This window comes from Manis pentadactyla, chromosome Y (genome assembly GCF_030020395.1).
Source record: "Manis pentadactyla isolate mManPen7 chromosome Y, mManPen7.hap1, whole genome shotgun sequence".
NCBI classification, from domain to species: domain Eukaryota; kingdom Metazoa; phylum Chordata; class Mammalia; order Pholidota; family Manidae; genus Manis; species Manis pentadactyla.
Window position 1 is genome coordinate 7,968,123 of NC_080039.1, and position 72,089 is coordinate 8,040,211.

Below are 72,089 nucleotides of genomic sequence, written 5' to 3' on the forward strand. Positions count from 1 at the left end.
GGTACCATCAGTTAATACGAAGTTGACAAGCCTGCTGAAAGGAAAACAGTTGAGTACAATGAAGTATGCTCAGTATGTGGCTAGCTGCACATCCACCTCAATTTCCTTAACCACAACCCAGAGCAATACTCCTTTATTTTAAAGTACTATTTAAACCAGAAGATAAAATAATTTTAGAGACAAATATAACAGTAACCACTCTAACAACCTAACTCAAACACTAACATAAAACAATTTTTAAAAACCAGAACAGCAAGAAAAATGGCAGTGTTAAGAATGCTTCATACTGCTGAATCTTACATATTCTGAGGTACATGATGAGAAGCTAATGGAGGTGAAGCGATATAGCCAACTGGCCCAGGTCTCATAGTACCATGAATATAACAAGAACCACCACATGCTGCACCAACTGGATGCCAAGGGAAACCATAAGGATAATAAGGCACAACAGGAAGGCAGGATTCAAAACCAAGCAAAGATGGCTGCCCAAAAGGATCTGACATCACTGGATATTAGACTTCTCCATGAGGCACAGGTGCAGGGTCAGCATTTGGAAAAGTATCTGAAATAAAGAATGTAAACAGTATGCTTTATATACAAAGATACACAAAGCATCAACATAAATGGATGATCTTACAGGTAAAAATAAATTTATCACTAACTATAGGAAAGATCACAACAATTATGGTGGGAGCACTTTAGATAATCAGCGTTGGTAATTTAAGACAGGTTAACAGAAGATTGTATGAAAATTTCCTAAAAAAAGTGTGTGTTGCATGTATATGTGTCAAATATATTCTACTTAGAGACAACTATCTCTCTGGGATCATGTAAGTACCAAAACAGACTAGATGCTACTTTCTCTAGAGTCCTTCTAGTCAGTTAAATTCTTTTAACAGTCAGTTGCAATTAAGTTATTCAATAGCTTTCAGTGTAACATATATCATCCAAATAACTATTCTGTATTTCTTAAGCAATTAAAAATTCAGGTGTCTAAAGCAGTGACTCTGTGGCATCTTACTTCACTAATGGACAGTGACTGCAATGGGGTATAGGGGAGACTTGATAAAATGGGTGAATGTAGTAACGACATTGTTTTTCACATTAAACCTTCATAAGAGTATATATTAATGATACCAGAATAAAAAAAACTTGGGTGTCTATACCATCCAGCCTATACTTTAAGGTAAAGGTCTAAAGAGCATCCTAAAAGACAAACAATTTAAGTGTCATGTCTTTAATGTCATAAAGATATTAGCGTAATTTTAGTTTTACAGCACTTTAGCTACATAGACACTGTTCTGACCCTGCTATAGTGACTATATAAGTAGTAAACAAAAAGGAGTCCTTCATTACTTGGGATAACATAGATTAGCTCATTCTGTGAAATTAAGACTGCCAAGGTCTCATGGTTTACTACAATTGAAAATTTATAAATGGTACCTGGTACAAAAATACATTAAAGGTTGAAACTTTTTAATTTTTATTACCACAGGCCACATCACACCACCAGACTAGGAATAAGATTCCATAAGGCTAACGTTCCAAAACCATTAGTATGTTTTAAAATAAAAAGGGAAGGAAGGATATTCATATTCCTCACATGACCCTGACACAGTATACTTATGCGTTTAGTATATAAATACAGGGTATCTCTCTCATTTAGTTCTTAGAACAATCCTGGCAAATCAAGTATTTCCCATTTTACAGATAGTTAGGGAGGTTAAGTAACTCAGCCAAGATCGCCACCATCAAGCGAGCAGTGCTGGATGGGGAACAGATTTGGTTAGGTTAGTCTACATCCTTTCTTCCACCTCCTGCTGACTCTTTCCAAGGGCAGTCCAAAGATCCTGTTCTCAATCCTTCATATTGCCTCCTCACGTTATACTGTGAACTCATAGACAGAGCAACCATCTTTATGGTGTGGTACAACAGTCTGAGGATTCCTTTACATACTTAAAAATTTAGGATCTGAAACAGCTTTTGCTTGTGTGGGTTATAACTATCAATATTTACTGTATTAGGAAATTAACTAAGAAAGTTAAAAATATTTAATTCATGTAAAAATAAGCCCACTACTGGTAATAAAAAATTTTTACAGAAAATGATTTTCCAAAACAAAAATTGAGACAAGTGGCATTGTTTTACACTTGTGCAAATCTCTAATGTATGGCTGAATATAGACAGCTGGATTCTCTTATCTGCTTCTGCATTTAATCGATCATGATAATGTTGTTTTGGTTGGAGTATATGAAGAAAATCTGGCCTCATACAGATTTGTAGTTGGAAGGAAGGGAAGTCTTCAAATAACTAGCCTTTCCAGGTAATTGTAGATAACTTCTGACACTACACCCAAACTAGGTAAGTCGTAGTTTTTTAAAGGTCGGTAGCAATGTGGACTTTTTGTACTCTGTTAGTATTAAAATACAGTTTTATCTTGTACTTTTGAGAGATGTTACAAAATCATGCACAGGTGACATTATACATTGGTAAAAGAGAAAATATTATTTCACTGAGATATACCGATATCCCAAATGTTGACACACTTCATTATACAGTGTAAAAACATGACATTCATTAATAGACCCATCTATCTTTTTACGAGAGTTAAGTACTAGGAAGCTGTCAAACTCATAGTGGAAGGCAAGTTTTCAAAAATTTTAATTTTTATTCAAAAACTGTAATTGTTACCTTGGACCACAAATACTACCAGAAGTTTTATTTGAAATGACAGGCTCACATTGTTCATTTGAGAAAATATCTGCGAGATCCCCAAGTCTGAATAACCATAGTCAGTCCATCATTTTTTCAAGTAAAAATAGTGTTCTATAAAAAAAGCTAGTTCAGATCAGAACTCAACCTCACAAATCCTTTTAAGGTAGTCATCAATATGCAGAGTGCTTATTACTACTTACCATTTTGTTACACAGAATAGGTACAATTATTCAATGATAAACATTTAATAGAAATAAGAGTATCTTTGATGAAACAAAAAATAAAACTGGCATTTTTTTGTATTGTGGGTGTGGGAATGAACAAGATGCTGATCACTATCACACAGTTTCATTGCTCCTGCCTTAATTTGGGGCTTAGGCACCAGCAGTTTTACCCACCACTGATTTTTGCACCCTCGGTGCAAATACAAGACAGTGAAAGAGACCATTAAAATCTGTGGATGATGATGAATACTTTGGGCCTCATGGATCCCTTAAAAGGGTCTCACAGACCCTAAAGGACACGCATAGCATTCTTTGAGAAACACTGCTCTGGTATATAGACCTAATGAAATATCTGAAGACTATTATTTACAATAAAATCTAATTGTCTTTCTTGCAGGCAATCTTACTATATACTCACCACTTGCTGATGCTTCTGCCTGTGTGCCATCTTGGCTCTCCACCTCACTGTACAACTGAGAACTGGTTTGGTCTGCCAGAGAAGGTGTCTCAGTATAGCCTGGATAATTCTGCACATGAAGCTGCCGCTGCTGGTGCATATATGGCACATAGACCAAGGAGTGCCAGTAGTTGTGGTGATAGCACTTAGATAAGAGAGGGAAAACACACATTCTTTACGGTTACCTTTTCTTAAAATAGTATGGTTACTCACTTAAAAAAAAGTTGGGCCATGATTTTTAGGTGGGGTTGCAATGACTTTTTGACCTAAAAGATATGACATTTACTAAATCTATTCTCTATCATAACTTTTAGGATATTTTCCAGCGTCCCAATCTCATAGTTGGACCTATAAAATCTTTTAAGAAAGCATCTTAATTAGAGATACACACAATGACCTGTATACAAACATGTCTTTCATAGCATTATTTATAAAAGCAAAAAAACAATGAACAACACAACTATTTGACAACAGGCAACGGAATGATGAATTCAAATAGAGGCAATATGAAAATGCTGTAATAGAAAAAAAGTGCTCACATTGTTAACTTAAAAATTTATAAAATTATATAGCAGCGCATATTTTGTAAGAAAGTATATAAGCTGTAAGGAAACACAGTGTACAGTGGTTATAATTTGGCTGTTTTAGCATTTCTGAGATTAATGACAATGACTGCTATTACTTTTAATATGAAAAATCATTAAAATGTCTATTCTGCATTTATTTGCATTCCCATGATGTAAAATGCAGAATATTTTAAAATGCTATACCTTATGGAATGAGTTACCTTTCCATATGTGACTATAATAAACTAACATAACTGAAGGGGAAAATAGTTTATTTTTCAGTTCTTGAAACTACATTTAAGAAATGTAGTCTTGAAGAACAAAACACACTCTACTACTCAATTTAAAAATGTGTGACAGTCGGAGAATACAGTTTTCTGGAAATGGTATGTCCAAGGTTTTAGAGAAATCCATGTTTGGGAATATGAACTATTCTGAACATTATCCAGGAGACTGGATCATTCACCAGACATTAAGATGTATTATTCCTTTTCAGGAAAAATGCCATCTTGTTGTATCAGAAGTCAAGCGTATTTCAGGGAGAAAATGATGGCTGAAATGATAAAACAGGTCTTTCCTGAAATCAGAAACACCTGTCAGTGACATAAACATATCTGTCAGTAACCGCCCTTCGACAATTCAGGGTAGTGAAATCAGTGTTTGGCATTTACCTATGTATATGAACACTTTAAAATAATAGAGCTCTTTAAATATCTCTGAATTAGTCTGATTACTTTTCCAATGAAATGCATAATTAGTCATAAAAATGTTTTAAGTATGGATAAATAATCCTTTTATTATTTTGAAACAGAACAACATACTGAAGGATTGGCATATATTAAATGTGAAGGCCAATATATGCCAAAGCTAGGGTGCTTAGAGCCCCTACTCACCATAATTTAACAACTATTTTTAAGAGAAACTGAAGCACTATGAGGCTAAAGTAGAAAACTGACCTGTATCACCTTCAGAGATACATTATTAAAGACAGGAATTAAACTTTTAGGCCCCTGTCAGTATTCTTGGCTATTAAAGTTCAAGAGTCTGCTTATCAAAACAGCTTCATTTTTAATACAGACTTTATCAAAGCAATTTAAACATGACTCTTACTTGCAATCCCAGATTGAAATAGTACTGCAGAACTTTCATATCTAAAATTAAAAATTTTGATTTTAGTGATTACAAGACATAAGCATTTAGAACACTTAGAAGCTTTTCTTTGAGTACTAAGGTAGATACCTTATCAACACATTAACATCACCCTCAAGTCTCCCTTAGTAAATGTAAATGACTACTTACCTATCACTATAGAGACCATTTTCTGATCCAAAGTTTAATTTACCAAATACATATTTTATTTCTATTCTTAATATTAGGCAGACATTACAGGAGTGCCACGTTGGCTAATATTTAGAAAAAATCCAGTAGAGGTATTTTATTGCTTGCCTCAAGACTAAAATTTTACTTTAATACAAATCTACTACATAAGCAATCATATTGGTCCTCTATTAATGGAGCTCCACACTGTACAAATGAATGCTCTCCCAATGCTAAGATTAGTGATGCCTTTTGAGATAAGTGTATGAAACAATTCATCTTGCTTTTATTCAACACGACCAATTTACAACCCCTAGAACTCCAAAAAGAGGAGGCAATTAAGAAGGTAACTCAAAAGAAGTTATACCCTAAGGTGATAAAATTTTTCCAGACACAGAACTTAAAATATCTCACAAGTGAACAAAAACTAGATGGTATGGTAGGAGGGGAAACAGTCATAGCATTCCCGTTCTCTCTATATATTTATCTTCACTGACTGACCTGGAATACATATACATTCTCATAAATAAGGTAACGTGTTCCACTAACAAATGAACTCTCAGAAAACAGCTTTCTTAAGTTGGAAACTCTTAAGTAAAAACATACATAACACCACTTTGAAGAATCAGCTTGTATTTTGACTATTTTGTGGGAGTATAGTATAAAGCCTAATGCTCTAGCTAAAAAATATGAAAAGATAATAGCAGGAAATTCACAAATGGCATGAGATTCTACTCCTCAGCATATATATATATACAGTCACACAGAACTTGTATACAAATATCCTCAGCAGAAACAAAATAGAAAATGAACAAGCGGGACTACATCAAACTAAAAAGCTTCTGTATGGCAAAGGACACCATCAGCAGAACAAAAAGGCATCCTACAGTGTGGGAGAATATATTTGTAAATGATTTATTCAACAAGGGGTTAACATAAAAATATATGAAGAGGTAGCATGCCTCAACACCCAAATAATAAATAACCCGATTAAAAAATGGGCCGAGGATCTGAACAGATGCTTCTCCAGAGATGAAATTCAGATGACCAACAGGCACACGAAAAGGTGACCCACATCGCTAATTATCAGGGAAATGCAACTTAAAACCACAATGAGGTATCACCTCACACCAGTTAGGAAAGGCAACATCCAAAAGACAAGAAACAACAAATGCTGGTGAGGATGAGGGGAAAGGGGAGCCCTCCTACACTGCTGGTGGGAATATAAACTAGTTCAACCATTGTGGAAAGCAATACGGAGGTTCCTCAAAACACTAAAAATAGAAATACCACTGAACCCAGTAATTCCACCCCAGGAATTTACCCAAAGAAAACAAGATCCCTGAATCAAAAAGACATATGCATCCCTATGTTTATCACAGCACTATTTACAATAGCCAAGATATGTAAACAACCTAAGTGTCCATCAGTAGAAGAATGGATAAAGAAGATGTGACATATACACAATGGAGTATCTTTCAGCCATAAGAAGAAAAGGAATCCTACCTTTTGCAACAACATGGATGGAGCAGAAGAGTATTATGCTCAGTGAAATAAGCCAAGCAGAGAAAGACAAGTATCAGATGATTTCCCTCATTTGTGGAATCTAACAACATAGCAAAACTGAAGGAACAAAACAGCAGCAGACTCACAGACTCTGATAAAGGACTAGGGGTTACCAAAAGGGAGGGGTTGTGGAGAGTGGGTGGAGAGGGAGAAGGGAATTAAGGGGCACTATAATTCACAGTCACAGTATAGGTAGGTCATGGGGAAGGCAATACAGCATGGAAAAGACAAGCAATGACTCTATAGCATCTTACTACACTGATAGACAGTGACTGCAATGGTGGGCGGTGGTGTGGACTTGATAATACAGGTGAATGTTGAAACCACAATGTTGTTCATGTGGAACCTTCATAAGATGGTATATCTATGATTCTTCAAAAAAATATCATGAGCAGTATTATTCACAATAGCAAAAAAGTGGAAACCCAAATGTCAATAAACCAATAGATAAAAATGCAGCATATCCATACAATGGATTATTCAGCCACAGAAAAGAATGAAGAATAGATACATGCTACAATCATGGATGACTTTTGAAAACACTATACTAAGTCAATAAATCCAACTTCAAGAGACCCCATATTGTATGATTCTACTTATATGAGATGTCCAAAACAGGCAAATCTATGGAGACAGGAAGTAGAATAGTGGCTGCCAGGGACGAGAATGAGGAGCGACTAATAATGCAGATAGGGTTTCTTCTTGGGGTGATAAAAACATTCCAGAATTAGTGATAGTTGCACATATTTGTGAATGTGTTAAAGACCACTGAGTTGTAAACTTTAACAGGGAGACTTATATGGTATGTGAATTATAGCTCAAGCTGTTAAAAACAAGTGGCACAGTAAGGACCATAAAAATTCAAAAAAATCATTTTGAAATGCAATGGGGGATTATCATGAAAATGACTGAGTGGATGGAGAGAATTTCAGTGGAATCACCATCTCAGAAGCAGAAAACCAGGTGAATAGAGTTCTTGTAAAGTAGGTGCTAAGGTTCAAGTTTGGGGAAAAAAAAAGTAGGAGGAGATAAGGTTCAACTATTTTACACAAAACTAACAAACACCAATCTATGACAAATCAATTCCACTCCTAGGTATTTACCCAAAGGAAATGAAAACATGCTCGCAAAGACTTTTATGAGAATGTTCATGAAAGGTTTATTCGTAAGAGCCCCAAACTGGAAATAGCCCGGATGTCCATTAATAGAATGGACAACCTGTGGAATATCCATACAATTAAATTATACTGGTAAGCAATGGACAACCATTGGTACATATGCAGCAACATGGAAAAACCTCAGAAGCATAATGCTGAGTTTAAGAAGCCTTCCACAAAGGGCACATACTGTATGATTATATTTACATGAAGTTCTAAAACAGATAAAACTGGCAGAAAAAAGAGAACAGTGATTGCCTCTTAAAGGAAGTGGAGCTAGGGGTGGGGAATGACTAGAAAGGGGCACAAGGGAACTTTGTGGGATAATGGTAGTATTTTCTATCTTGACCAGGATTTAGGTTACAGAGGTGCAAGTATCTATTTGTCAAAACTCAGCAAGTGTACATTTAAGATTTGTGCATTTCATTATATGTAAACTTTACATTAGAAGAAAAAATAAATATCAAACTCTAGTTAAAGATATGTATGCTGAAGTTTTTATGCAATAGATTGTTGAAGTCTACAATTTACTTTGAAATGCACCAAAAATAAGATGGATTGAAGGGAAAGATGGATACATGAAGTACAGTTAAATGTTAATGATAAAATCCAGGTAGTGGATATATCAATATTTATTTTAAAATTCAACTTTCATGTATGTTTGAACATTTTCATAAAATGCTGGAATATGTATAATTTTATGTTATTTTTTATTATTATGTGCCAACTGAGTAGATCCTGGGCAGGGGTACGTAAGTGAAGGGAAGGGGTAAGGGTTTAGATACTGGGTAAATTAGGTAGAAATGACACATTATTAACAAAACAGGAAACCAAGAAGAGTCCATGTTTTACATGCCTGGGAGAAGAAAAAGGGAGATAACAATGAATTTCATTATAGACAGACTGAGTTTGAAAGTAAGAAAGCCAAATGTAGCAAGTGGCTAGACACAAGTACCTGAAAATTCAGAGGCCAGGGCTAGACAGATTTAGGAACCATCTATATAAAGGTGATAATGAAGCTTTAAGGTAAAGAAAAAGGAAAGAATGGAGGTGAAGATGATCTTGGTAACTACCATATGGGCTAGGAAGAAAAAAAAACAGAACAGAGAAGCAGCTAAAAAATCAAGATAACATTAAAGTAAAGAAAGTATAAATAAGCTACAATTTTCAACTACAAATCTCTTTTGAAAAACACTGCCAAACAGAGGTGTAAAACAAAGAATTTCCTATTTGAAACTGCTCTTTACTTTGATGGAGGAAACAACACATGGCTGAAATCCACAACAAATCAGACCCCCAATTCCTCCAAACAAAAACATTCTCCAAATCTTTGAAATTAGGTTGGAATTACATTTAGGTAGGTAATCCTAAATACCAAAGATTACAACAGTTTCATACACTTATGGTAGGAATTTATGAAATGAAGAAAAATTTGTTATTGACTCCTGCTTTTCAAGAAAAACAGTTGAGAAAGCAAAGATATCCAGTTGAGAATGTTCTTCAGGGAGAAACATCTCAGACCTAAATAACCCTCACCCAAGTCTCAAAATCTACTTACCTTGAGGCAGATCATTGCCACTTGGATCACAGGAATAAGGTGGAGGTGGAGGTGGAAGAGGTGGAGGTGGTAAGTTTGAAGCCTCCCCCACCTCAAGAGGATAAAGAGAATAGGAAGGATAGGAAGGATAGGAAGGATAGGAAGGATAGGAAGGATAGGAAGGATAGGAAGGATAGGAAGGATAGGAAGGATAGGAAGGATGAGGAGGAAAAGGAGGAGGAAGAGGAGAAACAGGTGGTGGTGGTAGATAGGCAGCAGGAATAGGAGCAGAGAGGTATGGACAGGATGGTGAGGTGATCACTAAAAAAGAAACAAAAAGTAGCAATGCACAACCTTAATACCTTACAAGCAATAGCTCATTGTCTACTCCTCCTCCACCCCCAATATGTCGAACAACTCTAATTCTTATGTTTTGACTTAAAATAAAAAACTTGGAAGGTAAGTTGCCCATATTCTCTTAGACAAGCCAGTCAAAAACTAGGATTTATTACAGGTTACTTTTAGTTTTGTAAATTACTTGAAATTAAGATGAAAAAAAACTGAAAGTGAAGAACTTTGACTACCAAAGACTTTAAACATTAGCTAACAGGTACATAAATAAAATACCATTAAAGCAAAATTTTTACTTAGCTTAATACAAAATTAAGGATGTTTTCAGACATCTGCCACTATTGGATCATTAAGAAGCTAGTAAGAGAGACTAAACTGCACAGATTACAGATGAAGTAATCCTTGAAGGTTTCTACTTGTAGCATTGGAGTAACATAAGGAACTCTAAATCATATTTCCATTTCTAAGCATGTACAGAATCTAAAACAGGCTAGCTGAAATACCTTATTCCTTTAACGTTCTACGCCTGTTACTATGTTTTAAAAACAGTATTCATATAGGAGTCAGTTTTTGACAATTAAAATATAAATATGTTCAAATATGAATACATTTCTCTATGATGATAAAGGAAACAATGCAGTTCCAATCTAGTAAAAAATATCCCTATATATACATAGTATGCCAGAAAACATGTTACATTTTTGACAAAAGGTGAGTGATAGAACCTTTCAAGTTTAACTGAATCATTTTAGCTGACTTAGAAAGTCAAGTACTAAATTTTATCATTGTTACCCGCACTTTAATTTTAATCCTGAGAAGTATAGAAAACTTAGTCTTGTTCTTCAATAAAGGTTTAAATTCAGTTTTAGAACACTTAGTTCAACTAACAGTCCACACAAGCTGAATTTGTTATCCTAGTAATTTAATGAGGAATAAGGCCAAGTATTAGAAGTAAACCACACTGTTTTCACTCACATAAATATTAATAACACACTTATCTATACTCTTTATACAGTTACAGGCTAATAGTAATAGGAAATCTGTGTCTTAGGGTAATATAAAACTTGATAAACAGCTCTTTAGGGGTGATGAAACTTCTTTTTTGGTTGTGGTGTTATACAACTCTATGCATTGTGAAAACTTAAACAACTGGGCACCAAAAGACAAATTTTATTGTATCTAAGTTAAACTTTAAAAACGTGCTCAACTGTTTTGGAGTTTTGTTTTGCATATAGAAATATTCACCTGTACAGTTTTAGAAGAGGAATCTAATTTTTAGAACATCTCCAAATGCTTTGAAGACCTCATGGATTTGTTTACTCTTATTCCTCTTAAACTAGCACTCAAATCACACCATTTTAAAAAAGCAAATGGAGTAAATTCACTCAGCTGAAGACAGAATGTGGACATGATCACTAAATAAAAACCAAGTATTAGACACAGATGTAGCTAAGTAAGTTTTCATGGGCCTGAGAGGATCAACGGCAGAAGAGATATGGAGGTTAACTTTATCTGAACTCACTGTACTTCTAAGTACATAATGTAATAAACCCCCTAAGAAAAAGCTTTCATAATTTCTAGCTACTCTCTAGAGAAACATGAGCATTCTCATGCACAGTTTTAATAGGGCTCTATAGGCTTGAAGGGTATATAATTCAAGAGGTAACTCCAGGACAATGGAACTTTCGTAAAGTATTAGTGGAAACCAATGTAATGTACTAAAAATGCTTATTCTCCCTTGTCTTTGTAGGTGCAGTCTGCTTCAGGACATTTTAGGGGAGAATATGAATATGCATAGTAAGATTCGGCCTCTTACAGATCAGGCCTGGACCTAGGTGTAGTGAGGTGCAAAACTGAAGGGGCCATCAAGTTAACACTCAAAATAACCCATGGCAAGTAAAATATAAAAATTCTAAATTAAGACAGGATCCAAGCCTGCACCTGCATGACCCCCAACAATGAATGTCTCATTCAACTCACCCTAAGCCTGGCACACAGATTTTATATTTAAAGTTTCAATACTTTATCATGGATATTTTCTGCATTAACCTTTATTTTTTAAATAGTGCATTAAAGTACTATCTTGATTATTGTGGGTTTTTGGCACTTCCTTAAATCTTGCATCCAAGGCAAATGAGTCCCTAGTCGCAGCTCTGACAAGCACCTGCGAAGTTACCAAAACTCAGTTGACAGGATTTAATGCTTATGAGGAGACTCATGTTAAAGGCAATCATAGCATCTAGTAGGTAAGAAGTGGCTTAAAACAGGATGAAATGGTGTGCCAGAGAAACACATGAATAACATAATGCAAATATGATTTGTTTCATCTAGAGGACTGACGGGAATGATAAAGAATAACTAAAAAGCAGCCATGAACTAGTAGACTTACAGCTGAGGTTCCTAAGTGACTCAAAAAACAAAAAGTAGAATAAATGAAGGCAGTATACATTTTTAGAAATATCTACATAGAACACAATTTGGCATTTAAAGAGTAAGCGTTCAATGACTGTAAGTGAGGTATTACAATGTTTAATTCAGCTTGTTACTTCATTTTTTTAAGCTCATGCATCTTCTAGAAACAGAGTGGTATTTCCTTACAATTAGCACAAAGTAGTAAAACAGGGTCTACATTAACATTTGCAGTGAAAATTTTCTACGGTAATTAACATATACTGCATGGTTTTGTTCTAGGCACTGTGCTAAACAGTTAATTTTTAAGATCTACATCAAAGAAAACACATCAAATGAATTATTTTAAAGTGGACACTATGAAGGTCAAGTAAAACTTTGCCAGCCATTCAAGAAAAATTCCATGTGCCCCATACCTATCATAACCCTCCCTTTCCCACCATAATTAACTGTTATCCTTTCATAATATCATTTCCTTATGGTCTTAAGGGTTTTGTTACCCAAATATGTGTCCCTAGATAGTTTTCTTAAGTTTATGTCTTGAATCTCATTTAAGTCTGTTGGTCCTTTCTCCACTTCTGTCATTTCCTTTCAGTTTTTTTTTTTTGAAGAATCTGGGCCCTTGGACCTGTTAAATTTCCCAGTCTGGATTTTGCTGATCACATACACTTGGTGCATTTCAACATGTTCTTCCACATTTCCTGAAACTGGGCAGTTGGATCCAGGAGGCTGGATCAGACTCAGGATTAATTCCCTTGGCGCTTCTGTAAGTAACATGTGACTGCCTCTGCAATCTCAGCAGCTATTTCTGCTTAATACCCATCCATTCAGTAAGGACTGCAAAATGATTATGTTCTGCCCCTTTTATTCACTGATCATATATATATATATATATATATATATGCATGTATATTAGTATTCTAACTACACACACACACACACACACACACACACAGAAACATTTGCCCTCAACTACTATTTGGTTACACATTGGTTCAGTTCATATAAGGCAAGCAGGATAAATGCTTCTTTCACTTGATTTTGCAGTGTTCAAGAAAATGAACGGGTTTCCTATCATCCTCTTAAGGTAACAAATTTAAAAACATTAAGAAATGTAAAATTTAACACATTTTATGTGTTCTAACCTACTGTAATTATCATTGCTGAGGCTTAAATTATTCCATTTTTGGCCAGTGGGAACCTGTTCAAGACAGGTCCTAAGTCCTTTTGACGTGAGTCTAGTAACTCTTCCTAGCTATCTGCCATGACAAAATGATCCAGGCTAATCTTGAACATTTCTTGCAGCCATTTTTCCACAAAGGCCCCACCTTTTTTTAAGTGAGGAATAGTATTTCAAGACTACAAATTGAGTGCTAAGGTTATTCATCATTTCTAGGCCTTTTCTGTGGACAAAGCTACGAAAAATACACATTTATTTAAAGATAAAATACCTTAAGTTTATATCGATACTTTCAAATTTAGGACCACAGAAGCTTTTACTCAGCCTCTTTATCACATCTGTATTACCTTTCTTCCATATTGAGACTCCTGGTTTGCTAGGACACTAGGGGATAAAATTAGAATATCCCATACTCATTCTTGTTTTAGCCAAGATTAATTTCAGAACAATCTGAGTGAACTTGATATGATTCATGAAAGCATTAAAAAATGCTTACCACATGGTCTCTCAACTCTCCCATTTTTAAAAATAGCTATGCTGTATCTATAATGTCTAAGTATAAGGCTGTTGCTATTACACAGTAAATTCTCAACCTCTAACCTGTTTGTATTAATTCTTCCAGTAATTATGTATTTAATACCATCAGATCTATTGCTGATATTTCTAATTGTTTTAGTAGTCTTAAAGTCAAAGCTCATTCTCTAGTACACTGATGTCCATTCAATACAACTTTCTGTGATGGCAGAAATAACACTTCTGGGATGTCCAATATAGTTGCCTCTATCTCCATGTGACTTTGAGCAGTTGACATGTGGCTGGTGACTGAGCAACTGAAAGCTTATTCAACTATTATTAACTGAAATTTAAATTGTCACATGTGGCTAGTGATTACCCTGCTTGATGGCATGGCTTTAGTAGATTCTTCAGGAAGGGCTCATGCAACTAAGATTCTCTCAATTCTTACATCTGCCTTTAGGCTTGATAATCAGTTTAATTAGATATAAAATCTTTGGTTTACATTCTTATTTATTATCTCAAATGTTACTCCATTTTCTTCTGGCAGAGGCTATTAAGTTTGATGAATTGCATTTCATTTTTTTATGTCCCATAGGCTCTTTCATCTAGATTACAAAAGGACTTTTTCTTTAAAGTCCAGACATTTTACTAGAATGTTCTGCTGTTGCTTGCTCTGGGTCAATATTCTCAGGTAAGCAGAGTGCTATTTCAGTACAGTTTTAAAGCTTTTTCAATTTCATAAAAGTTTTCTGAATTACAGGTGTTACCATTTGTTCTTTCTCCTTACTTTGGTTTTCTTCTTCAGGGAGGACTTCTACAGTGTTTAGTCTCCTCTGCCTATGTTTAATACATCACTTTTGATTTTTTTAATCTTCCTTTTCTTCATTTTAGATTCCCCTTCTTTCTTACATCTTTCTCTTAAAGCATTATCTGTTGTATATTTTTGGTCATGTTTGTTATAGTTTTGCCTTCATTACTGAAATTACTTTCTTCCATTTCTAATGCTTTCCTGAAGTCTGTCACATATGAGTTTTTCTAACTCATTTGCCATTTTTCTACCATTTTATTAATGTCTTTAGCTCATTCTGAAAGTTAATTAAGTAGGCATATTTCTGACCTACCTCATGCCTTTAGGGATATTATCTTTTTTCCCCTCAAAATATCTTTGTACAGAATTTTATTTTGAACTTTTCTTCCATTCATTTTTAAGTGAAATTATTTTTCATGAACTTTAGAATGAGTACAGGTAAGCTTTTCTAACTTCATAGGACTTTATTTTCTTGTGCAGTATTAAAAACCACGAATGCTTTCTAGGATGCCTTGACTCTGTTCTCAACTTCAATCAGGACCTGCTCTTTTTACTATACTGATCAATTTTGATTGCACTCTCAGCAGTTTCTCCTTGGAATGTCAGTTTTGAGTGTTCTTAGGGGCTAAATTGTTCCAAGCCCTTCAATTCCTTTACCATGTACCCAAAGCACTCACCCAGTATTGGAGAGGTCAAATCCCTTCCCAGTCTTAGCTGCTCCTTCCAAATTGGCTGCCTCACTTTCCCATGAATTATTAGCTCTTTTGTAGTTCTCCTGTTCTCAGGTCCATCAGACAACAGCCCCAGTGCTTCTGTTTTCTTGCACCCACACAGACCTGATAGCATGCAAGTCTTGTGACTGGTGGTTTGTCCCAACCTGTTTAAATCTGGGGGGTTCAGGGTGATGCTTTGGTCTCCTAGTTTTGTTGTAAGTATTGTCCATGGTTTGGATTTGCTATTTCCATTTTTATTTGAAGACTCAGCTTGAAAACTTATGCTGCTGACATTACCTTTCCAGAATTCTGAGAACTTTAAATTACTATCAGATCAGAAAGGTTCAAAAACTTACCCAAAGTTACACAGCTACTGAGTTGTTAAACCAAGATTCAAGCCTAGATTTCTTAAATTCTGGAACCCATAATTCTTTATTACAACATTCATGGGAAAATGATTCATTATATGGGAAGTATTTTATAGCAAACTTTTTACAAATTATCTGTGAAGGGAGAAACATCTCTAATTCCTGTACAATAAAACTTGACTCAAAGTTTAAGAAACTTGTGAAGTCCTCTAAACTCTCAGTGGAGTAGCAAAATTGCTACAAAATCATATCAAAGCAAAATTTGCAAGAAAAAAACTGAAACTCTGGCTCTTAAATATCACGGATTCCTCAACTATAGAACATTCTTTATTAACTAGCTTAAATTTAATACTGGTTATTAAAGTAATCCTATCTAATTACTAGAATTGTTGTATGTGCATGTTCGTGAACAGCAAAAGAGGTTTCCAAAGTAGCAACCACTGATAACCTACCTGGCCTGCCTTGTGTAGGTGGAGATACAAATAGAGGCTGCATAACATTCTCTGAGGGAACTGAACTGGTATTACCAGCTTGATTAGCTGCTGCACAGTTTGATAAGACTGAAGCTGGAACATTACTGGCACAGGAAGCTGCAACTCCTGCAGAATTTACCAGCACCTGTAAGTGTGGAAGAAAGTTTAAAACTCTAAGTTCAATTTTTCAAATAATATTGGTCTCTTACCTCATCCTAAATTTCATGAATTAGTATTCTGACTACTAAAACATCGAGAAGTCAATCTTTACGTAAACCCTGTATGGGAAGGAAGTTTTGGGAAGTTTTAGTAAATGACATAGACTTGACAGGTAATTTGTATTAGCTTACTCATTATACAAGAGATCCAGAGTAGAATATGAGTAGTCTAATGCCAGCACACAGAACCGTGTCGTGATCACAATAGATGCTCAGTTTGTTGAATGAATTTACTACTCATTGTGCCAGGCACCACAAAGTACAATAATACTTAATATAGAAATAAAAGCAGCTTCTTGAAAGTACGATGAAGGGCAAAGTGAACAAGGGGAAAAAAATGATTCTCCTCTGTACAGACCATTGCAACTGCTTGATAACACAATGAAGATTACCTTCTGGGGGTAGTTGTATGAGGTAACTGTGTCCTGAGGAGACATAGAACATGGTCCTCTGTCCTGAAGAGACTTTAATGAATACAGAAATATAGTTAAATAAAGGGAAATCAAGAAACCAAACAACATATTAATAAAAAAATCTGCTCTGTTTCAACATCTCCTAAAATTAAGCGAATATGGTATATCCTCAAAGTATTCAAATTTGGAAGTGACTACTAAGGTAATATTCCAGAAGGTATCAATCTGCTGCCTGACTGAGGTGACTGCTCTATTTCTGATCTACAGAGATCCTGATCATATGCAACTCCAGTCCCAACGTAGATACTAAAATAAAATGGAGGACTGTAATGTAAACACTTTCTTCGTGGCCTTCCTTGCCTTAGAAACTTCAACATCAGTAGGACCAGCAGCTATTTTTTTTTAATAAAATGCTGAAGTGGTAGGTAGATGCAAGATAAAGGTAGAAAACATTGTTTAGTGCTGTAAGAAAGCAAATGTAGATGATCAGGTGTATGCCTGTAGACTATGTGTTAATCCAAGCTTGACAAGGGCAACAAAACCTCCATGGATGCAAAGGATTTCTCTCAAAACAGGGGGTGTGAGGTTCTAAGCCTCACATCTGTTGATCCGCAATTTCTCACCTGATGGCCCCCCTGCGACTGTGCCTGTCTTAGGTTGTTCCTCCCTTGAGGAATCTTACCCGTCTCTGGCTAACCAGTCATCTTCTGGGGCCATACAGGGAAATGTACAGTTGGTGAGAGAGAAGCAATATTGTTTGAAAAGGTTAGCTTTTTACTTCTTTGCAGATTTATGCCCTGTGGGTTTTATGCTCAGCATTTGTCTTGAGGTATCTTTACCACTTGTAAGAATTATGACACTCAGTAAATTCGATATGAGGCACAAATACAATTTAAGGGTTATAATTAGGAAGGAAGAAGAAAAACTATAGAAGTAGCAGACGGAAGAAAACATGGGAAGATTGATGATTTCTTTGACATATCTTCTTGTAGAGTAACTTAAGCATGTATGGGTTTTAAACTACTAATTAAATTGGGCACACACATTAACATAATAATATAGTTACATAACCAAAGCAGACCTACAATTACCAGCCATCTCCATTGAAACCAAGAAAACCAGTTAGGCACCCTAAGCATTTGTGAAAACTTATCTATGATATGATGGATATTGTCAAACTGAATTTGAATAGTTTGAGAAAATCAGACAATTTAAAACAACACATTCTTGGGAACTGTTCACTTCCCATATGTTCTTTTAACAGTAGATAGTCTGTAGTCTCAAGATTTTGTAGAACTGCAACTTGCACTTCTCCTAATTCTTGGTTGAGTTCCAACAGTATAGATCCAGTCAAATTTGTTATTTTACTATATGCAAAGGCCAGCTTAGATATCTACCCCTTCATTCCAATGGCAATTCCAGGAACCAGTGGGATGAATGCAGCTACAACTGCGACAGCGCCAGGATCTTTGTTGACATTTTTTGATGATCATCTTCTGGAATGACTCTTCCAGAGTATGTTGATGTTGGAACTTCTTCATATCGTATCTTAGTTCATTTCCTGGGTAGCCAAATTGGGCTTTGATCCTCTGTATAAACACAAACTGACCCTTTGCCCACACATTGATATGCCCGTCATACCATTGTGAAGAACTTATTGGAGGTCACCACACAGGAAATGCTTTTTTTTTTCAGAGAAAGGAATATTATCAGAAAAATGTACTTCCATAGCTGATCATCTGATACCCTTTAAATGATCAAAATTAAGGGTATTTAAAGCATGCAATAATCATTGATTTACAGTTAGTTTTATCCTATCAGGGAGTGATCCCCCTTTCTTTTTTTTTCTTTTTGTTATCATTAATATACAATTACATGACAAATATTATGTTTACTAGGCTCTCCCCTATACCAGGTACCCCCTATAAACCCCTTTACAGTCACTGTCCATCGGCATAGCAAAATGCTGTAGAATCACTACTTGTCTTCTCTGTGTTGTACAGCCCTCCCCTTTCTCCCACCCCCCATTTATGCATGCTAATCTTAATACCCCCCTTTGCCTTCCCCCCCTTATCCCTCCTTACCCACCCATCCTCCCCAGTCCCTTTCCCTTTGGTACCTGTTAGTGCATTCTTGGGTTCTGTGATTCTGCTGCTATCTTCTTCTTTCAGTTTTTCCTTTGTTCTTATACTCCACAGATGAGTGAAATCATTAGGTATTTCTCTTTCTCATCTTGGTTATTTCACTGAGCATAATACCCTCTAGCTCCATCCATGTTGCTGAAAATGTTAGGATTTGTTTTCTTCTTATGGCTGAGTAATATTCCATTGTGTATATGTACCACATTTTCTTTATCCAATAATCTACTGATGGACACTTAGGTTGCTTCCAATTCTTGGCTATTGTAAATAGTGCTGCGATAAACATAGGGGTGCATCTGTCTTTTTCAAACTTGAGTGCTGCTTTCTTATGGTAAATTCCTAGGAGTGGAATTCCTGGGTCAAATGGTAAGTCTGTTTTGAGCTTTTTGAGGAACCTCCATACCTCTTTCCACAATGGTTGAACTAACTTACATTCAAACCAGCAGTGTAGGAGGGTTCCCCTTTCTCCACAACCTTGCCAACATTTGTTGTTGTTTGTCTTTTGGATGGCAGCCATCCTTACTGGTGTGAGGTGATACCTCATTGTAGTTTTAATTTGCATTTCTCTGATAATTAGCAATGTGGAACATCTTTTCATATGTCTGTTGGCCATCTGTATTTCTTTTATGGAGAACTGTCTGTTCAGTTCCTCTGACCATTTTTTAAGTGGATTGTTTGTTTTTTGTTTGTTGAGATGGATGAGCTCTTTATATATTTTGGATGTCAAGCCTTTATCGGATGTGTCATTTTCAAATATATTCTCCCATACTGTAGGGTTCCTTTTTGTTCTATTGATGGTGTCCTTTGCTGTACAAAAGCTTTTCAGCTAAATATAGTCCCACTTCTTCATTTTTGCTATTGTTTTCTTGCCCAGGGAGATATGTTCAAGAAGAGGTCACACACGTTTATGTCTAAAAGGTTTTTGCCTAATTTTTTTTCTAAGAGTTTTATGTTTTCATGACTTACATTCAGGTCTTTGATCAATTTTGAATTTACTTTGGTGTATGGGGTTAGAATATGGTCCAGTTTCATTCTCCTACATGTATCTGTCCAGTTTTGCAAGCACCATCTGTTGAAGAGACTGTCATTTCACCTTTGTATGTGCATGGCTCCTTTATCAAATATTAATTGACCATATATGTTTGGGTTAATACCTGGAGTCTCTAGTCTGTTCCACTGGTCTGTGGCTTTGTTCTTGTGCCAGTACCAAATTGTCTTGATTGCTATGGCTTTGTAGTAGAGATTGAAATTGGGGAGTGAGATCTCCCCTAGTTTATTCTTCTTTCTCAGGATTGCTTTGGCTATTCGGGGTCTTTGGTGTTTCCATATGAATTTTTGAATTATTTGTTCCAGTTCATTGAAGAATGTTGCTGGTAGTTTCATAGGGATTGCATCAAATCTGTATATTGCTTTGGGCAGGATGGCCATTTTGACGATATTAATTCTTCCTAGCCACGAGCATGGGATGAGTTTCCATCTGTTAGTGTCCCCTTTAATTTCTCTTAAGAGTGACTTGTAATTTTCAGAGTATAAGTCTTTCACTTCTTTGGTTAGGTTTATTCCTAGGTATTTTATTTTTTTGGATGCAATTGTGAATGGAGTTGTTTTCCTGATTTCTCTTTCTGTTGATTCATTGTTAGTATATAGGAAAGCCACAGATTTCTGTGTGTTGATTTTGTATCCTGCAACTTTGCTGTATTCCGATATCAGTTCTAGTAGTTTTGGGGTGGAGTCTTTAGGGTTTTTTATGTACAGTATCATGTCATCTGCAAATAGTGACAGTTTAACTTCTTCTTTACCAATCTGGATTCCTTGTATTTCTTTATTTTGTCTGATTGCCATGGCTAGGACCTCCAGTACTATGTTAAATAACAGTGGGGACAGTGGGCATCCCTGTCTAGTTCCCGATCTCAGAGGAAATGCTTTCAGCTTCTAGCTGTTCAATATAATGTTGACTGTGGGTTTATCATAGATGGCCTTTATTATGTTGAGATACTTGCCCTCGATTCCCATTTTCCTGAGAGTTTTTATCATGAATGGATGTTGAACTTTGTCAAATGCTTTTTCAGCATCTATGGAGATGATCATGTGGTTTTTGTCTTTCTTTTTGTTGATGTGGTGGATCATGTTGATGGAATTTCGAATGTTGTACCATCCTTGCATTCCTGGGGTGAATTCCACTTGGTCATGGTGTATGATCCTTTTGATATACTGTTGAATTCGGTTTGCTGATATTTTATTGAGTATTTTTGCATCTACGTTCATCAGGGATATTGGTCTGTAATTTTCTTTTTTGGTGGGTTCTTTGCCTGGTTTTGGTATTAGGGTGATGTTGGCTTCATAGAATGAGTTTCGGAGTATTCCCTCCTCTTCTATTTTTTGGAAATCTTTAATGAGAATAGGTATTATGTCTTCTCTGTGGGTCTGATAAAATTCCGAGGTAAATCCCTCCGGCCCAGTGTTTTTGTTCTTGGGTAGTTTTTTGATTACCATTTCAATTTCTTTGCTCGTAATAGGTTTTTTTAACTTTTGTGTTTCTTCCTTGGTCAGTCTTGGAAGGTTGTATTTTTCTAGGAAGCTGTCCATTTCTTCTAGGTTTTCCAATTTGTTGGCATATAGGTTTTCATAGTAGTCTTTAATAATTCTTTGTATTTCTGTGGAGTCTGTCATGATTTTTCTGTTCTCTTTTCTGATTCTGTTGATTCTTGTTGATGCTTTTTTTCTCTTAATAAGTTTGGCTAGAGGCTTATCTATTTTGTTTATTTTCTCGAAGAACCAGCTCTTGTTTGGTTGATTTTTGCTATTGTTTTATTCTTCTCAATTTTGTTTATTTCTTCTCTGGTCTTTATTATGTCCCTCCTTCTGCTGAATTTAGTCCTCATTTGTTCTTCTTTTTCCAGTTTCGATAATTGTGATGTTAGACTATTCATTTGGGATTGTTCTTCCTTCTTCAAGTGTGTCTGGATCGCTATATACTTTCCTCTAATGACTGCTTTCGCTGCATCCCACAGAAGTTGGAGCTTTGTGTTGTTGTTGTTATTTGTTTCTGTATATTCCTTGATCTCTATTTTGATTTGTTCATTGATCCATTGATTATTTAGAAGCATGTTGTTAAGCCTCCATGTGTTTGTGAGCCTTTTTGTTTTCTTTGTAGAATTTATTTCTAGTTTTATACCTTTGTGGTATGAAAAATTGGTTGGTATAATTTCAATATTTTTGAATTTACTGAGGCTCTTTTTGTGGGCTAGTATGTGGTCTATTCTGGAGAATGTTCCATGTGCACTTGAGAAGAATGTCCTCAAAACATAGTAACTTCCTTGAAAGAACAATCCTTGTTAGTCACACCTTGCTACTTTGGCCATATTCTATTTGATAGAAAAATGTTTTCATGTGCAAACCTGACTGGGCCACAGTGTACTGAGATATTTGGTCAAGTATCTGGTATTTCTAGGTAAGATCAATCATTTGAATGGTAAAATGAGTAAAGCAGATTTTTCTGTCTAGGATAGATAATGTTTTCCAATCAACTGAAGACCTGAATAGAGCACAAAGGATAATATGGAATTCCTCCTACCTATTTGAGCTAGGACATTAGTCCTTCTGGCTTTTGGAATCACAGTGAAAATCAGATCTCCCTGGGTCTCTAGATCAAGGCACCTGGCTTTCATACTGGGAATTGAGCCACTGGGTCTCCACCTTGCTGTATGCAGATAATAGGGCATGTCAAACTCCATAATTTTGGGTAAAGTAATTCCTTATAGTAATTCTCTTTGCATAAATGAAGATTTACATTTATACATATTGTTTCTGTTTCTGTTAAGAACTCTAAATAAAAGGAAATCATAAGTACAGCCTACATTAAAGGCAACAATTGCAAATTTTTCAACTACCTTACACATCATGCTAACAGGTAAGCTTTTTATCTCCATAATTTTAAAAAATTGCAACAGCAATCAGACCACATGCCTTTTAATCAGAATTAAAAGGCATCCAGATTGGTGTGAAAGAAGTTTAACTGTCGCTGTTTGCAGATGACATTATATTGTACATAAAAAACCCTAAAGAATCCACTTCATAATTACTAAATGTAATATCTGAATTCAAAGTTAAAGGATACAAAAATAATACACAGAAATCTGTTGCATTTCTATACACTAGTGATGAACAAGCATAAGGAGAATTCAGGAAAACAATTCAATTCACAACTGTATCAAAAAGAAAAAAATACCTAGGAATAAACCTATCCATGGAAGAGAAGACCTTGTGAGTAAAATTGTAATATTTCCAGAATGTCTCACCTGGCTTCGGTGCATTCAAATACCCTCAGTGCTGGAGAGAAATTCATCTCCTTGTCAGTGGGTAATTACCTGTGCAACCATGAGTGTATGAACCTGAGAGGTTAGGGGAAAGGGTTTGCTTGGTTGCTTCTTCAGAGCAAGGAAAAGAGACGGTGCTGGACTGTATTATGTAAGCAATAAACAGGTTTTAAACTTTATTTATCCCTTTGATCTTGGTTTTTAGCGATATTTTACCCTGGGATTACCTCCCTGTGGACTTAGAGACATACACAATGAAAACTACAAGACACCCCTGAGAGAAATGAAAGAAGATACCAATAAATGGAAGCACATGCTGTGTTCATGGATAGAATTAGAATAGTCAAAATGGCCATCCTGCCTATAGCAATCTACAGATTAAATGCCATCCCTACCAAAATAGCAAAAGCATTCCACAACAAGCTAGAGCAAACACTTCTAAAATTCATATGGAATACAAAAGACCCTGAATACCCAAAGAAATCCTGAGAAGGAAGAATAAAGCTGGGGGAATTATGCTCCCTGACTTCCAGCTCTATTACAAAGCCATGATAATCGAGAGAATTTGGTCCTGGCATAAGAACAGACACATAGACCAATGGAACAGGCTAGGCAGTCCAGATACAAAACCAAGCAAATATGGTCAAATAATATACGATAAAGGAACCATGGATATACAATGAGGAAATGGCTGGTTCTTCAACAGCTGGTGTTAACAAAAGTGGGCAGCTACATGAAAGAGAATGAAACTGGATTATTGTCTAACCCTATACACAAAACAAAACTCAGAATGGAGCACAGACCTGAATGTAAGACATGAAACCATAAAACTGTTAGAACAAAAACATATACAAAAATCTCTTACATATAAACAACTTTTTCCTGAACGCATCTCCTCAGGCAAGGAAAGCAAAAGCAAAAATGAACAATTGGGACTATATCAAGATAAAATCTTCTGTACAGCAAAGGACACCATCTGTAGAACAAAAAGATATCCTACCGTATGAGAGAATATATTTGTAAAAGATATCTGACAATGGGTTAATATCCAAAATATTGAAGAACTCACACACCTCAACACCCAATAAAGCAAATAACTCTATTAAAAAATAGGCATAGGACATGAACAGACACTTCTCCAAAGAAGACATTCAGATGGCCAACCAGCACATGAAAAGGTGTTCCACATCACTAATCATGAGGGAAATGCAAATTAAAACCACAATGAGATATCACCTCACACCAGTTAGGATGGCCAACACAGAGAAGATTAGGTGGGGTTGGAGGAGGGTCCATGGTTAATAAACTGAGGATTTACTGGACTGAACAATGTCAGACGAATTTCTTTGTTGCAGAGCTTTGCAGAACCTTTAATATGTTCATTCAGTCTTCAAAGATCTTTACAATGTGCATTACTTATATGGCCAAGGAAGGCTTGCTTTAATGAGTATCTTGCACTTTTTGAAATGTCCCTCTAGATGAACAATCACTTCTATAACTATTGTTATGATTATAAGGCAAGTCAAACTACTACTCTTTATCAAAAGATCATCTTTAAAGACATAAGAACAAGGATCTGCATCTTCCCATCTTTCCTCCCTTAATTTGGCTTTGTAGTTCCATTCCAAGTAATACATTATTAGTGATCATAAAAGATTGCATGTAGGGCACTTTCCACTTCACAGTGAACTTCCCCCCTTCCTCTTTCTGCTATCTACACATCCTACTCAATAAGAACTAGAAAGATCTGTATTCTCATCTCCATATTAAAAGGATGCAAAAAAAATGAATCCCATAGAAACTGAGCTTCAAAGTCACACTCAGTCAGTGACTGAGCTGGTCACTGGAGACCAAGCTTCCCAACTCTGGACTATAACCATGGCAAAGCCTGTCCCTCTTCTGGCCCCACTGGTCCTTCCCTCCCTATCAGGTGCTGCATTTATCTCACTGTGCATCTGAAGGTGGGTGGTAATGCTGTGGACTCCTTTCTGGCTCGATTTGGGCCTTTTCTTTCATCTGCTAATTGAATCATGCACTTCTCTTATAGGAGAGCAGAATCTTCAAAAGGGGTGGAAAAAGACTAGGAACAACAAATGCTGATGAGGATGTGGAGAAAGGGAACCCTCCTAGAGTGCTGGTAGGAAGGTAAACTAGTTCAACCATTGTAGAAAGCAATATGGAGGTTCCTCAAAAATCATAAAATAGAAATACCATCTGACCCAGGAATTCCACTCCTAGAAATTTACACTAGGAATGGAGGATTTCAGATTCAAAAAGATATGCACCCGTGTGTTTACTGCAGCACTATTTACAGTAGTCAAGATAGGGAAGCAAACTAAGTTTCCATCAGTAGATGAATGGATAAAGAAGAGGTGGTACATATACACAATGGAATATTATTCAGCTGTAAGAAACAAACAAATCCTACCATTTGCAACAACATGGATGGAGCTAGAAGGTATAATGCTCAGTGAAATAAGTCAGACAGAGAAAGACAAGTGCCAAATGATTTCCCTCAATTGTGGAGTAGAGCAATGAAGCAAAACTGAAGAAACAAAATACCAGGATACTTGTAGACTCCAAGAAGGGACTAGTAGTTACCAAAGGGTAGGGTTGTGGAAGGATTGGTGGGGAAGGAGAGAGAAGCTGATTGTGTTGTATCATGATTGGTGCACATGGTGTCTGTGTGGAGTCACAGGGAAGACAGTGTAGCTCAAGAAGACAAATAGGGAGTCTGTGGCATCTTACTACATTGATGCACAGTGACTGCAATTGGATAAGGGGGGTCGACTCAATAAGAGTGAATGTAATAACCACGTTTTTCATGTGAAAGCTTCATAAGAATGCATATCAATGATACCTTAATAAAAAATAATAATAAATAAATAAAATTAAAACAAGAAATTTACGGCTCTGGTCACCTCCCAGGAGAGCAGCTTGGTTTGAGAACATATCAATTAAAACTACCTGCCCAGCTCTGCAAGTTGGGCTAAGTTATTGTCTGCTAAAGAGTACATAAAGAATCTTTCTTCTTATTTTACTGAATGGTAAAATGCAATTTTATCTTTAAGAAGGAATCCTTCTTGTATTTCACTATGGTGTTTACAGCTGGGCCTGCATGCTAAATTCGTTGCGAAGGTTACTAATTACTTGATAAGGGCTAAAGGAGAAAAAACAGCTTATAGATAGGTTAATAAGATCTGGGCCTGCATGTTTAACAGAATAAAGACATGGGCTATGCTTGACATACGTTCCTTTATCTCAGTAACATTCAAACATTGCAGGCCAAGTTACTCCTGGCTTGCTGAGCATTAAGTGAGTAACTCATTAACTCTGAGTCTTTTTTAGTGGGCTTTCCTGCCGGGGACCAAAAGGACCCCCCACCCACAAATGGCGAACTCCCCGCTTCTCGTCCGGGTCCTCTGCTCCCGCCAGTGCCAGCCAAGGCCCAATCACCCCTCTACACCTTCCCGCCGGCGCCACCTAAGGTCCAATTATCTTCTGACCCACTACTTCCTTGCTAACCTGTATATTTTGAGCCTGCAAACAATAAACTGTGCCAGCTTGATCAGACATCCTGTCTTGCTGGTCGTGCTTTGTGTCCCTTGCTTGTTTCATTTCTGCAGGTTTCTCCTTTTGGCCCTCGTTGATAGTCCCGTGGGACGGGACACTTTACTGGACTTTTTCCTCTTTCCACCCACTCATATCTATTTTCCTAACACGTATAAGCAATCATCCATTTTGGCTCACCCATGTCTCTGGGAACTCAACTGCAAAAAGGGTCTCCACCAAACCTCCCAATCCAGGTATATACCCTTGCTCGCCCCACCTTGTAATCAGCTATTGATATGGAAATGTACTACTTTTCTCCACCCTTGGAAACACTACTGATATGGAGATGTACAAAGGCCAGGCAAGAGATTCTGGAAATACTGCAATTTGACCCACATTTATGTCTGTTGTTAGGGCTAATTTTCACATACATACATAAGACCTGTCAGAAACATAGCTTTGAGACAGGAATGGTGGGTGTAGTCAGAGTAGGGTGAGGGCCTCCGGGAAAAGCAGGGTGGAATATTTACAGTCAGAGCCATGTAACAATGGGCAAAGAAGTTCCTACTGAAAGTTTGTGCTAAGCACTTTGCAAATTCAAGATCACACTAATTCTCTAGGGTAAAGATACAGACATCTTCAGTGAGATCAGTGAAAGGTCAAATGGCCAGGAGCAACTTGGCCTTGAATGTTTGAGTGTTCTGCAAGGGTATCTGCATAACCCAGGACTCTGCTGTCAGCCCTAGCAATCAGACTATGTCCCAGCCCACCTTTAGGACAGGGCAGGTGATGCAATCCCACATCCCTAAGTTTCTTTCATGTTCTCGAAAAATCCTCAACTGCCTATAAAACCCCCTAGACAATGCACCACTATGGACTCTCTTGTCCTCTCCTGGTGTGAGCCGAGAGCTCTGTCCTTTCACTTTATCTCTAAATAAAAGCCTGTACCTTGCTCTACTTCCTTGAGTGTTTGTGAAGCTCATTCTTCGGCTTCGTCATCAAGAACCCCTGCATCATCTTCTAAGTCTCAGACTCACATTTTGTTCTACTCTAAATGAAAAGGAAATGATGCGAATACACCTCCCTAGTACTCCATAGCATGAACTCACCAATCTCAGAGTTCAAAAAGGTCCTTAATATTAGGAAGATTAGTTTCTCAGGAAAGCATTTTGCAAATTTGTGTAATCTGGTTTTCACGATGACTGACAAGTGCCACTGGCCACGGTTAGCAAAGGGTCAGGCATGTCCTATGTCCTGAAATGCAGTGAACAGTTAGTTCTTTACAATCTTTCACATGGGTGAAAATGCAAAAACCCTTTCTGTCAGAACTCTGCTTTTCATATAAATACAAAGTATTTTGACTAGTCTCAACATATTAGGATATTTTTAGGAATAGGAATGCCATATAATTGTAAATACATATTTCCACCATTTTGGAAAACATTAGCTCTGTTTACATAAGCAATTATGAACACATTGTATTTGTATATGTGGACATTTACATATTAAATAATTTTTATGTATATTCCTTTTATTTTGTTGTGTTAGATCATTTTGGGGAGGAAATGCATTAGGGAATTTAGTTTATATCATACCTTTTAATCATATTTATGCATTAAGTTCACAATGGTAAGTGTCCTGGTTTTTTACTTGCTGAAAAAACGTTTATGTAAGCTAGCTTTCCAGCTAGAAGTTGAAAAAGCAGTAAAGAAACTTGATCCAGTCACATTTGAGTGTTTTAAAACTGAAAAAGCAGAAATATCTTTTATGTGACAAATTTTTTGAGAATGTAATATGAATCCCAGCAGCAGGACACCCATGGAGGATGGTGCAGAACCTTGCATATTTAATTGTTTCCCTAAGAGGAATGTTAGTGCATTTCTTACACAGAAGCTGCTGCTCACTTGAATGTTCTCTTTCATTTGAGGGGCCTATGGCGCTAAATCTGAACTAAGGAACCTAAGAGAGAAGTGATTCTTCTGACAAGAGTAGCTCACTTCCTTCCATTCCAAGCCTATGTGGACAAGCACAGTTCTTTCAGCAGGTGGATTATGCCCATCCAAACAGCACTAAAGCCGTTGGGCCCCAAGAGTATCATCCACAACCTCCAGGGCCCAGTGGCTTTGGACAGCAGTGCAGCAGTAGAAGCTACAGAGCCTACACCACCGGAGAAAAACGAAATGCCTCCTGCCAAGAGGAAGGAGAGGAGGAGATGGGATGGCACTTTACCTAATCGTCATTCACCTTAAAGTAGTTTCATTGTCCACTCACCAAATAACGGGTGGCCCCCAGTGCATGGGTTACATCTCGGCCGCTGCGAAAGCAGAGAGGCCTTGGGTTCCTGCCCAAGACCCCAGCATCCTAAACCATTCAGACGGGCAGCTTCCCACAGCCAGCTGGAATACCCCCTCCGATGTTCCTCAACCTGAACATCCTCTGCAGACTCTACCCACAACGTCTTTTCTTTCCCCTCCCAGAGTATTCTACTCAAGCCACTGTTGACTTCTGCACAAACTGGCCACGCACCCGATGACACCTGAGGTCACATGAATCAAACGTTATTTGGGTGTTTTTTCTGTATTTTTTTATTAAGGTATTATTGATAGACACTCTTACTTAGGTTTCACATTCACATGAAAAACAGTGTGGTTACTACATTTACCTCTATTATCAAGTCACCACCCATACCCCAGTGCTGTCCAGTCACTGTCCATCAGCACAGCACGATGCCACAGATTCACTGTGTGCCTTCTCTGTCCTACGCTGTTCTCCCGGTGATCCCCTCACACAATGCGTACTATGGATATTTTAATAGTCTTGCATAGGAAAAACTTCCCAAAGGCAGGCGAGGGCTAGTAAAAACGTAAACATTTTGTGTGAAATCTGACTACTGGAAGGGAAAAGGAAAAGAGCGCTAGCTCAGTAAAGAAGGAAACCTACGAAAACACGGAGGAGAAGAGGAGTTAAAGGGGATTTGGCACTACGTTTAAGCTCTCGCGATAGTTCGAAGAATGACCGCTTATTCTCAGCTCCCAAGAAGTCCAAGACGTTGCCGAAGGATGGAAGAAATAAAGCTCTCGCGAGTTCTGAGAGCTTTAGGGAAACGCGATTAACCAGAAGACCCTAACGCGATTTAGTCATTTATACGTAAGAGGGGTGGTGCCGGGAGAACGTAAGAGGAATACACAGAACGGACAACGCTGGACCGAAGGTGGAAAGCTCCGGTTTCTTGGTTCGCTTCTGGCATGAGTGAGCTTGAGCGGGTCCACCAGCAGGTAAGGAGAAATGTGCCTTCTGGGCTGTTTGCGTGCTCCCCCTTCCCTGCTTAAGGTAGCCTATGGCGTAATGGAAACTAGACGCCTTGAAGGAAACTGTGGCTTGAGGTGAGTGGGAGTCTAGGCGGTGAGAAAACCCTATTAAGCTTGTGCAGAGGCGGCGGCAGTATTTCCGGCTTTCACTGTTACTAGGGTCAGGCTCGACTCAGGTATCTTACCCGGCTGCCCACAGTGGCGGCTTCTGTATGTGTGCGCGTGCAGTCTCCCAGAGGTGCACGTGTGCTGCGATAACTAATTAGTAAATGGATGGAAGTACGCGAAAGGGTACGAGAGGCTTGGTTGTCATTGGTCGGCCTTGATTAAAGCTTGGAAGTGTCGTTGGTGTGCGCATGAGAGTAGTTGGCGGCCGCGGAATGTGAGAGCGTCGGGAAGGAGTGAGGCCGTCTCTTAGCGGTAATGGCGGCGGCCGCTTTGTTTAGGCTGTTTGGCTGTGCCTCGCTGTTGTCGGGTAACAAGCCTCAGGCCCACCCGATCTGGGTCGGTGGGAGCGGGGTCGCCGAATGACTGACTACAAAATAAACTATGAAACGGTTATTTAGTTTTGTCTCGCGGGCCTTCTGCCTCCTTGTAATAGCCGGGTGCTGCCGATAACGAGGCCGCGTTTCGGTAGTGGAAAGTTTTGTGATGCAGGAGAGCCGGAAGAGTCACTAGAGGAGGGAACAATGGCCTCTGTGTGCCTCCCTTAACCGGTGACTGGAGGTAATGGAAGCTGGACGCAGGCTGGAAGACTCTTGGGAAGTTAGGAAGCTAGTACTGCCCTGCTCCCTCTCCTAAATCAGTGAAGTCGCGGGATGACTGTTTAGCCGTGGGCCGTGCGTATTTGGGGAGTGGTACAATGTGGTGTTCATGTTCTTCTGTTAATCGTTCAACTTTGGGGTTAATGAGACCAAAAGTACTCGGACAGTAGATCAGCTGAGTAGATAAGGTTTTTGTTACTGACTTTATTGTGCCTAAGGAGAGAAACCTTGAAATAGTCAAAGCTAAGGATTTCCCTAATTAAGCAGAATACATTTTTCGCCAAACTACTGGGAATGGGGGAAAGGATACGTAGTCTGAGTAGCCAGAAGAGCTACTCTATTTCATTTTTCTCTATTTTCTCCAGAGAAACAGTAAATGAGTCGTTTTGCACTTTCAAGGCACACCTTATGTCTTCCATATTTAGTAGAAGGAATTTATAGAGCATAACTTTTTACACAAACTGACGAACTCCTACTAAATTGTGCAAGAATCTTAATGACACTAATTGTTCCTAAATTTTAGTTACATGTATATTTAAGGGATTTGATAGATCTCACCGCTTGCTTTTATGAGGATGTTTTCCTGCTAATGATGCGTTATGTTAAAAGCCTGCAATTTTATGAGATTTGACGTGTTTAAAAGAGCACAAAAGTTGAAAATAAATCTAGAGCAAAGGCATTCACACTTGTAAAATTACCTGTGCAAATGGAATCTGTTTAACTCGAAAAACTGCACCCCGCGGCTCATTAGAATTAAGTAGTAAACAAATTCGTCCAGGAAAAGTTGTGATAATTAAGATTTAATGCCTTAATGTTGACCCTTGGTGTAATTTGGTAACGTTATCTTAAACTTTTACTCCAGTGTTTATAAACGTTATTGTGTTAGTAACATTTGGTGACAATGCTGTTTGCTCTTCGTGGGTTGTTTTTTCTTTTGGTGTATATAACTGTTCTGCTTCTAAATAGAACTTAATTAAGCTTCTTTGGTTAGTTACAGTGCAACAAAGCGGAATAACCATTTTCTATGGTGTTGAAATCTCACCAGTGTGTTGGCAGGTAGGAACTGAGATTGAAGACAGACTTTTACAAGAATGAAATGTCAGTTGTGCCACACTATAATCCCTGCAATGCGAGAAATAACTGCTTTTCAGTTGAATGATCCAGTGTTAGTAAAGTGCCACAATGCTTAACTGCCAGTTGGTGATGAGGGGTGGGTTTCTGCTTAGGGATTAACCGAATTGAATAGTTGATCAGTCTTGAGATAGGGTTATTTAAGGAGATTTCAAATTGTGCTAAACGTTTTTTGGGTAGATGTTTTTAGGCTTAAAAGAATACCAAGCAGAAAACCAGTGGCTTTGAGAAATGATTAACGATTTAGTTTGATAATTAAAGATCTTTTAGTAAGGAAAATTTTTGCAGGGAAAATTGCTTTAAATGAAGGTGTTTGAACTATCTGTAGTGGGGTGCTGGCGTCCTGCCTCTTGCATTTGTCCTTTGTAGGGTTTATAAGTAATTTTTAGTATCTTTGGTGACGGTAACTACATTTTTCTTGGTGAGTAGTTCATAATGGGTATAAGTATTGAATCACTATGTTGTACAGTTGAAACCAGTAGTATATTGTGTATCAACTATACTTAAGATTTTTAACAGCTGCAGACAGGGCAGCTAGCCTATATATAGGGTTAAAGGGAATGTAAGTCTTGAGATTTGTATTTTGTTTGTAATGCTATCTATACTTGATTTTTACCTTAGTAGTGTAGTAATGCGTGTGTCAGCATGTGAAGTTTTAATATCTTATCTTTCAGTTTGCTGGTCTAGACCTGAAATCCTCTGATAATCAAAGTGAAGGAGGAATTACAACAAGCAGTAAGTAATTTTTTTCTCTCTAAAATCTTCATTAGCTTAATGTTCACATGTCATTGTTTTTGCTAATTTTAATTGAAGCTTTTTTCCCTTCTGTTTTCCACATGAATTACTTTGACAGGCCTGGACAGTAAGAGACTTGTGGTTCTTTTTGAGTGGTAACTTGGTTTAGAAGAAAATTAATGTAGTACCAATACATTTTTATTGTTGTTTCCTGGGCAAGCAGGAAGGAGGTGGAAGACATGTTCTATCTGTGAAATTACCTGAACTGTTACCATATTGTACAGAACCTGTATTTGTTTATGTGTTAAAGTTACTGCCATTTATTTCCCATGAAGAATCTGAGACAAATAGAACTAGGCTGTATGGGTTGTTAGGTGGTAGTGAGAATTTAAAATGTCAGCTGTATGGTGGGGACTTGGTGCTGGGAATCTAGTAACCACCATGTTGCTCATGTAATTATATGACACCAAAATAAAACAAATAAAATGTCAGCTGTATTAAATTCTTTAAAATGTTTCTACATCTTTTTGTTAGCTCTTGAAATATTTTGTTCTTTGGGGGAGCAGAGTTGGCTTGATTTCCTGTTTTGAGGACTTCATAGACATTACTGTTTGGGTAGGGAGAGGAATTGGTGGTGGTTTATCATTTGGCAGCTGATCTCACCTTGGGCTCAGGCTTGCAGGAAAGCAGTGGATACCCTTCAAAAAACTTCTTTAACTATATGGTTAGTTCAGGTAATGTTATTTGCCATTATATGGATAATTTAATTCTAAAGGTTTGGGATACTTAATTCAGTCGGAAAGTTAGAGATTAAAATTTGAGTTTTAAGGTATAAAACTGACTTTCTTCTTCTACTATGTAGATTTAAGTGTTTTTATTCCTTGGTGATAGACCAGGCTGTTCATTTACAAACAATCGAGGTAACACACACTGTTCTTATTGTCATTTTCCTTTCCCTGCTCTTTAATTTAAACTTGGACTTCATTTACCAGAATAGAAACAAAGCCTTATTTTGGGTAATTGGAGTTGATTTAGTGCATTTTTTCCCCTCAGATCTGTGTTTTTTGTTTGTCTGTTTGTTTGGTATCATTAATGTACAATTACATGAGGAACATTATGTATACTAGACTCCCCCAATCACTAAGTTCCCCCCACATACAATATTACAATCACTGTCCATCAGCATAGTAGGATGGTGCATGTTTTTTTATTTTTTTAATTTTAATTTTGTTATCATGAATCTACAGTTACATGAAGAGCATTATGTTTACTAGGCTCTCCCCTACCCCAAGTACGCCCCACAAACCCCATTACAGTTACTGTCCATCAGCATGGTAAGATGTTGTAGAATCATTGCTTGTCTTCTCTGTGTTGCACAGCCCTCCCCTTTCCCACACCCAGGACATTATACATGCTAATCATAATGCCCCCTATCTTCTTCCCCGCCCTTATCCCTCCCTACCCTCCTGTTCTCCCCAGTCTCTCTCCCTTTGGTAACTGTTAGTCCATTCCTGGGTTCTGTGGTTCTGCTGCTGTTTTGTTCCTTCAGTTTTTCCTTTGTTCTTATACTCCACATATGAGTGAAATCATTTGGTACTTGTCTTTCTCCTCTTGGCTTATTTCACTGAGCATCATACCCTCTAGCTCCATCCATGTTGTTGCAAATTTTAGGATTTGTTTTCTCCTTATGGCTGAATAATACTCCATTGTGTATATGTACCACATCTTCTTTATCCATTCATCTACTGATGGACACTTAGGTTGCTTCCATTTCTTGGCTATTGTAAATAATGCTGCGATAAACATAGGGGTGCGTCTGTGTTTTTCAAAGTGGAGTGCTGCATTTTTAGGGTAAATTCCTAGAAGTGGAATTCCTGGGTCAAATGATAAGTCTATTTTGAGCATTTTGAGGAACCTCCATGCTGCTTTCCACAATGGTTGAACTAAGTTACATTCCCACCAGCAGTGTAGGAGAGTTCACCTTTCTCCACAACCTTGCCAACATTTGTTGTTTGTCTTTTGGATGGTAGCCATCCTTACTGGTCTGAGGTGATATCTCATTGTGGTTTTAATTTCCATTTCTATGATAATTAGCGATGTGGACCATCTTTTCATGTGTGTCTTGGCAATCTGAATTTCTTTTTTGGAGAACTGTCTGTTCAATTCCTCTGCCCATTTTTTGATGGGATTATTTGTTTTTTGTTTGTTTAGGTGGGTGAGCTCTTTATATATTTTGAATCTAAATCCTTTATCTGATCTGTAATTTACAAATATATTATCCCATTCTCTAGGGTACCTTTTTTCTCTATTGATGGTGTCTTTTTCTGTACACAAACTTTTCAGCCTAATATAGTCCTGTTCATTTTTGCTTTTGTTTTCCTTGCCTGGGGAGATATGTTCAAGAAGAGGTCACTCATTTTTATGTCTAAGAGATTTTTGCCTATGTTTTTTTCCAAGAGTTTTATGGTTTCATGACTTACATTCAGGTCTCTGATCCATTTTGAATTCACTTTTGTGTATGGGGTTAAATAGTGATCCACTTTCATTCTCTTACATGTAGCTGTCCAGTTTTGCCAGCACCATCTGTTGAAGAGATTGTCATTTCCCGATTGTATGCCCATGGCTCCTTTATCGAATATTAATGACCATATATGTTTGGGTTAATGTCTAGAGTCTCTAGTCTGTTCCACTGGTCTTTGGCTCTGTTCTTGTGCCAGTACCAAATTGTCTTGATTACTATGGCTTTGTAGGAGAGCTTGAAGTTGTGGAGTGAGTTACCCCTCCCCCACTTTATTCTTCTTTCTCAGGATTGCTTTCGCTATTCGGGGTCTTTGGTGTTTCCAGATGAACTTTTGAACTATTTGTTCCAGTTTGTTGAAGAATATTGTTGGTAATTTGATAGGGATTGTATCAAATCTGTGTATTGCTTTGGGCAGGATGGCCATTTTGACGATATTAATTCTTCCTAGCCAAGAGCATAGGATGTGTTTCCAATTTTTAGTGTCCTCTTTAATTTCTCTTAAGAGTGTCTTAGAGTTTTCAGGGTATAAGGCTTTCACTTCTTTGGTTAGGTTTATTCCTAGGTATTTTATTCTTTTTGATGCAATTGTGAATGGAATTGTTTTCCTGATTTCTCTTTCTATTGGGTCATTGTTAGTGTATAGGAAAGCCACAGATTTCTGTGTGTTAATTTTTTATCCTGCAACTTTGCTGTATTCTGGTATCAGTTCTAGTAGTTTTGGAGTGGAGTCTTTTGGGTTTTTTTATGTACAATATCCTGTTATCTGCAAATAGTGACAGTTTAACTTCTTCTTTACCAATCCGGATTCCTTGTATTTCTTTGTTTTGTCTGATTGCCGTGTCTAGGACCTCCAGTACTATGTTAAATAACAGTGGGGACAGTGGGCGTCCCTGTCTTGTTCCCGATCTCAGAGGAAAAGCTTTCAGCTTCTCGCTGTTCAATATGATGTTGGCTGTGGGTTTATCATATATGGCCTTTATTAATGTGAGGTACATGCCCTCTATATTCATTTAGCTGAGAGTTTTTATCATGAATGGATGTTGAATTTTGTCAAAAGCTTTTTCAGCATCTATGGAGACGCTCTTGTGGTTTTTGCCTTTCTTTTTTTTTGATGTGGTGAATGATGTTGATGGATTTTCGAATGTTGTACAAGCCTTGCATCCCCGGGATGAATCCCACTTGGTTGTGGTGTATGATCCTCTTGATATATTTTTGAATTCAGTTTGTTAATATTTTATTGAGTATTTTTTCATCTACGTTCTTCAGGGATATTGGTCTGTAATTTTCTTTTCTGGTGTAGTCTTTGCCTGGTTTTGGTATTATGGTGATATTGGCTTCATAGAATGAGTTTGGGAGTATTTCCTCCTGTTTTACTTTTTGGAAAACTTTAAGGAGAATGGGCATTATATCTTTTCTTTATGTCTGATAAAATTCTGAAGTAAATCAATCCATCTGGCCTGGGTTTTTTTTTCTTGGGTAGGTTTTTGATTACTGCTTCAATTTCGTTGCTGGTAAAGGATTTCTTTAGATTTTGTGTTTCTTACTTGGTCAGTCTTGGAAGGTTGTATTTTTCTAGGAAGTTGGCCATTTCTTCTAGGTTTTCCAGCTTCTCAGCATATAGGTTTTTATAGTAGTCTCTAATAATTCTTTGTATTTCTGTTCGTTCCATCGTGATGTTTCCTTTCTTGTTTCTGATTCTGTTGATGTGTGTTGTTTCTCTTTTTCTTAATAAATTTGGCTAGAGGCTTATCTATTTTGTGTATTTTCTCAAAGAACTAGCTTAGTTTCATTGATTTTTTTTCTATTGTTTTATTCTTCTCAATTTTGTTTATTTCTTCTCTGATCTTTATTATGTCCCTCCTTCTGCTGACTTAGGCCTCTTTTGTTCTTCTTTTTCCAATTTTGATAATTTTGACATTAGACTATTTATTCTGGTTTATTCTTCCTTCTTTAAGTATGCCTGGGTTGCTATGTACGTTCATCTGAAGACTGCTTTAGCCGTGTCCCACAGAAATAGGGCTTTTGTGTTGTTGTCATTTATTTCCATATATTGCTGGATCTCCATTTTAATCTGGTCGTTGATCCATTGACTATTTAGAAGCATGTTGTTAAGCCTCCATGTGTTTGTGAGCCTTTTTGCCTTCTTTTTACAATTTCTAGATTTATACCTTTGTCGTCTGAAAAGTTGGTTGGTAGAATTTCAATCTTTTTTAATTTTCTGAAGCTCTTTTTGTGGCCTAGTATGTGGTCTATTCTGGAGAATGTTCCATGTGCACTTGAGAAGAATATGTATCCTGCTGCTTTTGGGTGTAGAGTTCTATAGATGTCTATTAGGTCCATCTGTTCTAGTGTGTTGTTCAGTGCCTCTGTGTCCTTACTTATTTTCTGTCTGGTGGATTTGTCCTTTGGAGGGAATGGTGTGTTGAATTCTCCTAAGATGAATACATTGCATTCTATTTCCTCTTTAATTCTGTTAGTATTTGTTGCACATATGCTCGTGCTCCTGTGTTGGGTGTATATCTATTTATAAAGGTTATATCCTCATGGTGGACTGAGCCCTTTATCATTATGTAATGTCCTTGTTTATCTCTTTTTACTTTCTTTGTTTTGAATTCTATTGTGTCTAATACTATTACAGCTACACCTGCTTTTTTCTCCCTATTGTTTGCATGAAATATCTTTTTTGGATGGTGTCTTTTTTGAGGATATTTTCTTAGGCTTTTACAGTGATGGCCATACATGCTATATGTTATAATTCATGCAAGTTAACTAAGAGATGGCCCTTTTTAAATGTTTGTTAAGTAACTATGAGTAACTGAACTGAATTTGATATGAGGAATTTTTTCTTAATCCATGTTCCCAAGATTGCCAGGCTTGTCTCCCACCCTTCAATTTTAGGGTAAAAATTATATTATTTAAGCAATAATTGATTTTTCGGTATTTATTCCCTACTGCAAAACAACGTTTAGAGGAGGCTTTAAAGCTTGCTTTTGTAAAAAGCTGTGTGTTGGATGTTATAATGTGCTTTTAATTTTTTTTTCTCTTAGAACGGAGTTATATACCACCTCACTTAAGGAACAGAGAAGCATCTAAAGGTAGGTGATTAACAGCAACTTTGTAACCAACTTTTTGTACGTTTAGAGATGAGTTAGCTTAGGGAAAATGAGGTACCTGGGAAGTCTGTACACATTTTCTCTTGTTCAAGAACAAGCATTTCCTAACTTTGAAAAGGTTCATCTAATTTTATGTAATTCAGAGTTACTTCTTTTCACCCACTTTCACTAGTATAATTTTACTGTTAACAGTTCCCACTAGTCTGCGGTTGTATCTGTAAACATTGATAACATGATTGATTTTAATTTGAAAATGGGTATGTCTCTATTAAATATGTATATTAAAACTGCACATGTATTAAGCCACCTTATACAGGTTTACTGTAGAACAGTTAAATGCAGGAGTACAAGCTTGTGCACACTTAGTAAGTTGGATAGATTCTCTGATGTTAGCTTTTTGCCTGAACTGCTTCATTTGAAAGGTTTGCTTAAAATGTTATGAAAATCCTGAATATATTTTACTGTTTGTTTTTTAATGTACAGTGGTGAAAGCTTATTAAATATATTGTTAGAATGATTTGTATGACTGAAATTTTTGAAAGAAGGGAAAGGTCAGGAAAAATATTTAAAGCTGAAAGGGAAGAATAAAGACTGGTAAATAAGTAAGGGTAGGGGGGTGTTTTAGGAAGGGAGAAGATAAACTATAGCTTGAGGTCTGTGGTTTTCCTGAATGAAACTTTTAAGTGTGTATAGGTCTACCAGAATGTAACTCAGCTAATGCTGGGTTTTTTTTCAAAGTAACTGCAGAGTTATGAAAAGGGTTAATGAGTTCTCCTCAGTGTATCTTGCTGGCATAGCATCCAGAGTATATTGAGTGTTTTGAAAGGGAGTTGTCAGTACCTTCAGGAGTTTTTGGAACAGATCTTAAAAATTCAACAATCACCCTGCTAATGGCTGTGTCTCATCCATCTGGCAAATGGTGGAGCTACAAATTTAATAAAGTGTCTGATTCTCGTCTTTATCAGCTTGTGGTGTAAGTTTACTCTTAACTTTTCAATGTCTGTAGATGAGCCTTAGAGACATGTCCAATTAGGAAATTAGGCAAGGGAGGAACTGGAGTCTCCTTTTTTCCTTGACATATTTGTGTTCTCCCCAAGCTAGATCCAACATTGTTGTATTCTAGTATTTGACAATAGTTTATGTAAGTGTACCTATACAAATAACGTTCACACCAATTGTTACTTTGGTTTTTTTAATACTGAACTGGGGAGGTGCTTACCAATACCGCATGTAAGGTAAATTCAAAAATAGGGAGATCTTCATGAGAATGGATTGAGGAACCTTTCTGGGAGATCCGAGGGTGTTAAAAGTTTTAACAAATGGACATGTTTACTAAATTTAGGGTTCTTACTGAAAACTCTACCTGCTGCAAATGTTTTGTGGTTTATTCCTTAAGTTGAGGATCATTTGAAAAAATCCAGTGGTAGTTTTTGAATACAGATAGCTTCATTTTATATATAGGTACGTCTGAAGACATTTAAAAGTGCACTGGAGTCAAATAGAAATATCAAAACTGCTTTTACGAGTCAAATAGAAATAGTAAAACTCCTTTTACACTGTTTCCATTCACTTAATTTATTTCTTGTAAGAGTAACTAGAACAGTGCTTATGTATTGAAGATGTTCAACTGACTTCTCATATTTATATCGCTGCTGATAAAGTTCCTACCAAGTTGCCTTCTCCAAGTCTTCTAATTGACTAAGTCCTGTTTTCACAGTGCCACTTATTTTCTACAGGGATCCCATAAGAAGTAGACAAAGCATAATTCAGTGCCTGGAATTTAGTGCTTCAGCCATTATAAAATTTGAAATTTTTTGTCCTAGTATATCTGACCTGTTTCTTACTAATCACGTAGTGTATCTATTCGTTTTTTTTTTTTGTTTCCCTAGGCTACTAACAGGACCTGAGGCTAATTAACCTTTTGTTACACTAGGAATTCCAGAAAGGGTATATTGTCTGGCAATAATACGTATTTTTATTTTACCAACTTTTGTATTATGGTTTGTGAGGTATTTAGGGGTGGGCATAACTAAAATGCTTCCGTAGAGCTACCCTAGCTACTTGCTTACTTCTGAAGGTAAAGATTTGGGAGAGGCACTTGAAATTTCTCTGAGAGAGCAGTCTCAGCTTTTAAGAAGAATTATCTGTGGTCTTTTCAAAATAATCTTATTGGAATAAGCCTAGGTTTTAGGAGTATAGCAAACCATGACACTTGAATGGAATATAAACTGTGTGTTTTATGGTCAATGTAAAAGTACTCATGCAAGTTAACTAAGAGATGGCCCTTTTGAAATGTTTGTTAAGTAACTATTAGTAACTGAACTGAATTTGATATGAGGAATTTTTTCTTAATCCATGTTCCCAAGATTGCCAGGCTTGTCTCCCACCCTTCAATTTTAGGGTAAGAATTATATTAATTAAGCAATAATTTATTTCTCGGTATTTATTCCCTACTGCAAAACAACTTTTCAAGGAGGCTTTAAAGCTTGCTGTTGTAAGAAGCTGTGTGTTGGATGCTAAAGTGGGCTTTTAATTTTTGTTTTTCTCTTAGAAGGGTGTTATATACCTCCTCACTTAAGGAACAGAGAAGCATCTAAAGGTAGGTGATTGACAGCAAGTTTGTATCCAACTTTTTGTATGTTTAGAGATGAGTTAGCCTAGGGAAAATGAGGTACCTGGGAAGTCTGTACACATTTTCTCTTATTCAAGAACAAGCGTTTCCTAACTTTGAAAAGGTTCATGTAATTTTAAGTAATACAGAGTTACTTCTTTTGACCCACTTTCACTAGTATAATTTTACTGTTAACAGTTCCCACTAGTCTTGGGTTGTACCTGTAAACATTGACAACATGATTGATTTCACTTTGAAAATGTGTGTGTCTCTATTAAATATGTATATTAAAACTGCACATGTATTAAGCCACCTTATTAGAGGTTTATTGTAGTACAGTTAATTGCAGGCATATATAAGCTTGTGCATGCTTAGTAAGTTGGATAGATTGTCTGATCGTAGCTTTTTGCCTGAACTGCTTCATTTGAAAGGTTTGCCTAAAATGTTATGAAAATCCTGAATATATTTTACTGTTTATTTTTAATGTAGAGTGGTGAAAGCTTATTAAATATATTATTGGAATGATTTGGGTGACTGAAATTTTTGAAAGAAGGGAAAGGTCAGGAAAAATATTTAAAGCTGAAAGGGAAGAATAAAGACTGGTAAATAAGTAAGGGTAGGGGGGTGTTTTAGGAAGGGAGAAGATAAACTATAGCTTGAGGTCTGTGGTTTTCCTGAATGAAACTTTTAAGTGTGTATAGGTCTACCAGAAGGTAACTCAGCTAATGCTGGGTTTTTTTTTCAAAGTAACTGCAGAGTTATGAAAAGGGTTAATGAGTTCTCCTCAGTGTATCTTGCTGGCATAGCATCCAGAGTATATTAAGTGTTTTGAAAGGGAGTTGTCAGTACCTTCAGGAGATTTTGGAATAGATCTTAAAAATTCAACAATCGCCCTGCTAATGGCCATGGCTCATCCATCTTGCAAATGGTGGAGCTACAAATTTAATCAAGTGTCTGATTCTGGTTTTTGTCAGCTTGTGGAGTGAGTTTACTCTTAACTTTTCTTTTTTTTTTTTTTTTTTTTAGATAATTATTTTTTATTGAAGGGTAGTTGACACACAGTATTACATTACATTAGTTTCAGGGGTACAACACAGTGATTCAACATTTATATACATGATAATTCTAAGTACCAGCTATCACCATACCAAGTTGTTACAATATTTTGACTATATTCCTTATGCTATACATTACATCCCGGTTGCTTATTTATTTTACAATTGGAAGTGTGTACATTTTCTTGGTTGTTGTTGTTAGGGCATCTCTCATATTTATTGATCAAATGGTTGTTAACAACAATAAAATTCTGTATAGGGGAGTCAATGCTCAATGCACAATCATTAATCCACCCCAAGCCTAATTTTCGTCAGTCTCCAATCTTCTGAAGCATAACGAACAAGTTCTTACATGGAGAACAAATTCTTACATAGTGAATAAGTTACATGGTGAACAGTACAAGGGCAGTCATCACAGAAACTTTTGGTTTTGCTCATGCATTATGAACTATAAACAGTCAGTTCAAATATGAATACACATTTGATTTTTATACTTGATTTATATGTGGATACCACATTTCTCTCTTTATTATTTTTAATAAGATGCTGAAGTGGTAGGTAGATACAACATAAAGGTAGAAAACATAGTTTAGTGTTGTAAGAGAGCAAATGTAGATGATCAGGTGTGTGCCTGTAGACTATGTGTTAATCCAAGCTAGACAAGGGCAATAAAACATCCACATATGCAGAAGATTTCTCTCAGAACAGGGGGGGTGAGGTTCTAAGCCTCACCTCTGTTGATCCCCAATTTCTCACCTGATGACCCCCCTGCGACTGTGCCTGTCTTAGGTTGTTCCTCCCTTGAGGAATCTTACCCGTCTCTGGCTAACCAGTCATCTTCCGGGGCCATACAGGGAAATGTTAAGTTGGTAAGTGAGAGAGAAGCCTTATTGTTTGAAATGGTTAGCTTTTTATTTCTTTGCATATTTATGCCCTGTGGCTTCTATGCCCAGCTTTTGTCTTGAGGTATCTTTACCACTTGGAGGAGTTATGATACTCGGTAAATTTGATATGAGGCACGAATTCTATTTAAGAATTCGTTGTAATTAGGAAGGAAGAAGAAAAGCTATAGAAGTAGCAGGCGGGAGAAAACATGGGAAGATTGATGATTTCTTTGACATATCTTCTTGTAGAGTAACTTCAGCATGAATAGGTTTTAAGCTACTACTTAAATTGCGCACACACATTAACATAATAGGAGTATAGTTACATAACCAAAGCATACCTGTAATTACCAGCCATCTCCAGTGAAACCAAGAAAACCAGTTAGGCACCCTAGGCATTTGTGAAAACTTATCAATGATATGATGGTTATTATCTAACTGAACTTGAATAGTTTGAGAAAAATCAGACAAATTAAAACAACCCATTCCTGGGCACTGTTCACATCCCATATGTTCTTTTAACAGTAAATAGTCTGTAGTTGTAAGATTTTGGAGCGCTACAATTTGCACTTCTCCTAATTCTTGGTTGAGTTCCAACAGTATAGATCCAGTCAAATTTGTTGTTTTACTGTATGCACAGGCCAGCTTAGATATCTCCTTCATTCCCATGGCAAGTCCAGGAGCTGGTGGGATGAGTGCATCTACAGCTGTAGCAGTGCGTGGATCTTTGTTGGGGTTTTGTGATGATCATCTTCTGGCATGAGTCTTCCCGAGAGTGCTGATGTTGGAAGTTCTCTTTCATATCGTTTCTTAGTTCATTTTTGGGGTAGCCAAATTAGGCTTTGATCCTCTGTATAAACACAAACAGACCCTTTGCCTACACTTTTATATGTCCTTTATATCATTGTGTAGAACTCATTAGAGGTCACCACATAGGAACTGCATTTTTTTTTTAATCATTAATCTACACTTACATGACGAATACTTTGTTTACTAGGCTCTCCCCTATACCAGGTCCCCCCTATATACTCCTTTACAGTCACTGTCCATCAGCGTAGCAACCTGTTGTAGAATCACTACTTGTCTTCTCTGTGTTGTACAGCCCTCCCCTTTCTCCCACCCCGCTATGGATGCTAATCTTAATACCCCCCTACTTCTCCCCCCCTTATCCCTCCCTACCCACCCATCCTCCCCAGTCCCTTTCCCTTTGGTACCTGTTAGTCCATTCTTGAGTTCTGTGATTCTGCTGCTGTTTTGTTCCTTCAGTTTTTCCTTTGTTCTTATATTCCACAGATGAGTGAAATCATTTGGTATTTCTCTTTCTCTGCTTGGCTTGTTTCACTGAGCAAAATACCCTCCAGCTCCATCCATGTTGCTGCAAATGGTTGGATTTGCCCTTTTCTTATGGCTGAGTAGTATTCCATTGTGTATATGTACCACATCTTCTTTATCCATTCATCTATCGATGGACATTTAGGTTGCTTCCAATTGTAAATAGTGCTGCGATAAACATAGGGGTGCACTGATCTTTCTCATACTTGATTGCTGCATTCTTAGGGTAAATTCCTAGGAGTGCAATTCCTGGGTCAAATGGTAAGTCTGTTTTGAGCATTTTGATGTACCTCCATACTGCTTTCCACAATGGTTTAACAAGTTTATATTCCCACCAGCAGTGTAGGAGGGTTCCCCTTTCTCCACAGCCTCGCCAACATTTGTTGTTGTTTGTCTTTTGGATGGCAGCCATCCTTACTGGTGTGAGGTGATACCTCATTGTAGTTTTAATTTGCATTTCTCTGATAATTAGCGATGTGGAGCATCTTTTCATGTGTCTGTTGGCCATCTGTATTTCTTTTTTGGAGAACCGTCTGTTCAGTTCCTTTGCCCATTTTTTAATTGGGTTATTTGTTTTTTGTTTGTTGAGGCGTGTGAGCTCTTTATATATTCTGGACGTCAAGCCTTTATCAGATGTGTCATTTTCAAAGATATTCTCCCATACTGTAGGGTTTCTTTTTGTTCTATTGATGGTGTCTTTTGCTGTACAGAAGCTTTTCAGCTTAATATAGTCCCACTTGTTCATTTTTGCTGCTGTTTTCCTTGCCCGGGGAGATATGTTCAAGAAGAGGTCACTCATGTTTATGTCTAAGAGGTTTGTGCCTATGTTTTCTTCCAAGAGTTTAATGGTTTCATGACTTACATTCAGGTCTTTGATCCATTTTGAGTTTACTTTTGTATATGGGGTTAGACGATGGTCCAGTTTCATTCTCCTACATGTAGCTGTCCAGTTTTGCCAGCACCATCTGTTGAAGAGACTGTCATTTCGCCATTGAATGTCCATGGCTCCTTTATCAAATATTAATTGACCATATATGTCTGAGTTAATGTCTGGATTCTCTAGTCTGTTCCATTGGTCTGTGGCTCTGTTCTTGTGCCAGTACCAAATTGTCTTGATTACTATGGCTTTATAATAGAGCTTGAAGTTGGGGAGTGAGATCCCCCCTACTTTATTCTTCTTTCTCAGGATTGCTTTGGCTATTCGGGGTCTTTGGTGGTTCCATATGAATTTTTGAATTATTTGATCCAGTTCATTGAAGAATGCTGCTGGTAGTTTCATAGGGATTGCATCAAATCTGTATATTGCTTTGGGCAGGATGGCCATTTTGACGATATTAATTCTTCCTAGCCATGAGCATGGGATGCATTTCCATCTGTTAGTGTCCCCTTTAATTTCTTTTAAGAGTGACTTGTAGTTTTCAGAATATAAGTCTTTCACTTCTTTGGTTAGGTTTATTCCTAGGTATTTTATTTTTTTGGATGCAATTGTGAATGGAGTTGTTTTCCTGATTTCTCTTTCTGTTGGTTCATTGTTGGTATATAGGAAAGCCACAGATTTCTGTGTGTTGATTTTGTATCCTGCAACTTTGCTGTATTCCGATATCAGTTCTAGTAGTTCTGGGGTGGAGTCTTTAGGGTTTTTTATGTACAGTATCATGTCATCTGCAAATAGTGACAGTTTGACTTCTTCTTTGCCAATCTGGATTCCTTGTATTTTTTTGTTTTGTCTGATTGCCGTGGCTAGGACCTCTAGTACAATGTTAAATAACAGTGGGGAGAGTGGGCATCCCTGTCTAGTTCCCGATCTCAGCGCAAATGCTTTCAGCTTCTCGCTATTCAATATAATGTTGGCTGTGGGTTTTTCATAGATGGCCTTTATTATGTTGAGGTACTTGCCCTCTATTCCCATTTTGCTGAGAGTTTTTATCATGAATGGATGTTGAACTTTGTCAAATGCTTTTTCAGCATCTATGGAGGTGATCATGTGGTTTTTGTCTTTCTTTTTGTTGATGTGGTGGATGATATTGATGGACTTTCGAATGTTGTGCCATCCTTGCATCCCTGGGATGAATCCCACTTGGTCATGGTGTACGATGGTTTTGATGTATTTTTGAATTCGGTTTGCTAAAATTTTGTTGAGTATTTTTGCGTCTACGTTCATCAGGGATATTGGTCTATAGTTTTCTTTTTTGGTGGTGTCTTTGCCTGGTTTTGGTATTAGGGTGATGTTAGCTTCATAGAATGAGTTTGGGAGTATCCCCTCCTCTTCTATTTCTTGGAAAACTTTAAGGAGAATGGGTATTATGTCTTCCCTGTATGTCTGATAAAATTCCGAGGTAAATCCATCTGGCCCGGGGGTTTTGTCCTTTGGTAGTTTTTTGATTACCGCTACGTTTTTGTTGCTGGTAATTGGTCTGTTTAGATTTTCTGTTTCTTTCTGGGTCAGTCTTGGAAGGTTGTATTTTTCTAAGAAGTTGTCCATTTCTCCTAGGTTTCCCAGCTTGTTAGCATATAGGTTTTCATAGTGGTCTCTAATAATTCTTTGTATTTCTGCAGGATCTGTTGTGATTTTTCCTTTCTCATTTCTGATACTGTTGATTTGTGTTGACTCTCTTTTCCTCTTAATAAGTCTGGCTAGAGGCTTATCTATTTTGTTTATTTTCTCGAAGAACCAGCTCTTGGTTTCATTGATTTTTGCTATTGTTTTATTCTTCTCAATTTTATTTATTTCTTCTCTGATCTTTATTATGTCCCTCCTTCTGCTGACCTTAGGCCTCATTTGTTCTTCTTTTTCCAATTTTGATAGTTGTGACATTAGACCGTTCATTTGGGATTGCTCTTCCTTTTTTAAATATGCTTGGAGTGCTATATACTTTCCTCTTAAGACTGCTTTTGCTGCGTCCCACAGAAGTTGGGGCTTAGTGTTGTTGTTGTCATTTGTTTCCATATATTGCTGGATCTCCATTTTGATTTGGTCATTGATCCATTGATTATTTAGGAGCGTGTTGTTTAGCCTCCATGTGTTTGTGAGCCTTTTTGCTTTCTTTGAACAGTTTATTTCTAGTTTAATGCCTTTGTGGTCTGAAAAGTTGGTTGGTAGGATTTCAATCTTTTGGAATTTACTGAGGCTCTTTTTGTGTCCTAGTATGTGGTCTATTCTGGAGAATGTTCCATGTGCACTTGAGAAGAACGTGTATCCTGTTGCTTTTGGATGTAGAGTTCTATAGATGTCTATTAGGTCCATCTGTTCTAGTGTGTTGTTCAGTGCCTCTGTGTCCTTACTTATTTTCTGTCTGGTGGATCTGTCCTTTGGAGTGAGTGGTGTGTTGAAGTCTCCTAGAATGAATGCATTGCATTCTATTTCCTCCTTTAGTTCTGTTAATATTTGTTTCAGGTATGTTGGTGCTCCTGTATTGGGTGCATATATATTTATAATGGTTATATCCTCTTGATGGACTGAGCCCTTTATCATTATGTAATGTCCTTCTTTGTCTTTTGTTACTTTGTTTATTTTGAAGTCTGTTTTGTCTGATACCAGAATTGCAACACCTGCTTTCTTCTCTCTGTTGTTTGCTTGAAATATCTTTTTCCATCCCTTGACTTTAAGTCTGTGCGCGTCTTTGGGTTTGAGGTGAGTCTCTTGTAAGCAGCATATGGATGGATCTTGCTTTTTTATCCATTCTATTACTCTGTGTCTTTTGATTGGTGCATTCAGTCCATTTACATTTAGGGTGATTATTGAAAGGTATGAATTTATTGCCATTGCAGGCTTTAAGTTTGTGGTTACCAAAGGTTTAGGGTTAGCTTCTTTACTGTCTTACTGTCTAACTTAACTCGCTTGTTGAGCTATTATAAACACAATCTGATGATTCTTTATTTCTCTCCCTTCTTATTCCTCCTCCTCCCTTCTTCATATGTTGGGTGTTTTGTTGTGTGCTCTTTTTAGGAGTGCTCCCATCTAGAGCAGTCCCTGTAGGGTGCCCTGTAGAGGTGGTTTGTGGGAGGCAAATTCCCTCAACTTTTGCTTGTCTGGGAATTGTTTAATCCCTCCTTCATATTTAAATGATATTCGTGCTGGATACAGTAGTCTTGGTTCGAGGCCCTTCTGTTTCATTGCATTAAGTATATCATGCCATTCTCTTCTGGTCTGTAGGGTTTCTGTTGAGAAGTCTGATGATAGCCTGATGGGTTTTCCTTTGTAGGTGACCTTTATTTTCTCTCTGGCTGCTTGTAATACTTTGTCCTTGTCTTTGATCTTTGCCATTTTAATTATTATGTGTCTTGGTGTTGCCCCCCTTGGATCCCTTGTCATGGGAGTTCTGTGTACCTCTGTGGTCTGAGAGGCCATTTCTTCCCCTAGTTTGGGGAAATTTTCAGCAATTATTTCTTCAAAGACATATTCTATCCCCTTTTCTCTCTCTACTTCTTCTGGAATGCCTATGATTCTTATATTGTTTCTTTTATATTGATCACTCAGCTCTCTTAAAATTCTTTCATTCCTGGAGATCCTTTTATCTCTCTCTGCATCAGCTTCTCTGCGTTCCTGTTCTCTGTTTTCTAGTCCATTAATGGTCTCTTGCATCTCGTCCATTCTGTTTTGAAGTCCTTCCAGAGCTTGTTTTATTTCTGAATTCTCCTTCCTTAGTTCTTGCATATTTCTCTGCAAGTCCATCAGCATGGTTATGACTTTTGTTTTGAATTCTTTTTCAGGTAGACTGGCTAAATCTATCTCCCCAGATTCCTTCTCAGGGGAAGATGTAGCAGATGCCGAAGCTGTCTGGGTTAGTCTTGTCTGAATCATATTTTTTTGCCTTTTCATGTTGACCGGTGCTATTGACTGTCAGCTGGGAGGGCCAAAATTTTCACTTACTACTGGCCTTTCTTTACTGGGGCAACTGCGACCCCTAGTGGCTTGTGTTGGGTAATTGCGTGTAGACTGGGTCTTTGTGTCTTGCCTGGCCGGGAGGGAGAAATTTCCCTTTCTGTGGGCGGAATTTGTCTCAGGCTGCTTCTCTGCTTTCGCAGCGCCCGGTGGGGTGATGGATGGGGGGGCTGCTTGACTGTTTGCCTCCGTGAGGGGTCTCAGAGCTGTTGCCCAGGGGGTTAGTGCACCCGGTTTTCCCTGTAATTTCCAGCTGCTGTACTGTGACCTGGGTTGTTTCCGTCAAGCTGTTAAGTCCCTGTCCCTTTAAGACTTTCAAAAAGCCCCCGCTTTTCTTTGTCACAGGGGCATCAGCTTCAGCACCCGCTCTGAGGTCTTACCCCCTGTTCCCCCAGTATCCAGGGCCCCCTGGGCACCTACTGTGTCTGCACTCTGGCCCGGATGGCTGGGGCTGGGTGTTCGGCAGTCCTGGGCTCCGTCTCCCTCCCGCTCTGCCTATTGTTCTCCCGCCGGGAGCTGGGGGGAGGGGCGCTCGGGTCCCGCAGGGCCGGGGCTTGTATCTCACCCCTTTCACCAGGCGCTGGGTTCTCGCTGGTGTAGCTGCAGTCTGGCCACTGTCCTGCGTCTTCTGGTCTCTCTTTTAGGGCTAGTTGTGTTTGTTGTATTTTCAAAAGTATATATGTTTTTGGGAGGAGATTCCCACTGTCCTACTCACGCCGCCATGTTGGCTCCGCCCTCTACTCTTAACTTTTCAATGTCTGTAGATGAGCCTTAGAAACATGACCAATTAGGAAATTAGGCAAGGTAGGAATTGAAGTTTTCTTTTTTCCTTGATATACTTGTGTTCTCACCAAGCTTGATCCAGCATTGTTGTACTCTAGTATTTGACAATAGTTTATGTAAGTGTACCTATACAAATAACGTTCACACCAATTGTTACTTTGGTTTTCTAATACTGAAATGGGGAGATGCTAACCTATACCTCATGCAAGGTAAATTCAAAAATAGAGAGATCTTCATGAGAATGGATTGAGGAACCTTTCTGGAAGATCCGAGGGTGTTAAAAGTTTTGACAAATGGACATGTTTACTAAATTTAGAGTTCTTACTGAAAACTCTACCTGCTGCAAATGTTTTGTGGTTTATTCCTTAAGTTGAGGATCATTTGAAAAAATCCAGTGGTAGTTTTTGAATACAGATAGCTTCATTTTATATATAGGTACGTCTGAAGACATTTAAAAGTGCACTGGAGTCAAATAGAAATATCAAAACTGCTTTTACGAGTCAAATAGAAATATTAAAACTCCTTTTACACTATTTCCATTCACTTAATTTATTTCTTGTAAGAGTAACTAGAACAGTGCTTATGTATTGAAGATGTTCAACTGACTTCTCATATTTATATCGCTGCTGATAAAGTTCCTACCAAGTTGCCTTCTCCAAGTCTTCTAATTGACTAAGTCCTGTTTTCACAGTGCCACTTATTTTCTACAGAGAGCCCATAAGAAGTAGACAAAGCATAATTCAGTGCCTGGAATTTAGTGCTTCAGCCATTATAAAATTTGAAATTTTTTGTCCTAGTATATCTGACCTGTTTCTTACTAATCACGTAGTGTATCTATTCGTTTTTTTTTTTGTTTCCCTAGGCTACTAACAGGACCTGAGGCTAATTAACCTTTTGTTACACTAGGAATTCCAGAAAGGGTATATTGTCTGGCAATAATACGTATTTTTATTTTACCAACTTTTGTATTATGGTTTGTGAGGTATTTAGGGGTGGGCATAACTAAAATGCTTCCGTAGAGCTACCCTAGCTACTTGCTTACTTCTGAAGGTAAAGATTTGGGAGAGGCACTTGAAATTTCTCTGAGAGAGCAGTCTCAGCTTTTAAGAAGAATTATCTGTGGTCTTTTCAAAATAATCTTATCGGAATAAGCCTAGGTTTTAGGAGTATAGCAAACCATGACACTTGAATGGAATATAAACTGTGTGTTTTATGGTCAATGTAAAAGTAATATACTTTCGTTACATGTAAACTTAATTTTAAAGGGGGTGTTCATTTAGTACATTGATGTTAAGACCATAAGGTTTCCTTTTTCCCTTCAGTAATTTCTCCTAGAAAAGAGGATTTAAGGCAAGAAAATGACTATTTGCTGGTGAAAACCTACTACGTATATCTTTCAGTTCTCTTTTCCAGTGATTTTCATGAATAATCCATTGACCCTTGGTGTCCTACAGGGATGAAATTTAAAAAGAAGACTGTGAAAACCTCCTTATTTGGAAAGATCAGAATTATGTCATATTTTTTTTCTTTTTCTGTTTGTTTGTTTGGGGGGATTAGATGATAGACACCGGTCAGGTTGGAGTTGTAAAGATAAGGATGCCTACTGCAATTTTGGGTCTCGAGATTCAAGAGAAAAGCCCATTTTCTTCAGTGATCATGGATGTAGATCAACGGGAAGGTAAATTATTGTGTTATTTTGTTGATCTTTAGTCATCCTTAATGGACCATTCTTCTATTGCAAATTTAAGCAAATGTTGGTTTACTATTGTTAGCTCAAAGATCTTTACTGATTTAATATTTTAATTTACATGCACTAGAAATATGCAATTTGATAGTGTTATTTTTATTTGTTTAATCATTTATGGCTTTTTGTGTTGGTTTAAACATTTTTTTATGATTGCACAATTTTGATAAACTGATCTTACGAATTTAATATCTGGTTGCCCCTGTATTATTTTTTACAAACAAGACTAAGATTCCTTCTTTTCTTCCTGATCTTACATTTTTGGGTTTATCAGTTTCAAAATTCAGATGTAAAGTTTATAGTAGTTAAATGTATTGTAGAACTTAATTCTTAGCATGTGAGACTTGTTCTAAGCCGCACAATTGTAGAAAAAGGAAAGAACAATGCTGGTTTTCTAAAGCTGAAAATGTATCCATTATGTATAACCATTGGTTAAGTAGAAGACCTTATTTCACAAATTGAGATGTTAATATTGAATTTTGGCATCTTAAATGTCCTTGTGACCAAAATGTTTAACTAATATATACTTCTAGAAAGATGATAACATGGCTTTGGATAAATGACATATTTTGGCAAATTGCTTGTGGTTAGGTTTGATGATCGTGGACGAAGTGGCTATGATGGTTTTGGCAGTCGTGAAAGGACTGGCTTTAGCAAATTTGAATGCAGTGGACACAGTCGTTGGGGTGACAGATCAGATGAGGATGATTGGTCAAAACCACTTCCACCAAGTGAACGCTTGGAGCAGTAAGTTTATGAAAGGTGTTGATTGTTATGACAACGTACTAGCTAGTATAATATGCATTATAATAATTTGGTTTCAGGGAACTGTTTTCTGGAAGAAACGCTGGGATTAACTTTGAGAAGTATGATGATATACCAGTAGAGGCAACTGGAAATAACTGTCCTCCACATATTGAAAGTGTAAGTTGCTTTGTGTTACTTTTTTAACAATTCTTTATTAAAGTTACTACTGAAAACTTCATTGGATTATGAAAAAGGAGAGACTGATATTTTTTAATGTTACCATTATCAGTAATCCTGAAATAAAAAATGTGTCTAATGAAGAACCAACACTATTTGTACATTAGTCCGCTTTCTTAAAAAATAACATGACGATTTTACCTGAAATGAAAGCAGGTGTAATCTAGTCATGAATAGGTAGGCATTCAGTTGGCTTCTTCCATTCTTGTATTATCAAACAAATTACAATGGATAGTGTTATTTCTCATCTTATGTACATTTGATCTGGTTAAATTTCTTTACAGTTCAGTGATGTTGAGATGGGAGAAATTATCATGGGGAACATTGAGCTTACTTGTTACACTCGTCCAACTCCAGTGCAAAAGCATGCCATTCCCATTATAAAAGAAAAAAGAGACTTGATGGCTTGTGCCCAAACAGGTAAGCTCACTTGATGAAGTTTAAAAGTCAGTATCTTACCTAGACTAGCGCTAAAAGTAGTACATTGTGTAGGGGTACCTGAGTACTGTGTTTATTAGCTTGATTTTGAGCTAGGTAAAGGCTAGTTGGTGATGTCTCTTTTTATCTTGTGTCTTTGGATCCTTTGGATGAAATCAGTGTGTCTCATCAGGGTATCTTGGGGAAGTCTGTAACAAATTGTCAGTTTGATACTGCTGCAACAGAACAAGGGAAGATCCTGTGATCCATAAAAATTAGGTTGGGGAAAAGGAAGAGAGTATTTTGGGAATTGGGGAATGGAGGAGGGCAGGAATAGTAATTTATTCTTAATTTAGGTTGGGTTAAAGATGGCAGAACAGTATTAAAACTTCTGTTTGGATGTATTACAAATTTTGAGTCATTTGAATTTAAAGTTGATGTAAGTTTTCTCAATCTCTGTCATATATGTATTATACGATGTGTATAGTAAGTTTTATAACAGTTAATGCACATTTCACAAACTAACTGCTTCAGGTGTCCACTTGGTGGAGAGGTTTTAACCAACCGTCCTCGTCTGATTTGTCACACTGATTGTGTCCACTGTGTTCATATTTGGCTAACCCAATCATATCACCATGCTTGCCCATCTTTTATACCTAATTGTGGCCTTTAGGTTAACGCCACTGCCTGCTTTCTCAATGAGTTTTCCTGAAACAACTACAGTTTTCCAATGGCAGAGACATACTGGCCCTGAGAACCCTCTTTTGGACTCTTCGGAATTGCTGACTCCTGCTTCACATTCCAACAGTGTATATACCAAAAAAGTATTGAAGTGGAAGTGGATGCAGGATTAAGCAAAATGGTTGTTTCTGTGTAAATTAAAATGCAGATAATTGAATAGTGCATTGTATAAAATGTTCACAGAAGTTCCTCGGCTGGCACTTTTTGCTTAGCTGTGTAAATATACCATGTTTTCCAGAAAATTAGGCATAGAGTAAAATTTTCGTAGAGTAAAATTTTCTTAACACAAGAGGGTGTTTGGAATACTTCATAAAATGTTTTTCTTACAGGCTCTGGAAAAACAGCAGCATTTCTCTTACCCATCTTAAGTCAGATTTATGCAGATGGTCCAGGCGAGGCTTTGAGGGCTGTGAAGGTAAAGAAATCCTTGTAAGAAGTTTTTTCATTGGAAGACTTACCAAAATATTTGTTGGGACCCTTCTTTCTAAGTGATGCCAAGTGTACTTTATTTTCATTTTTTAAATTTTGTTTTCAGACTGATTATCCAACAGAAAGCCAGTTTTGCATGTAATTTTTAAGTAACAAGGGGAATTTTGATGTCAAGAATTTTTTAAAGAATGAACAAATTTGGGGTCTTTAAGTTTAATTCATAAAATTTCTTTTTAGGAAAATGGAAGGTATGGACGCCGTAAACAATACCCAGTTTCCTTAGTTTTAGCTCCTACAAGAGAACTGGCTGTACAGATCTATGAGGAAGCCAGAAAAGTAAATATGCATTTTACTTATTGTTGCTATTTTTAATTAGTGATACATTTCTGACTACCCAATGAATCCTTTGCTTACAGTTTTCATACCGGTCTAGAGTTCGACCTTGTGTGGTTTATGGTGGTGCTGATATTGGTCAGCAGATTCGAGATTTAGAACGTGGATGTCACCTGTTAGTTGCCACTCCAGGGCGTCTACTGGATATGATGGAAAGAGGAAAAATTGGATTAGACTTCTGCAAGTAAGTTAATTTCTGTATCTGAGGTGTAGCTTTCTTTTGGTATCGTTAATCTACAATTACATGAGGAATATTATATTGCCTATACTTCCCCCATCACCAGGCCTCCGCCGAAAACCTCATTACAGTCAGTTTCCATCAGCATGTTAAGATGCTGTAGAATCACTACTTCTCTTCTCTGTTGCAAAGCCCTCCTCGTGCCACCACTCCCCATATCATACATGCAAATCATAATGCCCCTGTCTTTTTTAACCCCCTTATCCCTCCCTTCCCACCCATCCTCCCCAGTCCCTTTCCCTTTGGTAACTGTTAGTCCATTCTTGGGTTCTTGGGGTCTGCTGCTGTTTTGTTCCTTCAGTTTCTTCTTAGCTCTTCTACTCCACATACGAGTGAGATGATTTTGTACTAGTCTTTCTCCTCCTGGCTTATTCCTCTGAACATAATAAACTCTAGCTCCATCCATGCTGTTGGAAATGATAGGATTTGTTTTCTTTTTGCAGCTGGATAATATTCCATTGTGTATATGTACCACTATCTTCTTTATCCATTCATCTCCTGATGGACACTTAGGTTGCTTCCATTTCTTGGCTATTGTGAATAGTGCTGCGATAAACTTAGGGGTGCATATGTCTTTTTCAAACTGGGCTGCTGCATTCTTAGGGTAAATTCCTAGGAGTGGAATTATTGGGTCAAACGGTATTTCTATTTTGAGTTTTTTGAGGAACCTCTGTACTGCTTTCCACATGGTTGAACCTAATTTACATTCCCACCAGCTGTGTAGGAGGGTTCCCCTTTCTCCACAACCTCGCCAACATTTGTTGTCATTTGTTTTTTCGATGCTGGCGATCCATACCGCTGTGAGGTGATATCTCATTGCGGTTTTCATTTGCATTTCTTTCATGACTAGTGATGTGGAGCATCTTTTCATATCTCTGTTGGCCATCTGCGTTTCTTTGGAGAACTCTCTAGTTTAGCTCCTCTGACCATTTTTGGATTAGATTATTTGCTTTTTGTTTGTTGAGGTGCACGAGCTCTTTATATACTTTGGATGTCAACCCTTTAATCGGATCTGTCATTTATGAATATATTCTCCCATACTGTAGGATTCCTTTTTGTTCTATTGATGGTGTCCTTTGCTGTACAGAAGCTTTTCAGCCTGGTATAGTCCCGCTTATTCATCTTTGCTTTTGTTTCCCTTGCCTGGGGAGATACGTGCATGAAGAGGTCTCTATCCGGTTCCGCTGGTCTGTGGGTCTGTTGTGGTGACAGTACCAAATTGTCTTGATTACTGTGGCTTTGAAGTAGAGCTTGAAGTTGGGAAGCAAAATGCCCCCCACTTTATTCTTCCTTTTCAGGACTGCTGAAATGGGGGTTCCATGTGAATTTTAGAGTTGTTCCAGTTTGTTAAAGAACGCTGTAGTATTTTGATATGGAGTGCATTAAATTTGTAGACTGCTTTAATGAGTTTGGCCATTTTGACAATATTCATTCTACCTGGGCAAGAGCATGGGATGAGTTTCCATTTGTTAGTGACCTCAGTTTCTCTTAAGAGTGTCTTGTAGTTTTCAGAATAGAGGTCTTTCACTTCCTTGGTTAGGTTTTATACCTAGGTATTTTATTCTTTTTGATGCAATTGTGAATAGAATTTTTTTCCGATTTCTCTGTCTCCAAGTTCATTGTAAGTGTATAGGAAAGCAGTAGATTTTCTGTGTATTAATTTTGTATCCTGTAACTTTGCTGAATTCAGATATTGGTTCTAGTAGGTTTGGGGTGGAGTATTTAAGTGTTTTTATGTACAATATCATGTCATCTGCAAACAGGACAATTTGATCTGACCTCTTCTTTACCAATCTGGATTCCTTGTATTTCTTTGTTCTGTCTAATTGCTGTGGCTAGGTCCTCCAGTACTATGTCGAATAACAATGGGGAGAGTGGGCATCCCTGTCTTGTTCCCAATCTTAGTAGTAAAGCTTTCAGCTTCTCACCGTTAAGTATGATGTTGGCTGTGGGTTTGTCATATATGGCCTTTATTATGTTGAGGAACTTGCCCTCTCTAGCCATATTGTTGAGAGTTTTTGTCGAGAATGGATGTTTAATTTTGTTGAACACTTTCACAGTGTCTGTGGAGATGGTCATCTGGTTTTTGTCTTTCTGTTTGTTGATGTGGTGGATGATGTTGATGGATTTTCGAATGTTGTACCATCCTTCCGTCCCTGGGATGAATCCTACTTGGTCATGGTTTATGATCCTCTTGATGTTTTTTGAATTCTGTTTGCTAATATTTTGTTGAGTATTTTTGCATCTATGTTCGTCAGGGATGTTGGTCTGTAGTTTTCATTTTCTGTGGAGTCTTTGCCTGGTTTTGGTATTAGAGTGATGCTGGCTTCATAGAATGAGTTTGGAAGTTTGCCCGCCTCTTCTATTTTTTGGAAAACTTTAAGGAAAATTGATATTCTGTCTTCTGTGTATGTCTGATAAAATTCTGTGGTAAATCCACCTAGCCCGGGGGTTTTTCTCTTGAGTAGTTTTTTGATTACTGATGCAACTTCGTTGCTAGTAATTGGTGTCTTTAGATTTTCTCTTTCTTTCTTGGTCAGTCTTGGAAGGTTGTATTTTTCTAGGAAGTTGTCCATTTCTTTGAGGTTTCCAGCTTGTTAGCATCCAGATTCTCATAGTATTCTCTAATAATTCTTTGTATTTCGGTGGGGTCCGTCGTGATTTTTCCTTTCCTATTTCTAATTCTGTTGATGTGTGTAGAATCTTCTTTTTCTCTTACTAAGTCGGACTAGGGGCTTATTTCGTTTATTTTCTGAAAGATCCACCTCTTCATTTCATTGATTTTTTCTATTGTTTTATTCTTCTCAATTTTATTTATTTCTACTCTGATTTTTATTATGTCCTTTGTTTTGCTGACTTTGGACTCATTTGTTCTTTTTCCAGTTTCAATAATTGTGACTTTAGACTATTCATTTGGGATTTTTCTTCCTACTTTAAATAGGCCTGTATTTCTATACTTTCCTCTTAGAACAGCCTTCGCTGTGTCCCGCAAAAGTTGGGGCTTTGTGGTGGTGTTGTCATTTGTCTCCAAATATTGCCTGATCTCTTTTAAATTGGTCATTATCCATTGATTATTTAGGAGCACGTTGTTAAGCCTCCATGTGTTTGTGAGCCTTTTTGCTTTCTTTGTACAATTTATTTCTAGTTTTACACTTTTGCGGCCTGAGAATTTGGTTGGTAAAATCTCTACCTTTTTGAATTTACTGAGGTTCTTTTTGTGGCCTCATACGTGGTCTACTCTGGACAATGCTGCATATGCACTTGAGGAGAGTGTGTATGGGTGTAGAGTTCTATAGAAGTCTGTTAGGTCCTTCTGTTCTAGTGTGTTGTTCAGTACCTCTGTGTCCTTAGTTTCTGTCTGGTGGTGAGCTGTCCTTTGGAGTAAGTGGTCTGTTGAAGTCTCCTAAAATGAATGCATTGCATTCTCTTTCCTCCTTTAGTTCTGTTAGTATTTGTTTCCCATATGCTGATACGCCTGTGTTGGGTGCATGTATATTTATAATGGTTATATCCTCTTGCTGGAATGACCTCATTCTCATTACATAATGTCCTTCTTCATTGCTTTTTACTTTCTCTGTTTTGAAGTCCATTTTGTCTGATACTAGTACTGCAACACCTGCTTTTTTCTCACAGTTGTTTGCATAAAATATGTTTTTCCATCTCTTGACTTTTAGTCTGTGTATGTCTTTGGGTTTGAGGTGTGTGTCTGTTAAGCAGAATATAGATGGGTCTTGCTTTTTTATCCATTCTGTTACTCTGTGTCCTTTGATTGGTTTATTCAATCTGCTTACATTTATGGTGAATATTGAAAGATATGTATTTATTGGCATTGCAGGCTTTAGATTTGTGTTTACCAAATGTTCAAGGGTAGCGTCTTTACTACCTGTCTTACAAACTTCCTTATTAAGCTATTATACACACAGTCTGATGATGATTTCTCTCCCTTCTTATTCCTCCTCCTCCATTCTTTATATGTTAGGTGTTTTATTCTGTACTCCTTGTGTTTCCTTTGACTGCTTTTGTGCGTAGTTGATTTTATTTTTTGTGTTTAGTTAGTGTTTGGTTGGTGTGCTTTCTTTGCTGTGATTTTATTTTCTGTGGTGACATCTATTTAGCCTTAGGAGTGCTCCCATCTAGAGCAGTCCCTCTAAAATACCCTGTAGAGGTGGTTTGTGGGAGGCACATTCCCTCAACTTTTGCTTTTCCAGAAATTGTTTAATGCGTCCTTCATATTTAAATGATAATTGTGCTTGATACAGTATTCCTTGTTCTAGGCCCTTCTGTGTCATTGCATTAAATATATCATGTTGTTATCTTCTGGCCTGTAAGGTTTCTGTTGAGAAGTCTGATGATATCCTGATGGTTTTCCTTTGTAGGTGACCTTTTTTCTCTCTCTGGCTGCCTTTAAAACTCTCGCCTTGTCCTTGGTCAATGCCATTTTAATTATGCGTCTTGGTGTCCTCCTCCCTGGGTCCCTTGTGGTCTTCCAAGGTCTGAGAGACTATTTCCTCCCCCAGTTTTGGGATGTTTTCAGCAGTTATTTCTTCAAAGGCACCTTCTGTCCCTTTTCCTCTCTTCTTCTTTTGGTACCCCTTTAATGTGGATATTGTCCCATTTGGCTTGGTCACACAGTTCTCTGAATGGTCTTTCATTCCTGGAGATCCTTTTATCTCTCTCTGCCTCAGCTTCTCTGTGTTTCTGTTGTCTGCTCTCTGTTCCATTAACGGTCTCTGGCACCCCAGCCAGTCTGCTCTCAAGTCCTTCCAGAGATTGTTTTATTTCTGTATTCTTCCTCCTAACTTGATCCTTTAGCTCTTGCATATTTCTCTGCAGGTCCATCAGCATGGTTATGACGTTAATATTGAATTCTTTTTCAGGGAGTTAGGTTAAATCTATCTCTCCAGGCCCTCTCTCGGGCACCAAGAGTAATTCTGGACTGCACCAAATTCCTCCGCCTTTTCATGGCGGTAGAGGAAGCTGTAGGCAGGTAGCGCTTGTGTCACAAAGTCCTCTCCTGCTTGTTGGTCACCTTGCCCTTCTCCGCTGCCTGTGCCGGTTACCCACACACCAGGAGCAGCTTCTGGTTTTATTTCCTGAGCTGCTGCAGGCGGTGCAGCCATCGGGGCATCCCCGGGCCCTGCGGGGAGAGGCAGGCACACTGGGTGTGCTCTCCTGCGATAACGGCTACCCTTCACACCCTGTCCCAGCTTCCTCTGTCTGTGCCGGGCTGCCACATGCCGTGGAGCCTCTGAGTCTGTCCCCGGTGGCTGTGGAGGAGGCCCTGGGCAGCTGCTGTGGGCGCAGCTACTCTCAGGCTGCTCCCCTGCTGTGGCAGGACCACTCGGGAAGGGTAATTGACAGGAGGCTGTTTAACCACCATGAGGGGCTTCAGAACTGCACTTCTGCTCAGAGTGTGTGTTTATGGTGCCTGAAGTTCCCCAGGATACCCAGCTGCTGGTCTGAGTGTGGCTGGATGCTGTGAGGCCTCTTTCTCTTTACGTCTTTCAAAAAGCACTCGCTTTTCTTTTGTCCCTAGGGCACCAGCAGTGGCAACCTGCTCACATGTTTTACTGTTGCGTTTCCCTAATATCCAGCACACCATGTACTGTGTGTCTGTGCTCCCGGTGAGGATGACTAGGGCTTGGTATTTAGCATACCTGGGCTCCCTCACCCTCCTCACTCCAACTCCTCTCCTCCCGCTGGTGGGCGGGGGTTGGTGGAGTGCTCAGCTCCTGCCGGTCCTCAGCTTGTATCTTACCCCCTTCATGAGGCGCTCGGTTCTCGCAGCTGTAGATGTAGCCTTACTGTTTGTTGTACTGTATCTTCTGGCCTCTCTTTTAGGAATAGTTGTATTTGTTGTATTTTCAAAAATATATATGGTTTTGGGAGGAGATTTCTGCTGCCCTTCTGTCGCCACCATCTTGGCCCCTCCTCTGAGATGAAGCTTTTTTAATATTAGTGGTCATTTTGTAGTGATTTATTAGTATTTAGATTAAAACATGAATGATTTTAACTTTCTACATAGTCTTTGAAAAATAACAGTTAGCCTGTATTGGTACAGAGTCAAGTAATAATCTCCTTTGCTTGTGTGACTTAAGTGTATTTCATGTGTTACTTTGTGTAGTAAGAGTGTTGGATAAATGTATCAAGCTTAATTAAAGACACAACTATATTCAACTGTAAGTTTCTCATCAGATCCTAAATTGGGTGTTTTTTTGTAACAGATACGTAGTGTTGGACGAAGCTGATAGAATGCTGGATATGGGATTTGAACCTCAGATACGTCGTATAGTTGAACAAGGCAGTATGCCACGGAAGGGTATTCGCCACACCATGATGTTCAGTGCTACCTTTCCTAAGGGAATACAGGTGTTGTTTTTTTAGAAAAAATACAACTTCCTTTTTTAGAACGTATTTGTTAATAAGTACTTGAGTGTCTTCTGACACTTAAAAAGTTAGAGTAATAATACTTCAGGCTTTTATTTTTCCCTTTTTTCAGTGGCTTGCTCATGATTTCTTGGATGATTATATCTTCCTGACGGTAGGCAGAGTTGGCTCTACGTCTGAAAGCATCACGCAGAAGGTAGTTTGGGTGGAAGAGTCAGACAAACGGTCATTTTTGCTTGACCTCTTAAATGCAGCAGGTAAGGTGAATTATAAGTAGTGTCAGCTAGGTGTAAGAAAGACCAGTTTGGCTCTCCTTAGCCTCTACCTTGTCTTTCACTTACCTTCTTAAGTGTTAAGTTTTTATTAGCTCCATGTGCTTGTTTACCTAGCACAAAATGAAAGCCAGTTAATATTTAGAAAAGGTAATTACACCTGTTGCTGTTAGTAAACAAAATCTTACATACAATTTTTCAGGGAAGGATTCACTGACGTTAGTGTTCGTGCAGACCAAGAAGCGTGCCAGTTCTCTCGAGGATTTCTTATCCTGTGAAGGATATGCTTGTACCAGTATTCATGGAGATCGATCACAGAGGGATAGAGAGGAGGCCCTTCACCAGTTCCGTTCAGGAAAAAGCCCGATTCTAGTGGCTACATCCGTGAGTACATTTTTGTTTTTGGGTTATGCATGTTTGACTATTGCTTTCTTTTAACAAAAGTTATTTTTCAGGTGGCAGCAAGAGGATTAGACATTTCAAATGTGAAACATGTAATCAATTTTGACTTGCCAAGTGATATTGAAGAATATGTACATCGGATTGGTCGTACAGGACGTGTAGGAAACCTTGGTAAAGTGTTTTAGTTTGACACAGAATCTGAAATACTAGAACCTTTATTTTTAAGGGAAGGTTGGACATGACATCAATCAGGTGTCAGATAACAGTTATTTGTATTCCAGTTTAACTTGAATTATAACGTCACATTTTTGAGTTGTGGTTATTCTGCATATAAGTAAAAACACTGAGCAACTTCACAGGAATCCAGGCATTATATACATATTTGGACTCTTGTAGGCCTTGCCACCTCATTCTTTAATGAAAGAAATAGAAATATCACAAAGGATTTGTTGGATCTACTTGTTGAAGCTAAACAAGAAGTGCCATCTTGGTTGGGAAACATGGCTCATGAACACCACTGTAAGGGCAGCAGTCATGGACATTCTAAGAGGTACGGATTGTTTCCAGCCTTCTTATTTTTCTCTATGGGGGTTAAGTAAAATACTGTGCACAATTCGCATACTTGGATAAGGGATGGCCTTAGGAAGGCTGAAGTGGAGTCAAAAATGTTGATGTTAACTGCTCAGGTCTTCAGGAACACTATTTGAGGAATTGACCACATTGGAAACTGGTTTGAAAAATCAGAAATAGTGGGTCTATGGACAGGAATTGTCATTTTATTGAATTTCTTGTTCATTAAAAGAATTCTTCCTTTTAATAGTAGATTCAGTGGAGGATTTGGTGCCAGAGACTATCAACAAAGTAGAGTTTCCACCAGTTCTGCCTTTAGTAGTAGTCATGCAAGCAGCAGCCACAGTGGTGGAGGTGGTGACAGCAGCAGCAGAGGATTTGGTGGAGGTAACATAATTTTTTCCATTTCATATTTTTGGCAAAGACTTCTTTTTTTCAAAGAATAAATTAGTGGAGAAATTTAATTTCTAAAGAACACAAAATCCAATTCTGTAGCTATCTTTTACAACGTTTATATTTAAAGTACTTGAGAAGAAAACTTACTTAAAAGTGCTGGCTGAATTTTTTTTTAATATCTCTTGACAGCTGGTTATGGAGGCTTCTACACTAGTGATGGACATGGAGGAAATTACAGCTTCCAGGGTGTCAGCTGCTGGGGCAATTGAATCTGCTTTACAACAAAGTCATCCTTGTAAACAACCTCATCTGGAAACCACATGTATCTTAGCCAGAACATATCGTGTAGCTTTAAGAACTGCTGTCCAGTTACCAACTGTGATTGTCCTGAAAATTCAACGGAGCTCAAAGACACAAGAAGAAAACAGTAGTCAACAGTCTATTAATAAAGTTGATTTAAAGATTTAATTGATGTAGCTTGGATTAACCCCCCCTCCTGCTTATTCCCACCCCAAACTGCATTTATACTTTTTTGACTAAGGATCGTTTGTTAATTGTGACTTAAACTTAGGACAACTTACTGTTTTGATGTCCTTTTGGCTCACTAATGCCCAAAATGTCAATCGTTCAAATAAAGATACTGAAGTTGGGCTAAAATCAAACCTTGGCACACAGGTCTAATGATGTCACTTAGCAGGAATCATCAATTTGATATAAATGTAAAGGAAAAAACTTGGGCAGTAGCTTGTGTTGAGACATTTTCATAAAGGAAGACTGGGAAGAAAAACATCTTAATGCTGAATTAGTTCAAAATGTGGCAAATTGTACTAAGTGATTTGCTCACTCTATTCTGGTTTGGCATTTAGAACTTTTGAGCCATTGCAGCTATGTTGAGGTGGCAAGTACAAATGTATCCATATATATTTCAAAACATTCTTCAAGCATTTTGCAAGTAATACAACTCCTCTTGTAACGTTTAGGGTAAAGTCAGGCAAATGTGGGCATACTATTAGGAAAAGTGAAGAGGTTTGATAACAAGTGCTTGGAGGGGATTTCATCTTAATTAGATGTTTTTGATGCTGGCCATGCATGAAATTTAAATAGTAGATGACTGACCCATGGCAATTTACCAGTCCTCTTTATGGGTTAGAATTTAGTCTTTAACGCATGCTAGTGTTGATGTTTCTTGGTCAAGAGGATATAAGCAGGATTATACAGCAGGCTTTAATACAGACTCACATTAGTCTGTTAAAACTGCACTGAAATGTTAAAATGGCTTACTTTTGTAGACTTTGTAGATTAGAGTAATAAACAAATCCTTGAGATCAAAGAGGATGAAAATATGTACTCTACTGCACAAGGTGTCATTTCTCTATACTGCAGTTGTATTCTTAGTTGCATACGATTCCATTATATTTATAGCCTCTTTCCTAACTTGGCCAAAGACAATTGTCCATCCCTAAAAATACCTCTGCCACTTTGAACTCTCTGCTAATTTTGTGTCTGGAATGCAGTAATCTTTACCAGTTAATCTTGATGATGGCATAATGCAAAAACATCATAAAGTGCAGGAGATTTCAAGCATATTGTGCCTTGTAAAACATAAGTAGTATAGGCATTTGTTATGGTGCTATTACACTTAGTGTAGAGGTTTAGACTCTTGTACATTTTCACCATAACTTTCTACAAAGTTCTTACTGCAGTCAGAGAATTTTATATATGTGTCTTGTGTGCGTGTTCTAAAATTCCAATCTTATTCTGTCTCTTGGACATGGTTGAAGGCAGCTTGTTAACTATACATTCTAAAATGTTATTTGGAACCACAGAGTGGTCGTTGAAATCTATTTGCACACAATAGATTTTAGATACTTTTTGTTGCTAGTTTGTGTAATATTCATTGAATATTTTGAAACATAATGTATTTTTTGTAAGCCTAAATGTGTTCTTAGAAAGTTTAGAGAAACTTGACCAGAGGACAGTATGAAAAACACTGGCACTTAAATGTTGAACGTCACTGTATGTGAAAATGTGTTTCAGGGTAGTATGAGCTTTTAATGTTAAGTTTTATTAAGCTTGACTCAGATTAATCATTGGCAGTGTAGCTAGCCAATGATTTCTTGACAATATTTAAGGACAAATGGGCAACTTGAAATTAAAATATGCCAAGGTTTTGATATACTTAAAATAGTCATGAAACATTTGTGAACACTGGTGTGAAGTATCCACATTATCAAAAGGTTCTCTTAGTTTTGTTAAGGTATATGTTTGGTTTGGTTTCTAGTAACTAGCATATTTGCAATCCTCAAACATGGTTATCTTTGGTAGTCCCATAATGAGTGAATTTTCCAATGTTCTGTCCACCAGGAATATTTTCACTTTTAACAAATGTGAAACTTAGCAAACTAAAAACAAATGTTGTTGGTAAAACATTTAAACTTTCTAAATGGAGACATTGGACTTCATGTCACTGTAAGATTATTAGTGCTAATTGTATTTGTTTTAGGTGCTACCACTGCATGTGCTGGATTTATTCTGTTTTTATTAAAGTGAAAAGTTGAACTCAGCCTTTTTGTTTTCAATTGTGACTTAATGAGGTAGAAATGAAATTGTACTCTAAACGTGAAGAATTGAAAGTCAGATTTCTTGGTGTTATGCCAAAGCTATTTGTGAAATAGTGCTAGCTCACGAAGCCAGAAGCATTTGTGCTCCTTAATGTTTGGGTAAATGATGGTGGAATTTAGGTTGGAATATAGAGAAGAGGATCTTCATTGTAAGTCACAGAAATATGAAAAGCCCATATGTGTAGTGTGTATTCCATGGATCTAGTTAAGGATCAAGAAATAGATGGACCCTGTTAAGTGACAGCAGAAATGGCATAGGTGTCCAGTCTACACAATATCATTTATTTCTGTTCTATGATCATCTATTATTACAACACACTAATGCAGGCAGCCACTAACAATTAACAGATGAAAGAGCAAATCAGTTAAACATAAATCATAAAAGGCTACAAATCTTTTTTTTAAGGTAGAGAATCTCAGTGTCCTTTCTGTCCTGATGGAACGAACATCCCATCTCTATAGAGGGCAGGGTGAGCGCATTACGGATAAATGACAGTGTATGGTTGGTTTTTTTGTTAGTACCTTTTTGTAAGTGAAACATTTATATTCTATGTTTTTTCTAAATTTTAGTATCGTTAATCTACAACTATGAGGGACTTGATGTTTAATAGACGCCCTCTATCACCAAGTCCCCCCAACGAACCCCATTACAGTCAGTGTCCAGCATAGTAAGATGCTGTAGAATTACTACTTGTCTTCTCTGTGTTGCGCAGCCCTCCCAGTGCACCCCTGCCAACATAATACGTGCTAATAATAACGACCACTTTCTTTTCAACATATCCTTCCCTTCAACCCATCACCCCACTCACTTTCCTTTTCATAAGTGTTAGTCCATTCTTGGGTTATATGAGTCTGCTGAATTTTGTGCCTTCGGTTCTTTGCTTGTACATATACTCCACATATGAGTGAAATCATTTGGTACTTGTCTTTCCATGCCTGGTTTATTTCACTTTGCATATACCCTCTAGCACCGTCCAGGTTGTTGGCAAAGATAGGATTTGATTTCTTCTTACGGCTGAATAATATTCCATTGTGTATATGTACCACATCATCTTCATCCATTCATCTACTGATGGACTCTAGGTTGCTTCCATTTCTTGGCTATTGCATATAGTACTGTAATAAACATAGCGGTGTGTATGACATTAAAACTGGGCTTCTGCATTCTTAGGGTAAATTCATAGGAGTGGAATTCCTGGGTCAAATGTTACTACTATATTGAGTTTTTTTGAGGAACCTCAATACTGCTTTTGACAACGGTTGAACTAATATACAGTCCCACCACCAGCAGTGTAGGAGAGTTCTCCTTTCTCCACTATGTCTCCGTTTGTCTTTTGGATGGCTGTGATCCTTAACAGGTGTGAGCCTATATCTCATTGTGGCTTTAATTTGCATTTCTCGTGACTAGCAATGTACAGCATCTTTTCATGTGTCTCTTGGCCATCTGAATTTCTGTGGAGAACTGTCTGTTCAGCTCCTCTGCCTATGTTTTAATTGGATTATTTGCTTGTTTGTTGAGGTGCATGAACTCTTTATATATTTTGGATGTCAACCCTTTATCGTATCTGTCATTTATGAATATATCCTCCCATAAGGTAGGATGCCTTTTCTATTGGTGCTGTCCTTTGCTGTACAGAAGGTTTTCGGCCTGATGTAGTCCTGCTTGTTCATTTTTGCTTTTGTTTCCCTTGCCCAGGGAGATATGGTCATGAAGAAGTCATTTGTGCTTATGTCCAGGAGATTTTTGCATATGATTTTCTCCAAGAGTTCTATGGTATCATGCTTTACATTCAGGTCTTTGATCCATTTCGAATTTACTTTTGTGTATGGGGTTACACAGTGGTCCGGTTTCATTGTGGCACATGTATCTGTCCAGTTTTGCCAACAGCAGCTGTTGAAGAGGCTGTCATTTCCCCATTGTATGTCCGTGGTTCCTTTCTCGTGTATTAATTGACCATAAATATCTGGACTCTCTTCTGTTTCTTCCATGGTTTCTCTTACTTGTTGTTACTTCTGTGAGATAAAACATTGTCTGGAGTCCCAGCTCTTGGTGTGCAGTGGACAGGGGTCACTTTTTTGTATGGCTTGTGGTGGTCTGATTGTGTGAGCAGTTTGCTTCATCCATGCCTCTGTGATCACACAAGTCACTGCTGGGGTTACTGTGGGTGGGGCTGACCTCCAGTTGGCCTGCAGCAATGGCAGGGACTGCTGCGCAGAGGCATGCAGAACCTGGATCCCCTGGGAAGGAAGGAGCTCCTAGGGCTGGTTCCTACAGGCATCTCCCCAGTTGGGCTGAAACAGCTGAGAAAACGTGGACGTCCTCACTGCCTACCTTGCCCAAAACTCTTGACACTAGTGCTGGGCCAAGTGGGTTGTCTTCTGGCCACCTACAGATTCCGGGCTGTGTTGCAAGCAAGGCGGATGGAACATCTGGGCCTACCGAGAGTTCCTGACCTGTGGGACCTACTTTAGATTGGGGAGGTGTCTGTCACCTCTCTTTCTCATCGTTACCCTTGCCCCCCTGGCACGCCTTCACTGCTGGAAAGTCTTTTCAAACTACCCACCTTGATGTTTTGTCAGGCGCTGGCAGGTCCTGACTGCTTTCCACAACTGGCTGGAATCTCAGCTACCCGGAGCACTCTGCATTTTTGTTGTCCAGCCCCACTAATCACCAGAGTATCGTGTCATGTGGGCTTGTGCTCTTGAAGCAGATATTCAGTGATTTGGGCTCCTTTCCTCTCCCTGCTCTGTTCTTGTTCCTCCCACATGTATGCTGGTGTGGGAGGAGGTCTTAGGTTCTGCTGGGTCTCAGCTTTGCCACTTTACCCTTTCTGTAATGTCTTCTCTTCCCCAGATATAGGTAGTTCTGCACTCTAGGTCATTTTCAGTCTGGTGGTTTTTCACGGTTTATGTTTTTGGGGGAGGGGGATTACACTTTGTCTTAAATTTTCTGCCATCTTTTTCCTTCACTAGAGTCATTATACTGTTAGAGGATAAAGAAGACACTTCAGAAGGGACTGAGCATTGGGGTCTCAGAGTTGGGGTGAGGGGAGATGGCATAGAACTGTGCAGCACAGTAGTAGGAATTAATTTACAGAAGGGGGACAGTAGATGATAAAGAACTGAGAAAAGAAAGGGGAGGGGTATGATTCTGGCTGACATAAGTACCAGACACCTTGGACGTGGGGAGTGTAAGAAATGAACTCCATTGGCACCAGGTGATGAGATAGCAAGGATTGGATTCTGGATAAATTGATTTAGGATTCTTGGTAAAACTGAACAGCCCACAAACAGATGAGCCTAACACTTTACGTCTAGTGGGAAAAGAGGGTTTGGTCGAGCATAGAATTTTGTCAGCTATTATGATTTATGCTGGATGTGTATATTTCTGCTGCTTGCATTCTAAAGTGACATTGCTGGATTGTATTTCCTTGTTCTCAGTAGATACTGTTAGTTTCTACACCTACTGTTTTAGAATTCTCCCGCAGCTGTCTGAGGGATGTGATGTATTAACATTAGTTGTATCATTTTTAGTATCTCAGATACGCAAAGGTGTGTATTGAAGTATTTTTAAATGTGTTTTCTTACTAATGATAGCACTTGAACTATTTTGCTCAGTTCATGTAGTCAGAAAGTAGTTGATCTCATCAGGGAAGTACTGTTACTTAAAGCTAAAGTGACATGATAACTTGTGAATTGTCTTTCCAGAAAAAAGATACGGTAAGAGAAATTTGATGAGCACAACGTTGATAATTTTTTGTTGTTGGTATCGTTCATCTGCAATTACATGAGCAACATTATGGTTACTAGACTCCCCCCATCACCAAGTCCCCCCCACAAACCCCACTACATTCAGTGTCCCTCAGCGTAGGAAGATGCTGTAGAATCACTACTTGTCTTCTCTGTTTTGCACAGCCCTCCACGTACCTCTGTACCCAAATAACACATGCTAATCGTAATGTCCCCTTTCTTTTTGTTTCCCCCTCATCCATCCCTTCCCAACCATTCTCCCCAGTCCCTCTCACTTTCATAACTGTTAGTCCATTCTAGGGTTCTGTGATTCCGCTGCTGTTTTGTTCCTTCAGTATCTTCTTTGTTCATATACTCCACATATGAGTGAAATCATTGAGTACTTCTCTTTCTCTGCCTGGCTTATTCCACTTTGCATAATACCCTCTAGCTCCATCCATGTTGTTCGATATGGTAGGATTTGATTTCTTCTTATGGCTGAATAATATTCCATTGTGTATGTGTACCGCATCTTCTTTATCCATTCATCTACTGATGGGCACTGGGTTGCTTCCATTTCTTGGCTATTGTAAATAGTGCTGTGACAAACATTGGGGTGCATGTGTCTTTTTCAAACAGAGCTGCTGCATTCTTGGTGTATATTCCAAGGAGTGGAATTCCTGGGTCAAATGCTATTTCTAGTTTGAGTTTTTGAGGAACCTCCATACTGCTTTCCACAATGGTTGAACTAATTTACAGTCCCACCACCAGCAGTGTAGGAGGGTTCTCCTTTCTCCACTACCTCGCCGTTTGTCTTTTGGATGGCTGCGATCCTTAACTGGTGTTAGCCGCTATCTTATTGTGGCTTTAGTTGGCATTTCTGTGGTGCCTAGCGATGTGCAGCATATTTTCATGTTTCTGTTGGCCTTCTGAATTTCTTGGAGAACTGTCTGTTCAGCACCTCTGTCCATTTTTTAATTGTTTTATTTGCTTTTGGGTTGTTTTGGTGCATGGGCTCTTTATATATTTTGGATGTCAATCCTCTATTGGATCTGTCATTTATGAATATATCTTCCCATAATGTAGGATGCCATTTCTACTTGTGCTGTCCTTTGCTGTACAGAAGTTTGTGTCCTGATATAGACCTGCTTGTTCATTTTTGCTTTCCTTTCTCTTGCCCAGGGAGATATGTTCATGAAGATGTCGCTCATGTTTATGTACAGGAATTTTTTGCATATGATTTTCTCTAAGAGTTTTTTGTATCATGACTTACATTTAGGTCTTTGATCCATTTCGAATTTACTTTTGTATATGGGCTTTCAGAGTGATCTGATTTCATTCCCTCACATATAGCTGTCCAGTTGTTCCCAAAGCAGCTGTTGAAGAGGCTGTCATTACCCAATTGTATGTCTGTGGTTCCTTTATTGCATATTGATTGACCGTATATATCTGGACTCTCTATTCTGTTTCTTCCATGGTTTCTCTTACTTGATGTTACTTCTGTGAGATAAAACATTGTCTGTAGAGGAGCCAAGATGGCGGCGTGAGTAGAGCAGTGGAAACCTCCTCCCAAAACCACATATATTTTTGAAAATACAACAAAGACTACTCTTCCTAAAGAAGAGACCAGAAGACACAGGACAACAGCCAGAACACATCCACACCTGCAAGAAACCAGCGCCTCACCGAGGGGGTAAGATATAAGTCGTGGCCTGGTGGGACCCGAGTGCCCCACACCCCAGCTCCCGGTGGGAGGAGAGGAGTTGGAGCGGGGAGGGGGAGGGAGCCCAGTACTGCTAAATAGCCAGCCCTAGCAATCCTCACCAGAGCGCAGACACAGTGCATGCATGGGGTCCTGGATAATAGGGAAACAGGTCAGTAAGACCTGTGAGCGGGTCCCTGCAACCAGCGCCCTGGGGACAAAGAAAAGCGAGGGGTTTTTGGAAGTCTTAAAGGGGCAGGGACCCCAAAGCTGGATGGAAGCATCCTGGGACACTTAATCTAGCAGTAGGGAATCTGGGGAACCCTGGGCACTCTCACACCCTGGGCAGCAGGGAGCATGGAGGCCCCTCACGGAGATAAATAGCCTCCCGGCCGTTCCCTCTCCAATGCAGCTCCACCATTTCGGAGCAGCAGTCTGAGGCAGGCTACACCCAAAGGAACAGCAGAGATAAACTCCATAGCAGCTGGGCATGAATCAGAAGCCCGGTCTGCATGCAGCTGCCCCACACAAACTACTAGATGTCACTGTTCTCCAGGAGAGGAAAGCCACAAACCAACAAGAAGGGAAGTTCTTCCAGCCGTCACTCATGCCAGCTCTGCAGACTATTCCTATCACCATGAAAAGGCAAAGCTACAGGCAGACAAAGATCACAGAGACAACACCTGAAAAGGACACAGACCTAACCAATCTTCCTGAAAAATAATTTTAAAATAATTGTAAACATACTGACAGAGATGCAGAGAAGTATACAAGAACTAAGGGATGAAGTCCAGGGGGAGATTACAAACGTCCAAAAGGAGATTACAGACACCCGGAAGATTACAGAAGTGAAACAGTCTCTGGAAGGATTTATAAGCAGAATGCATAAGGTGTAAGAGGCCATTGATGGAATAGAAACCAGAGAACAGGAACGCATAGAAGCTGACA

The 72,089-nt window shown here is 38.1% G+C and overlaps 1 protein-coding gene and 1 pseudogene across 1 annotated transcript; one reads left to right on the forward strand and one right to left on the reverse strand.

The window, feature by feature from the left end:
- Positions 1-213: 213 nt before the first annotated feature.
- Positions 214-30,663, reverse strand: LOC130682202 (putative bifunctional UDP-N-acetylglucosamine transferase and deubiquitinase ALG13; annotated as a pseudogene).
- A 24,282-nt stretch (positions 30,664-54,945) lies between these two features.
- Positions 54,946-63,482, forward strand: LOC130682164 (ATP-dependent RNA helicase DDX3X-like). The gene is made up of 8 exons (XM_057496313.1): positions 54,946-55,008; positions 61,287-61,431; positions 61,562-61,706; positions 61,924-62,105; positions 62,177-62,294; positions 62,520-62,673; positions 62,944-63,080; positions 63,279-63,482. Exons 1-8 carry the CDS (start codon positions 54,971-54,973, stop codon positions 63,356-63,358), a joined length of 999 nt encoding a protein of 332 aa, XP_057352296.1. The 5' UTR covers positions 54,946-54,970; the 3' UTR covers positions 63,359-63,482.
- The last annotated feature ends 8,607 nt before the right edge of the window (positions 63,483-72,089 follow it).

Bases quoted from the DNA above. Each gene is read 5' to 3' on its own strand.
- LOC130682164 (XM_057496313.1), top strand. From the start codon at position 54,971: ATGATGGAAAGAGGAAAAATTGGATTAGACTTCTGCAA. The intron at 61,707-61,923 runs GTAAGGTGAATT...ACAATTTTTCAG, and splicing joins TGACCTCTTAAATGCAGCAG to GGAAGGATTCACTGACGTTA. The intron at 63,081-63,278 runs GTAACATAATTT...ATCTCTTGACAG, and splicing joins CAGCAGAGGATTTGGTGGAG to CTGGTTATGGAGGCTTCTAC.